The sequence below is a fragment of the Triticum aestivum genome, chromosome 2A, assembly GCF_018294505.1.
Source record: "Triticum aestivum cultivar Chinese Spring chromosome 2A, IWGSC CS RefSeq v2.1, whole genome shotgun sequence".
In the NCBI taxonomy this organism is placed as follows: Eukaryota; Viridiplantae; Streptophyta; class Magnoliopsida; order Poales; family Poaceae; genus Triticum; species Triticum aestivum.
The window spans coordinates 704,457,389-704,528,363 of NC_057797.1; the positions used below are offsets into that span (position 1 = coordinate 704,457,389).

The 70,975-nt window shown below is 43.4% G+C and overlaps 5 protein-coding genes and 2 long non-coding RNA genes across 8 annotated transcripts in view; 3 read left to right on the forward strand and 4 right to left on the reverse strand.

The window, feature by feature from the left end:
- Nucleotides 1–8,792: 8,792 nt before the first annotated feature.
- Nucleotides 8,793–16,637, reverse strand: LOC123190378 (putative ABC transporter C family member 15). Its single transcript, XM_044603004.1, has 11 exons — nucleotides 16,368–16,637; nucleotides 13,032–15,394; nucleotides 12,785–12,871; nucleotides 12,028–12,693; nucleotides 11,772–11,936; nucleotides 11,304–11,598; nucleotides 10,985–11,199; nucleotides 10,135–10,440; nucleotides 9,617–9,680; nucleotides 9,283–9,522; nucleotides 8,793–9,188 (listed from the first exon to the last, which is right to left on the reverse strand). The coding sequence occupies exons 1-11, from the start codon at nucleotides 16,462–16,464 to the stop codon at nucleotides 9,085–9,087; spliced, it is 4,602 nt and encodes a 1,533-aa protein (XP_044458939.1). The 5' UTR covers nucleotides 16,465–16,637; the 3' UTR covers nucleotides 8,793–9,084.
- Nucleotides 16,638–29,496: 12,859 nt separating this feature from the next.
- Nucleotides 29,497–31,066, forward strand: LOC123186045 (peroxidase 1). Its single transcript, XM_044597838.1, has 3 exons — nucleotides 29,497–29,857; nucleotides 29,932–30,120; nucleotides 30,209–31,066. Exons 1-3 carry the CDS (start codon nucleotides 29,639–29,641, stop codon nucleotides 30,884–30,886), a joined length of 1,086 nt encoding a protein of 361 aa, XP_044453773.1. The 5' UTR covers nucleotides 29,497–29,638; the 3' UTR covers nucleotides 30,887–31,066.
- A 2,679-nt stretch (nucleotides 31,067–33,745) lies between these two features.
- On the reverse strand, nucleotides 33,746–37,484 carry LOC123190380 (uncharacterized). 2 transcript variants are annotated; one of them, XR_006496307.1, is made up of 3 exons: nucleotides 37,287–37,484; nucleotides 37,005–37,121; nucleotides 33,746–34,518 (listed from the first exon to the last, which is right to left on the reverse strand). It is a non-coding gene; the product is annotated as an uncharacterized lncRNA (long non-coding RNA). The 2 variants fall into 2 exon arrangements; XR_006496306.1 differs by lacking the exon at nucleotides 33,746–34,518 and adding an exon at nucleotides 36,265–36,526.
- Nucleotides 34,284–43,387, forward strand: LOC123190379 (putative ABC transporter C family member 15). The gene is made up of 11 exons (XM_044603005.1): nucleotides 34,284–34,392; nucleotides 36,957–39,319; nucleotides 39,520–39,606; nucleotides 39,955–40,620; nucleotides 40,738–40,902; nucleotides 41,058–41,352; nucleotides 41,456–41,670; nucleotides 41,828–42,133; nucleotides 42,592–42,655; nucleotides 42,750–42,989; nucleotides 43,083–43,387. The coding sequence occupies exons 1-11, from the start codon at nucleotides 34,284–34,286 to the stop codon at nucleotides 43,184–43,186; spliced, it is 4,614 nt and encodes a 1,537-aa protein (XP_044458940.1). The 3' UTR covers nucleotides 43,187–43,387.
- LOC123190381 (uncharacterized) lies at nucleotides 41,234–43,850 on the reverse strand. Its single transcript, XR_006496308.1, has 3 exons — nucleotides 43,604–43,850; nucleotides 41,917–42,113; nucleotides 41,234–41,516 (listed from the first exon to the last, which is right to left on the reverse strand). It is a non-coding gene; the product is annotated as an uncharacterized lncRNA (long non-coding RNA).
- Nucleotides 43,851–63,832: 19,982 nt separating this feature from the next.
- On the forward strand, nucleotides 63,833–66,840 carry LOC123186046 (uncharacterized). The gene is made up of 5 exons (XM_044597839.1): nucleotides 63,833–64,277; nucleotides 64,382–64,466; nucleotides 64,894–65,095; nucleotides 66,261–66,332; nucleotides 66,429–66,840. Exons 1-5 carry the CDS (start codon nucleotides 63,946–63,948, stop codon nucleotides 66,632–66,634), a joined length of 897 nt encoding a protein of 298 aa, XP_044453774.1. The 5' UTR covers nucleotides 63,833–63,945; the 3' UTR covers nucleotides 66,635–66,840.
- Nucleotides 66,841–70,234: 3,394 nt separating this feature from the next.
- Nucleotides 70,235–70,975, reverse strand: part of LOC123186047 (nuclear poly(A) polymerase 4-like) — a 1,938-nt gene continuing 1,197 nt past the window's right edge. Inside the window, exon 1 of the mRNA XM_044597840.1 lies at nucleotides 70,235–70,975. This exon is cut by the window's right edge and continues 1,197 nt beyond it. Within this exon, the coding sequence (XP_044453775.1) occupies nucleotides 70,508–70,975 (468 nt within the window). The 3' untranslated portion in view covers nucleotides 70,235–70,507.

Below are 70,975 nucleotides of genomic sequence, written 5' to 3' on the forward strand. Positions count from 1 at the left end.
CGTTAATCAAATGACAACTCATGTCTATGGCTAGGAAACATAACCATCTTTGATCAACAAGCTAGTCAAGTAGAGGCATACTAGTGACACTCTGTTTGTCTATGTATTCACACATGTATCATGTTTCCAGTTAATACAATTCTAGCATGAATGATAAATATTTATCATGATATAAGGAAATAAATAATAACTTTATTATTGCCTCTAGGGCATTTTTCCTTCATCTCCCTCAAATAAAATTGCAATAATGATTACCGGTCTAGTTATTGATTGCCTAGGGACAAATAACTTTCTTGTGTGACAGAAAGCTCTCTACTAAACCTAACTTAGTTGTGTCTTCATCTAAACAGCCCCTACTTTTTATTTACGTGCTCTTTATTATCTTGCAAACCTATCCAATAACACCTACAAAGTATTTCTAGTTTCATACGTGTTCTAGGTAAAGCGAATGTTAAGCGTGCGTAGAGTTGTATCGGTGGTCGATAGAACTTGAGGGAATATTTGTTCTACATTTAGCTCCTCGTTGGGTTCGACACTCTTACTTATCGAAAGAGGCTACAATTGATCCCCTATACTTGTGGGTTATCAACTTGCCGGTAACGAGATTGGACTAGGTATGAAGATATCGGCGATCGAATATCAGGCAAGTAACATAGAGATGGACAAAGGGAATTACATATGTGAAGGAAATATGCCCTAGAGGCAATAATAAAGTTGTTATTTATATTTCCTTATATCATGATAAATGTTTATTATTCATGCTAGAATTGTATTAACCAGAAACTTAGTACATGTGTGAATACATAGACAAACAGAGTGTCCCTAGTATGCCTCTACTTGACTAGCTCGTTAATCAAAGATGGTTAAGTTTCCTAGCCATATACACGTGTTGTCATTTGATGAACAGGATCACATCATTAGAGAATGATGTGATGGGCAGGACCCATCCATTAGCTTAGCACTATGATCGATTAATTTATTGGTATTGCTTTCTTCATGACTTATACATGTTCCTCAGACTATGAGATTATGCAACTCCCGAATGCCGGAGGAACACCTTGTGCACTATCAAACGTCACAACGTAACTGGGTGATTATAAAGATGCTCTACAGGTGTCTCCGATTGTGTTTGTTGAGTTGGCATAGATTGAGATTAGGATTTGTCACTCCTTGTATCGGAGAGGTATCTCTGGGCCCTCTCGGTAATGCTCATCACTATAAGCCTTGCAAGCAATGTGACTAATGAGTTAGTTGCGGGATGATGCATTACGGAACGAGTAAAGAGACTTGCCAATAATGATATTGAACTAGGTATGATGATACCGACGATCGAATCTCGGGCAAGTAACATACCGATGACAAATGGAACAACGTATGTTGTTGTGCGATTTGACCGATAAAGATCTTCATAGAATATGTAGGAGCCAATATGAGCATCCAGGTTCTACTATTGGTTATTGACCGGAGAGGTGTCTGAGTTATGTCTACATAGTTCTCAAACCCGTAGGGTCCGCACGCTTAACGTTCGATGACGATTAGTATTATGAGTTTATGTGATTTGATGTACCAAAGGTTGTTTGGAGTCCCAAATGAGAACACAGACATGACGAGGAGTCTCGAAATGGTCGAGACATAAAGATTGATATATTGGACCATGTTGTTCGGACACCGGAAGTGTTCCGGAGAGTTTCGGATGGTTACCATAACCCCCCCCCCCCTCCCCGAAGTTATGGGCCTTAGGGGAGAGAGAGGGCAGCAGCCAGGAGGTGGCGCCCTGCCCAAGGGGAGTCCGAATAGGACTAGAGGAGGAGGGGGCGACCCCTCTTTCCCTCTCCCTCTCCCTCTCCTTCCTTCTCCTAGTTGGACTAGGAAAGGGGGAAACCTACTCCTACTAGGAGTAGGAATCCTCCCCTTGGGCGTGCCCCTTGTGGCCGGCCGGCCTCCTCCTCCCCTCCTTTGTATACGGGGGAGGGGGCACCCCATAGACACACAAGTTGATCTTTTAGCCGTGTGCGGTGCCCCCCTCCACAGTTTCACACCTCGGTCATATCGTCGTAGTGCTTAGGCGAAGCCCTGCGTCGGTAACTTCATCATCACCGTCACCACGCCGTCGTGCTGACGGAACTCTCCCTCGGCCTCAGCTGGATCAAGAGTTCGAGGGACGTCACCAAGCTGAACGTGTGCAGATCGCGGAGGTGTCGTGCGTTCGGTACTTGATCGGTTGGATCGCGAAGACGTTCGACTACATCAACCGTGTTACTAAACGCTTCCGCTTTCGGTCTACGAGGGTACATGGACACACTCTCCCCGCTCGTTGCTATGCTTCACCTAGATAGATCTTGCGTGATCATAGGCAAATTTTTTGAAATACTACGTTCCCCAACAGTATGTTATCATAACGGTTCGGCCGATAAAGATCTTCATAGAATATGTAGGAACCAATATGGGCATCCAGGTTCCGCTATTGGTTATTGACCGGAGAGGTGTCTCGGTCATGTCTACAAATTTCTCGAACCCGTAGGGTCCGCACGCTTAACGTTCGTTGACGATATAGTATTATGAGTTTTGTGATTTGGTGACCGAATGTTGCTCGGAGTCTCGGTTGAGATCACGGACATGACGAGAAGTCTCGAAATGGTCGAGAGGTAAAGATTTATATATAGGACGATAGTATTCGGACATTGAAAGTATTTCGGGGGGGTATCGGGTACTTATCGGGTCACGGGAAGGGGTTCCGGGCACCACCGAAAAAAGATATGGGCCTTATGGGCCAAGAGGGGAAACGCACCAGCCACAAGGGGCTGGTGCGCCCCCCAAATGGGCCGGCCTAGGAGGAGAAGGAAAGAGGGGAAGGGAAAGGAAAGAGTGGAATAGCCTACTTGGGGCGCCTCCTGGCAGCCTCCCCTCTCCCTCCCACCTATATATATATATGTATATATATATATATATATATATATATATATATATATATATATATATATATATATATATATATATATGTATATATATATGTATGTATATATATATATATATATGTGTGGGGGGGGGGGGCCTAGCACACCCCACACAATTGCCTAGCCGTGTGCGGCGCCCCCTCCATCGTTTACACCCCGGTCATATTTTTGTAGTGCTTAGGCGAAGCCCTGCGGAGATCACTTCACCATCACCGTCACCACGCCGTCGTGCTGTCGGAACTCATCTACTACCTTGACGTCTTGCTGGATCAAGAAGGCGAGGGACGTCACCGAGCTGAACGTATGCTGAATGCGGAGGTGCCGTACGTTCGGTACTAGATCGGTTGGATCGCGAAGAAAGTTCAACTATATCAACCGCGTTATGAAACGCTTCTACTTACGGTCTACGAGGGTACGTAGACACACTCTCCTCCTCTCGTTGATATGCATCTCCTTGATAGATCTTGCGTGTGCGTAGATTTTTTTTTGTTTTCCATGCAATATTTTCCAACAGCATAAAGGCAGTCTATATTGGACGCACGATCGTATGAGCGATACAGTCAATCTATTAGTACCCACCTTGACGTTCAACAAGCAAATGGGCCTAAATTGCTCAGTCCGCACAACATCAACTTTCTTGGGTAAAAATGTAATAATACCAAAGTTGAGACAAAACAACAAAAGATTATCATTGTGTAAGTCCAAGAATATTTGAAGAAGATTACCCCTTAATGATCCCCCAACATTTCTGATATAACTCAGCAGGGAATCCATCTGATCTCGACACTTTACTACGCTCTATGTGAGATATGGCCTCAAACCCTTCTTTTTCGAGAAGTTAATTGCACATAAGTACCACAATTGGGGCTAGGTCAATGAATTGGTACCACTCTTCATTTTTTTGCAAATCAGTACCTGATCTGGGACATAGTGTTGCAAATAGCACTTATGACCTCTTGATAGGGTTTTGATAGCCTTTCTAACCAGTGGCAACCATATGACAGGCCTGACTTGGCCCAAAAATAGCCCCTCTCTCTCTTGATTGGGAGGAAAGAGGGTTGTACTTGTTCACGTGCTGCATGCAAGCATTTTTTCTAGTAACCTGTGCTAGCACCCAGCGACTGATGTAGCGTGTTGCTCTCTTTTCACCTTTCTATCCCTTCTAGCTAGGATTTTATGACATGGCATATGTGTTATTGCCAACTGACTAGGACTTATTATACTTGCTCTGAGGCCAACATCTTCCACGAGGACGACTGGTAGCTGGGCAGGAGCGGGGAGCACCGACGCAGGAGCACGGGCGTGTGTAGTGAGCACACGATTGGCGGCAGGGTATGGCTCGGCAACTCACGGCCTCGTCGTCGTGCAGCATGATGGTGAGATAGCGGAGCTCGCAGCTGAGGCTATGGGTGAATTTACTGGAGACAACAACCAGCTGGGAGGATGAAGAGTTCATTCAGACAGTGTTTCCAAGTAATCAAACTCAACGGCGAGTGTCATCTTAGGGGGTGGGGGAATTGTCATGAACGGAAGATAAATAGCCTAACAAAATCGACAGCGGGATTATTTTGGTTATTATTGAGCAACTCAGATCTTTCAGTACCATTTCCTTCATGAGCATCCAAGGGCGCACGTCAAAGGGAGTGGTTTGCCGTTACTTTTGGCACGTCAAAGGGAGTGTTTCCAGTTGGCTCGGCCTCTCTCGCATCCCTTTCTTTGTTCCTCCCTATTTCTCTGAATTTTCTTAACTAAGCTTCAGTTTATTGATCGATTGGAGAATTTTCTAGTATAAGTTGTGACAACTGTGGACTAGAGAAGAAAATAGGCTGTACCGTCACTTTCAAATGCCACTACGACAGCATCACACAGCCACCGCTAAAAATCCCAAGGTCAAGGAAGTGCTACAAAGCGCCAAGAACGGCACGCCGCCTTATTTTTTACAAGGTGTACTACAACGTCACAACGAGCATCTTGAACGTCTGCGATGCCTTTCTCAAGTACTACCGCGGCGATAACGTCAGTGACAACGACGAGCCACCGCCATTTGAGTTGCCCGGATGTGTGAAGAAGGCACCAGACCTTGGTTTTAGGCAGTAAATAATTTCCAGGGAGTTTAAATGTTCGATGTCAAGGTTTTCTATATGCAACTCGTTAAACAACTGTACCATTTGCGTGTCCTTAGTAGATGATATTCTTAGTGGAAGCTTAAAAGTCCTCTAAAAATGAAGATATTCCTCTGGTTTTTAAATAGAGGGGTCATCTTAACTAGAGATAATCTGGCACAACACAATTAGCAAGGTACCAAGACACGTGTCTTTTGCCAACATGACGAGTCTATTAAATACTTATTTTTTGAATGTAAGTTCGCTCGAGCAGTTTGGGTCATAGTTCAAGTAGCTTCAAATTTATACCCCGCATGTAGTGCATATAACATGTTCAGCAACTGGTTGCGGGGTATTGATAAACATATTCTGCATATATTTTTATGGGGGCGGCTGCCTTATGTTGGGCATTGTGGCTTACCAGAAATGATGTGGTTTTTAATAATAGATGTGTCTCATCTTCTATGCAGGTTATTCATGTATGTACGTGATGGCTCCGTACTTGGTCTATCCTGCAGAGGTCGGAGGATAGGGACCTTTTTATGATGGCGTCTACACGGCTGGAGCGTACGGCAGGGAGGTTTTCTCCCCCCGTGGATGGCGGTGTGATCTTCGGATAGGATCTGCCACACCATAGGCTGGACTGTTTTATTATTTTAGCTGTAAAACGATATTTATTTTTGGGTCGGTTGGACTTATTGGCTATGTGCATCAAGCTATGCAGTGGCCGGACTTTCTTTCGATGCGATTATATCACCTTGATATATCAATTCTATGAAATGTCATTTATCAAAAAAGATGATATCCTTAGTAGCACATAGAAAACCTTGACTTGGCTATGTCAAGGTTTTCTGTGTGCAACTCGTTAAACAACTATACCATTGGCGTGTCCTTGGTAGATGATATCTTTGATTGTGCTTGTTCCCTTCAATCAAAAGTAATTTACTATTGATGTATCCTTAGTAGATGATACCCTGCATGTATCAGAGGCAGAAAATGAGTTTTAACATCTCCTTCTCCGAAGAAGAAATTAAGGATGCGGTTTTTTAGACGGAACATAACAAGGCTCTTGGGCTAGATGCCTTCTCGGCCAAATTTTACCACTTTCTAGGATGTGATTAATGGGGAGATTGGAGGTCCAAAAAGATATGTGTAATAACTAGTGATGTAGTATTTGAGACGTCGATCTCCCGTAATTCGTCCCTTATCTTGGTTCGGCGTGAAAAATCATTTCTTCCAATGTCAGCCATTGGCTAGCATGTGAAAGTATTTCAAATTATTAATAGAGGTTAGACATATTAATAGAAGGATATCCAAAATAGGCACTAGCGTATCTGTGAGTAAAGTGCACATTAAATAATTTCGGTATCCATCATCAATATGTGGGGCATTAATGAATATCTGAACAGCGAGGTGGCAAATTTATGCAAGTTAGGACCGATTAATAACATGGTATCCAAAATAAGCATCAACACATACATATATGTGCATAGAGTGGACAGTACACTTTGATGATGTGTGCCAAAAAGATCTTTGTAATATTAGCGAAGTGTTTGAGACGTCGATCTCCCGCAATCCGTCCCTCATATTGGTTCGGCATGAAAATTATTTTCATCCTATGTCTGTCATTGGACAGCATATGAAAGTATTTCATATTATCATTAGAAGCTTGACATATCAATAGGAGGATGTCCAAAATAGGCACTAGTGTATATGCGAGTAAAGTGCAAACAAAAATAATTTGGCTATCCATCATCACTATGTGTTGCATTAGTGAATATCTGAACAACAAAGTGGCGGATTTATGTATGTTGGGAGCCATTAACAACATGAGATCCAAAATGATCATCAACACATACATATATGTGCGTAGAGTGGACAATAATGATATATGTGCGTAGAGTGGACAATAATGATTGCATATCCGTGGCCAAGCTTTGATAATGCATGCCAAAAAGTCTTTGTAATAATTAGTAATATAGTGTTTGAGATGTCGGTCTCTCGCAATTTGTCCCTCGGCATGGTTCGGCGTGAAAATTCATTTCTTCCTATGTCTGTCATTAGCCAGCATACGAATATATTTAGTATTATTATTAGAAGTTAAGACATATTAGCAGGAGGATATCCAAAATAGGCACTAGGGTATTTGTGAGTAAAGCGCACACTAAATAATTTGGGTATCCATCATCAATGTGTGTTGCATTAATGAATATATGAACATCGAGGTGACTAATTTATGCAAGTTAGGACTGACTAATAACATGAGATCCAAAATGAGCATGAACACATACATATATGTGCACAGAGTGGTCAATAATGATTGCATAACCGTGGCCAAGTTGTATATATTGCATTTATGAAACCCCGTTGTATCCACTATATATAAATCTCAACAAACGTACATCGCCTTCATCCATCTCTGTCCAGTACAACCTTCTACATCATTTATCTCTGTCTCTCTCATCATTCATACAACTTTGCCTTTCTAGATAGCCTCGTAGTTATGGCAACTATATCTACGACATCCATGTTCGTCTCCGCCATTGTTACCATGCTCCTTTCCATGGCTATCGCTGCTCAAGCTAGCAATGTCGGTGCTGGAAAGCCTGCGACCAATTTATTGGTGCAAGCATGCAAGAATGCTTCAATCAACTCTGAAAAAGTCCAAGAAATCACAGAGGAATTCTGCATCTCAACACTACAGTCAAACAACCGGACGGTTGAGGCTAAGGACCTTCGTGACCTGGCGCTCATCGGTGTCGACGTCCTCAGGGGTAGCTTAGTCACTGCGAGTGGCAAGATCAAGGAAATGCTATGAAGCGCCAAGAACGGCACATCAACAGCGCGTCGCCTCAACTTTTGTGAGGTGGACTGCAACGTCATGGTGAGCGTCCTAGACGTCTGCACAGCCTTGCTCAGAGACTACCGTGGCGATAACAGCAGCGACACCGATGGGCCACCGCCATTTGTGTTGCCTGACTGTGTGGAGAAGACGCGGGGCCTTGTCGCCTACTGCTGGGTTTAGCTTAGTGGTATTCCGCCGGGGCGGGATGTTGATGCGCGGCTCGAGGAATTCACTGAGCTGAGCAGCCTGGCCGCCCTCAACACTGCCTTGCTCGCACCATACAATGATGTTATTTAATTTGAGGCAGAAATGATACAATATTACTAATTTTTATTTGGAATAATATTAATAAATAAAGTGATGTCGTTGTGACATCAGTTTTTTTACGTAGTAATACGTGTCTCATTAATAAAATAAAAATTCACTTACAAGCCATCGACATTACAGGACTGAAAAGATATTTTGTGTTTTCCTTATTTTGAGTACTATATACAGCACGTATTTTACGAGAGGAAAACTATGGGTGCCATATTTTTGGGTTTCTACTAGGGGAGGGAAACCTTGAGCGGGACATGCTGTCTGGCTACTCGTCGGCTTCCTCAATCCTCACACCGCCACCGCTGAAAATCCCAGGAAGGTAGCGAGTGCCTAGCTAAATCGGCAGGCGTCGCCGCTACTCTACCGGCTTCGGTACGATGCTTGCGCTCTGATCAGTGTACGCTCTCGCGGATCCTGCCGAGCTCCTTGTTGCAGGGCTCCGCGCGCCACCTGCTCGACGGAATGCCTGGCTCGACACGCCGCAGCCCGCAGGTAAGCACCCCGCTGGCCGCTGCGAACCCAATTCAGGAACTTCTTGAACTGAAAAGCGATTGCGCACGGACAACGCACACAGAGTAGCTACATATACTCGATCTTTCTGACATCACATCAGAGAGCATTTTACATAGTGCTACTGTACTGTATTACATTACATGGCTTTGATAATTTTTCCAAATCGCCTGAATAATCTAGCTAGTCCCGTCCATTGTACATCCTATATCGTCTTTGTCTGGGTGGGTTTCGTGAGTGCTTGTCGTCTGGAGAAAGGCCGTGTGGTGTGTGTGAGCGGTCTTTCTGCCGGGCTCTGCTGTGCGCCTAGTTGGGTTCATGCCGATTTCGCCGCCGTTCAATTGTTTGTGGTGCTTTAGAACCCCTTGGATCTCCGTGAGTACTCCTTGATGAGCCTGGAGAATTCAGAGTTCTCGTCCTCCAGTAATCTCGACGGCGTGTCGTATTCTATAATTCTTCCTGCTCAGCACAAACGAGTACGGATCTTAGCACTGCAGCAGCTAGGTCCTAAAATGTGGATAAATATTTTGGGTTCTTCGATGACCTGGCTTACCTTCGCTGAAGACGAGAATAAGATCACTGTCGATAACTGTGTGAATTCTATGTGCTACTGTCAGCACCGTGCAGTCCCCAAACTCCTCACGGAGTGTTTGCTGGATAATTGCATCTGTAGATGAGTCAACTGAAGCAGTTGCCTCATCGAGGACAAGGACATTGCTTCGCTTCAGTAGAATCCTTCCCAGGCAAAACAACTGCCTCTGTCCGACACTCCAGTTTTCCCCATTTTCGACAACTGCAGTAGAAATCTTATTTGATCATCTCAATGGAGATATACATAATCTCTTAGCCAATCTAGCATATGTGTGCTATTGTACACAAAAACAAACCTGTTGAGTCCAGCTTCTTTGGGCTTTGACGAACTATGTCACCAAGCTGGCATTTGTCCAATGTCTGGCCAAAAGAAATGTACACTTGTGTTCAGTAGAGGAATTACATCTTTCCGTTCTTTTAACCATTACAATTTTTCGACAATTTCTCCTGTTCTTTTTGTTCATTATATAGATATATTTGAAGAATAGATTTGATAAGGTTGCAATCTGTATGAAACATTGCATCAGCTTCGGTATTTGCAATTGTAAAAGTGACCATCCAAATATGTTTCCTAGAGTACGCTGTCAGAAATTTTGACCTTTCATAGATTAACATAATCACGAGATCATATTTCATCAGCATAAACGGTTATTGATATTTACGTTGAAAAGATACCATTATCCAGAACTATTGTTTTGCAACATGGACTATTGGCAATAATGAGCAATGATACGAGGTGTTAGGCTCTCTTTTGCTGCACATGCTATATAATTTACTCTCTTATAATTAAAACATGTATAATTTACTTATTTACCTCCCATATATGTTGGTCAGAATATTCATTCAGTGGATCAAGATTTCCTCTCACTGTGCCCTCAAACATGGTTGGATCTTGTGGGATGATGCTAAGTCTGCCTCGTAAATCATGCAACCCGATTTTGCTGAGATCAACATCGTCAATTTCTATTGTTCCTACCCTTGGTTCAACAATCCGGAAAAGTGCTTGAATCAAAGTTGACTTTCCACTTCCGGTACGTCCAACAATCCCCACCTTCTTCCGTCCTGGAATTGTACATGATATATTTCTTAAAACAGATGGGAGATGCTCTGCATATCGAACCTGTAAAAGCAAATAGTTACATTAGGTGGCCTCATCTGAGCATGCACATATTTTACAAGAAAATACAAAAATAAAAGAGATTATATTTTATTAAAAAGTACGAGCTTCCCTTCTACTATATTGTAGAGAATGTAAGGGTTTGCTTATATGTCAATAACTCAGCAAGCATTCTTTTATCTGCCACTTTTGTTGTTCATTTTCTCATATGTCTTTTTATTTTTCAACATGTACCATGTAATTTTGTATCGTTCCATACAAGTCATGATTAGTCTGTCCTGGATTATCCAACTATTCTCTTTTTCTGATAGAACATTAAACTGTTATGAACTATGAGCTTTTCTAATATGAGTGTTGCTTGGGAAGATATTTCTGCAAGCTGGTTTAGCCTGCTATAGAGCAAATGTTTATTCAAACTTAATAAGTTGTGTTTGTAGGCTAATATACCCCAGCGATAGAATAAATATTATGTCATATACATATGCATACGCGTGCTTATTTAGGGTGGTTAGCCATAAGTGATAACTCGCAGTAACATCATGCATACCTCCAAATTTCTTATATTAATAGTCCCATCCTTTGGCCAGCTGTTTGGGGGCCGGTGATCGTCAACTATTAGAGGAGCCTCACTAGGGATCCTTGAGTACTGCATTATTCTTTCAACTGAAATCATTTTATTCTCTGTGTTGCAAATGTTCCAGGTTATAGATGACAACTGCCCATTGAGGTTCAGTGCATAAGTCACTGCAAGTCCAGCGATGCCTGTACATACAATTATGTCAGTTTTGCAGCCACCAAAAATCAGTGATCGGAGTATAGACTGCAAAAATGAATCAACTATAACTTGTCTGCATGAAAAAACTTACTTGGATTTATAAAACCTTCGGGAAGACTCACCAACAGAGTCAAAGAAAAGGCAAAGACAAAGTTAGATAGCATGTTTAGCCTGAAGCAAAGCCACTCGATAGCTGAGATGTTATGGAACCATGGTCGTGAGTGGTTGTTAACAAGACTGATGTTTGCTTTTCTGAAACGGTCTTTCTGTCCATATGCTCTAATACTTGCCGCTCCTGTAAGTGATTCCGCGAAATGATGGAGGATTGGAGCCCTTTGAATTTGTGAGAGACGAGCCAGCTCTCTCGCTGTTGGTATGTAGTACCTCTGCATGTCACAGGAAAATATTGGATTCAGTGCTTTGTTAAAAGAATCTATCAAGGAGGAAATTTGCACTTATGGCTTCCTGGAATTAATCGTGCACAGAAGTAAATTGGTGCATACAATGTACTAGGACAAGTTAAATCTAGTGCAAGAATATCATAGTGGGGAGCTCTTACTTGAAACACATAACAGATTGCTGTCACTGGAATAAAGATGGCAAAAACTGGCCACGCAACTTGTGACATAACTCCAATGGTCCCCAGAATTTGTATAACTGAAAACGCGCACCAACCAAGCTTGCTTGCTATTTCCAGATCTAAAACACTTTGGTCACTGGAGACCTGTTACAATGTACAGTACACAGTTATTAATTTTAAGGTGCGTGGGAACAAGGCAGTACAGAATTGATGTGAGGAGTAATTGAACACCAACCCTGTTTAGGATCCTGCCAGTGGGTGTGGAATCAAAGAAGGACATGGGAGCTCGGAGAATGCAATGGAGCATATTCTTGAAGAACTTCTCTGCTGTTAACAGGCCAACAAGTGACACAAGCATAGACCGACCAAAAACACATAGTGCACTTCCTATAGATAGCACTAAGTATACAGACAAAAGAAGGCCTAATCCAACTCTTGGAGTGGTTGCAGATGTTGGAGGACACGCCCATGCCATCCAATAGTTGCTTGCTACTTGGAATATTTGGAAGAATGACTGTGCCGCCACTATTACTGGTGCTAATGCGCCACCATGAATAGCCGTCAGGTATGCCCAGTAGACCGTCTTGCCAATTCCTCCCTTTTCTCGTTCTTCCTCTTGTGTCAGCCTTCCTTTTTCATTGAGACCTTGCGAGACATCGTGTTCAGACTCTTGCTTAATTATGCCCTGAACTTGATCATCAGTGTCGTTTTCTCTCTCAAACTCATCATCACTATCTGCTAACTTTTGGCTCTCTGTTGACAAAATTCTGCTGGAACTCTCGGCATTTATAACAGAGTCAATTGCCTGACTATGGGCTCCGACTATGGTTTCAAATCCTATGTTCTGTTTAAGAAGATCATCAAATCTTCCTTTCTGCACAATCTTCCCATCCTGCATCACCTATTATTTTGTACCCCTCTTGGTTATTTTACATATTAACATGAACATACATGTATTATTTACGAACAAAAGCATTTTGTTATATACTTACTAGTATAAGGTCTGCAGCTGGAAGAAATTCAACTTGATGGGTCACATACAATATCGTTTTATCTTTAAGCATCCCCATCAGGCAATCCTGTAGAATAATATAGTAGTTCATTCTGTTAGCATTTATGCAGACTGATGTCTCTAAACCACTGAATAATAAGGAAAAGTAGTGATATTTATCGTGTTCGAATCATATGCGACTAAATTATGGACACATTTATGGGTTTATGGACACTAAATAAACAAACCTTGAAAAGTTGGGCTCCGGTGTGAGCATCTACTGCACTGAAGGGATCATCAAAGAGATATATATCTGCATCCTCGTACACTGACCTTGCAATCTGAATCCGCTGCTTCTGTCCACCACTCATGTTAATTCCTCTTTCTCCAATCTCTGTCAAATCACCATTTGCAAATAGCTCAAGATCTTTAGTCAATGCACAAGCTTGTATTATCTTTTCGTACTTTTCCTTGTCATATGGGTTTCCAAACAGAATGTTGTCTCTGATGTTCCCAGACAGGATCCAGGCAGTCTGAGGAACATATGCTCTGCTCCCACTGACCCTCACGGCCCCGGCTAGCTTAGGCATCTCCCCAAGTATGCATGATAATAGACTGGATTTCCCAGAGCCGACCATTCCACAGATTGCTACTTTCATCCCTCTCTTTACTTTTAAATTTACATCTGTTATAGTTGGAGATGTGGTTTCAAGTTCCCAGCTGAATGCTCCATGATCAATCTCCACATCATAGTCTGTGGCACTCCTTGGTACTTCTGTAATTGCATCGTCTTTCAATTCTTCTTCCTGGAGGTATTGTGCTACTCGATCAGCTGAAACTTTTCCTTGAGCAAACACCGAAAGTAAATCGGGAAGTGTGAAGATTGGATCTTGTAGCATCCGGAACGTTGCAAGAGCAGACAAAACAGTACCAGCTGTTAGAGGAATCCCCATCAATATACATGTACCGAATGTTATGGAGGATATGAATGCAGGGGACCCCCAAAATATGAATGTTGTGAAAGCTGTCAACCTCACAGATTTCCACAACCAATTGTGCTCCTCCCTTCGCAAAGCTTCTAGCTTTTGAAGGTACTCTGTATCCCATGCTTGAAGTTTCAGTATTTTCATGCTTCTAAGTACTTCCGTTGTTGCCTTCATTCTGTTGTCTTTAGCAGCCATGATCTCTGATTGCAACCTTTTCTGCAGTCTGGTCAGAGGAATATTGCAAGCCATTATTACCAGTGTTGCTGCTAAACCAGCCCATGCTCCAGCCCCTAGGTTTAGATAGAGAACATAGACTGCTAGAGAAAGCTGTATGGGTAACATCCAAATGTAGTTTGTGTACCATATAACATCGGTTATCCTCTGTATATCTACACTCATGTAGTTTATGATCTCTCCACTGGTATGCTTTTGCCTTGCACTGCAGGATAACCGGAGCCCCTTTTGATAGATGTGGGATATCAAAGCAGCTCGTAGCCGCATCCCGAGCCGTCGAGCCCCAAAAATCCACTGCCTCTGAGCTACTGTCTCCACAACTTTGGCACTTAAAAATGCAGCAGCAAGAATATAACCTTTTTTCAGTCCATACTTCCTCTCTCCCCCGAGGAACCTCACCAAGTCATTAATCAGTGATGGTCCAACATAGGACGCACATGCACATAGGATCGCAAATACTGCGTTGATTATTGCTTTTCTTCTAATAAATAGGAACATTGCTCTATAGATTGATAAAGTACTCAAACCATGCCTGCGTTCAACATCTGCCAGGATCCTTTTAAATGAATCAGAGAGCAAATCGGCATAGTCCCTTTCATCAATATCTGGCACATCATTCTTATCTAGAGGTTTCTTATATCCAGTAGCAAATAGAGGACCCATCCACGAGAAGGTGACGAGGTCCAGAACGCTTGCCCTGCCATACAGACATGTCCTTTTGGTTTCTGTCTGCTGTCCTGCAGATGGACTCAATAGTGGCTCTGTTATGCCGCTGTTTATTGAAATGATTCCTGTTTTTCCTCTGGCAGAAATTGCAAACAAATAAGAGCAGATAACAAGTGTGAACAGGTCCATCAATTCGGCAAACCCCACATATCCATGATCTGATAAACTGAACCTGAGATCAAATATCACACTGATTACTGATTGCAGAAAGCTAAGTATCAACCATGCCCGAATAATGAGCGGATGCTTTGCAGAATTTGTCTTCTGTAGACTGAATACTGCTAGTGACAATATTATCCAGGAGAGCACCTGTATGCCTTCACCCAGAACAAAAGGTGGGTACTTGCAACCACTTATTCTTCCTTGTAACTGCAGAAAGAATATCCTCAGGACATGAGTGGCTAATATAAGCAGGCAGCAGACTTTGCTTGCTTGATATGAGACGCCCAGCTTTATGTCTGCATTCTGTTGTTCCTGATTAGAATGCTTATTGCTTTCAGGAGTTGCAGTCTTCAATCTCTGCCTGCACCATCTGATTCTCTTGAACAGATACTGAGCCGCGATACTCGAGATAAATACCAGTTGTATCAATACAAAAGTGCTCGTCCAGAAACAAGGTGAATATACTTCTGGCCATTCTCGCAGGTATTGCGATACAATGGAACCTGCAATGTTGTATAGCAAATTTGTGTGTCAAGAATCGACAACAGAATAAGTTATCCAACTTTATGAATATAACATAGTAGCTGCAATTATGTCATGAATGTTCAAGAAAACAATAAACAACATGCTTTTTTATGAAAACTGGAATCCCATGCTTTTTAGGAAAACTGGAATCCCCTGAGTAAGACACTGGTCCACTTTGGCAAAGACTTGATTTGTTGATATATTTTGTCCAAGCTAGTTCTACCAGCAACAGTGGAACCCCACAAGATTAAAAACCATAGTATATTCTTCTATTATTCCACTTACTTATTCACATGAATATTCCTCATTCCTTAATGTCAGTATAAATGTCATGTTAAAAGAGACTGATAGTGGCAGGGGCAAAAAGGTCTAGAAAAGATGTACTATCATCCTTGGTTTTTAGAGAGCTGCATAGGAGTGTTTGTTAGTCAGAGTGATATCATCTTTTTGCAGAAAGGATTTTAGGATTAAAACGGAACGCTGATCATTGCCCTTCACCTGGCTGTTATCGCTCCAGTTTGCAAAATTTCCTTTCAGGAGCATGTTTTGAACCTACAAGTTGATTGGCCCAGCCAAACATTCCTGTAGGTAAATTAATTAATGCAGCGATTTTTTTCGGGGAAGCAAAATTGAGCCTCACTTAGTTACATAACAAATGAACACATTCCACACAAACCACCGAGTGCCAACTAAATTACGGGCACATTCTTCTGCAGTTATACCCTCGTTGGGACACAAAAAAACAACCAAACAAACAAACCCTTACTAATAAGACTCGAAATTTCTTGCAGAATCCATTCGTTTGCAGGCCCAGAAAAGCAATACCAAAGGAGCGGGGGCTGAGGAAAGCCATGCAGTGCAATCGACTCGAGGAGAGGAGAAGAATCGGATGCATGGATGGATGAACCTGCCGTGTGCATGCAGGCGGGATGGGGATGGATCAAGACTTACTTGGCGAATCGCCGAGCAAAGCCGCGGCGCGGAGGAGGAACATCTCCTGCACCCTCGCGAGAGGAGGCGAGTGCAGGCCCCCTCCTCCTTCGTCCATGGCGCACTGAGGGTCTGTGGCAAAATGTGAGTGAGAGAGAGAGAGGGAGGGAGAGAAGGGAACGAGGGAGGGAGGGAGAGGTGGCGACGGTGATATACGGAGGAGGCGGGGAGACCCTTTGGCCCTGATGGGCGCAGCTTTGGCGTGTAATGCAGAGCACGCCGTGGCAGAGGATCCAGAAATGAAAAGAAATGCGGTGCGGTTTTCACCCGGCTGCTCTGGTCTGGTGCACCATGCATGCATAGTGGATCTGTATGCATGTCCATGTCCTACCGATTTGATGCTTGCTTGGTAAGGAGAATCGTCAATTTGGTATGGCAAACTGTTTAGGATGCAGTGACTATTCAACTGAATCGTGTGGATTTTAGTATATTGGTACTCCCCCCTGATGCCCTTATATTTCTTTACGGAGGGAGTTAGTGATCTAAACGTTTTTATATTTCTTTACGAATGGAATTAGTGATCTAAACGCTCTTATGTTTTTTTACGGAGGGAGTAGTATATGTATATAGTCTTACGTACCGAATGGAGTTCTTTGTAATAGATGATTTGAATCAGCGTGGTAAAGCGAATATTATGCCTGATATAGGCACCTTTTCCACAACCCACACGAGTTTATATTATCAGCAGTTCCATCTCATCCCTTGTGATTCAAGTGAAGGCGCACATCATCACTAGCTTTCCGTCCAATGCGCAGCGGCGCACTGGACGGCCAGGCGAGGTTAACGCGATCAAACGGCAGCCGTAGCCATCGCGACAGGTACGTGCAGAACAGCTTTAACCACGGACGACAAGAGAGCAAGGACAGTGCCGAGATTAGTAGCAGTATGATAAACAAAACAAATCTCCCCTATATATATTCCCCATCTCCTGATTCTGACCCGGCAGCACGATCGCATATGCTGATGCATCGGCGCGCAAAACGGCAACGGCGCCAGAAAATCTGAGCACGGAAGTACATTTATATTTGTCTGGTGTCCACGGGAGAAGGGCCTCACGTGGTGCCGTGCCGTGCCGTGCCGTCGCGGCGAAAAGCTATGCCGGTTTTGTTAACTCGCCTGCATCATATGGCATGGCCGCCGTGCAGAGCTAGCTAGAGGCCGGAGAGTGCGACGAAACTTGAGCAGAAAAGGGTTGGCTTCAAAATTAATTAATCAATCAGATAGAAAAGGTTGCACATCAAATACTACTATAAATATACTTAATCCAAGCACATGCTGCCCAACGTCGCCACCTGACGCAAACGCATGGCGCGCCAAGCTGCTGCTGCAAGTGGTGAATGACGAGGTCTTGGCCGTGACAAGTCGACTCAGATTCTTAAAACAGAACCGAGCGAGGGAGGGCTTTTACCACCGGTGTTGCGCGTGCGAGACAAGCAGACAGAAACCAACGTGAATACTACTACGTGGTAGTACGTGGTAGGTTATATGCGACGCAGGATGGCGACGGCGCACTAGCGAGCGTGGCAAAGCTGCGTGGGCTCGGCCAGGCTTTACGCCGTCGTCGTCGTTTTCTATCCGATGGACCGGCCGGCCGGCCATCCGACGTGCTCGTGCTGGGTGGACGGCCACGTCTGCTCCTCCTCTATGCAAAAGGAGGCCACGGCGAAAAGGGGGACACGGCCGAGTGGTGGTAGGGCGGGGGAGCGGCGGGCCGCGGGCCACTTGATCGGCGCGCGCTCGGCGTAGGAACCGAGGCCCCAACGCAACGGCCGCGCGCGCGGAGTTCCGGGAAGGTGAGCATGCGCCTGGTTTGGCTTTGGCTTTGGCCTAAGACTAGTCACAATGGAGACTAACTTAAAGTAGTAACATGCATATGTTACTAGTCTATGTTACTATCTTCACAGTGGGTAGTAATATATTTGTTGTGCCATGCATCATTTCATTTATTAGGTTGTAGGCTCATCTTTTCTTGATATATGTGATGTTACAGTAACTAGCTATGTTACCACATGCCTCTTTTTCTTCATTAATTACATGCCACATCGTCTATTTTGCCTAGATAAATGTGATGTTACCATCTATGTTACTCCCACTGTGGGCAGTCTAAGGCTAGTCGTTCAAGAAAATTTTGCTTATGTGACATGTAGTTAATAAGGAAAGATGTGTTTATAGTAACATAATATGTTACTGTAACGTAGCGCTTCCCAAAAAAGATGAATCTACAAGCTAATATAAATAAGAGACATTAGTACTATGTTACTTTACACTATGAAGATAGTAACTTAGACTAGTGTCATGTACATGACACTAATATAAGTTACTCCCCACTATGACCAGCCTAAGCCGTGATGCCGCTCGATTCGCTGCGGTGCCATTGCCAGTGCACGGCCGGCCGGGAATGCTCGGCTTCTTGCTTCATGTCCTGTGGGCGCTAGGTCCAGTCCAGTCACGCCTCACGAGCCGCGTTCGATCGCTCACAGTCACAGCCTCGTGTCGTGGCGACGTGTACTATGTACTACTAGCCCGTTTCATTGGTTAATGGTGACAAGCGCGGGCTCCATCGCTGCACTACTCACCTTAATTAGGTCGTTTTGGCTTCGATTTAAATGAACTCCCGCTTTCTTTCAGCAAATAATTATGATATACTTTCTCTGTTTGAAAAAGCTTGTCTTAAATTTGTTCCTTAAACGAATGTATCTAGCTAGCATTAATTCGATCGCACTACTACCCTAAAGAACAAGCCTTTTTCACACGAAAGGAGTGCCTGAGAGCGACCTGGCCAAGCGAAGCGACGGTCCATGCTGCCATGCATCCACCATCACTGCCCAAACTTTATACAGCAATATAGGCATGGCCAGCTAGCATGCGACATCAGAAAACTGCACTGCAGATCACACCGTACGTACACGTGCGTCTCTCTGCGACAAACGAGTGTCCTTTGTGCACGTACGTACGTACGTCTGTATACGTTCTAGAAGACCACACGTACTAGTGCTGTACAAACTGTAGAGCCTGGCTACAGTAGGCAAGCTGTACGTGTGTGGCTTCATGTGGCGTACATCGGTATGAATCTTTATCTTTATCTTTATTTTTATCTTTACCTAATAATAAAATAAATTGGGTTTCTTTCGTCCGTCATGGCATTTTTCAGAAAAGTTTCTTGATTTTAGATAATTTAACCCGCAGTTCTGTTTTAACTTAAAACGAATCGTTATTTTTGTATTTTACACAAAAGTCCCTGTCTTTTTTTAAAAGCAACCCGCCATCCGGATTTAAGTCACACTCAAACCGTTTAAGTCAAATAAATGCTTTTTAAAATCATCCATATCTTTTAAACCGTAACTCCGATTTGAAGTAATTCATCCGCGGATCATATTTAAGTCAAACAAATGCTTTTTAAAATCATCCATATCTTTTAAACCGTAACTCCGATTTAAACATGTTATATATGAAATTTGATTAGAAAAATATGTAGAATATGATTATGAGATTATTTTACATGTTAAGTACTTTTAAATATTATTTTGGAATATATATTTGAGTCAAACCAAATGATTTTCTAAATTATATGTATCTTTTAAACCGTAACTTCGATTTTAACATATTATATATGAAATTTTATTAGAAAAATGTGTGGAATCTAAATATATGTTACTTTTACCTGTTAAATATTTTTAAAATATTTTTATGGAAGCAAACTTATAATTTATAGCGCAAGATTCATTTTTTTTCATACCGGCGGCGATCCGGATTGCAAATAAACACCCCACTATAACCATACAAAAAGAAACATCGATAACTACACATGCATACCTTTAAAAAATATCGCAGGGAAAAAAACAGATTTCTCATCGCGAGAGTGAGAGAAAGCGAGCGAGAGAGAGAGAGGGAGAGAGAGAGAGGGAGGAGAGAGGGAGAAAGAGACGCATTAGGATTAACCATATTCAACACATGTTTTTTATTGTTTTGTGTGAACACCGAAGCCATCGCCGGCGAGAGTGAGAAGGAGGGTAAGCGGCAACACAAATATGATGTCTCGTAAAAATAAAGGAGATGGACATATTGTGGTCTTGAGCGATGGTTGTTGAGTTAAGAGAGTGTGTTATGTTTTCTCTTCCGTTGCAACGCACGGATTCTTTTGCTAGTACAGTACAAACTTTGTACAGAGAGAAATACTCGAGCTTTGTCAGACAACTATTGCACTTCGAATATTCCAATGAACCAGCCAGATCAGTTTAACCTACGTACGTAGCTCCTCGAGTTTCTCTCAGTGCTAAGTTAATTAGTGCTCGGTAACAAGTTTGAAGCGCCAAGACTAAGGTGAGATGCAACACAATTTACTAAGAGCATCTACGGCCGAGCGCCCCAAACAAGTTCAAACATCCGGGCAATTCGCCTGGTCACTGACCGGTCACAAAAATGTGATCTGGATGGACGTCTCAAATGAGTCTCAAACGTTCGTGCTTATCGGCACCCTCATATTCAATCCAAATATGAAGTGGATATGGGGGCGTCTGGGCGTGTCCACCAGGTAGGACTGACAATGGGGCCCCTTGCAGAATCGTTCAGAAAACAAGCGGTCCAACGGACATCTCCTCCTTCACCGCGGTGTGAACGTCGCGTGGCGTCGCCCCGGCTCGCCGCCCGGTGCCAAATTCGGCCGGCGTCCCCCAACCCTAGCCCACGCACCTCCTCCCTCTCTGCGCCGTAATCCGAGCCCAATCCGCCTCCTCTCCCTCCCTCTCCCTACGCTCTCCGGCATCGCTATGGTCTGGCGGAAGATCACACGTACGCTACGCACACGCTGGAGCGCCGGTACCAGATCATGGAGGAGATTCAGGCGAGGCACGCTGGTCGCATCGCTGCCGGGCTGCCTCCGGACTTGCCGGAGCCGGAGGAGGAGGAGGGAGAGCAGCTGCCGGAACTGATGAAGGTGGCGGATCTGAGCTTCAACATGGAGGATGCGAAGGCAGAGTTCGCTGTAGCCCAAGCCGCGGAAATGGCAGAGCAGCAGACCATCCTGGAGTCCATCTAGGATGATGCCTATGTGAAGGCCAACCGTAGTTTCTCCGGCAGGAGCGGGCGGCAACCGACGTGCTCTTCGCCGAACTTGATGCGGAGATAGAGGAGGAGGCCGGACGGAGCAGTAGGAGGAGACGGAGCTGGAGCTGCCACCCATGTGCCCGGAGCCGGGCATGAAGATAGTTGACATCTTCGACCAGGAGTACCTTAGATGATCTATATGATACATAGTTTTTTATCTTTGCGTGCTTTTGTATGGATTTATGAATTCTAGTATAACGTGTCCGGATGTAGTTGTGCGAATTTGAGCACTGACGTTACGGCTTGCGAGCGTGCTCGGGCGCGTCCGCAGGTGTTTAAGAGGTGATATTTTATGATATGCCGCTGTAGATGCTCTAATTGCGCTGCCCGCTCGTAGCATAGGGCGACACTACAAGAGTTAAACAACTTTTTTTTGGAAGTACAAGAGTTAAACAACTACTGGTGCAGATATGACTGAGAGCATATGCGATGGATCGGACATCGGAAAGCGCACATTGGTTCCTGCTCGCTTTTGCTGCGCGTGCTGGTCGATCGATGGATGCAGCCACGATCTGCAGCGGTTAGGTGGCCGAGATCCACAAGTTGTAGTATCGTTAGGCCTTGTACAATGAAAGGTGCTTAGAGAGATGCTTAAAAAATAAACCGGGTTTTTCTGAAGCATCGGTGTCTATTTCTACAGAAGAGACGCTTAATTAAGCGTCTATCATATATAAATAAGCACCGGTGCTTAAAAAAGTTTAGTTTGTTTCTCTAAGCATCTCCCCTAAGTATCTTCTATTGTACAAGGCCTTAAGACAGTGACCGCGTCATTCCTTTCCCTGACAGGCGCCGTGTGCAATTATTGGAGCCCCGTCACCATAGGTTGAGAAGTCTGCACTGGCCACCAAGGAGAATGCACCGCCACAACCAAATAAGCAGCGTCTTGTACGTACACGCGTCGTCGCACTTTCCACTCTTGTCACTTTCGAATCTCGATCACGTACGTACTTGCCGCCGGTAACAACAAACAAGGAATCATCGGGGAAACTTCTTATATCTCATGCTTAATCACCTTACCTTGGGTGCCACGTAACCAGCTCGATCGGGCGGGAAAAAATAGGTCGGTACACAGGACGGGACAAAGTGGTTGGCCGAGGAGGATTAGAGATCCGTGCGGCGCAAGTCGATCCAGCTCGACCCGACTGAGAAGTCTAGTCTCCTCAATGATTCCACAATAATAATGCTTGCTTGGTCGATCGTTTTCGTGTGAGGTGTTGTGGGAGATCGACGTGAGTGCGGTCCGACGTGCCGCCTTTCCCCCTTTCTTTTTCCGCTGCATAAGCACAGTACGTAGCACCTTGGTTGCTACTCCATCAACTCGTCCTGGTCAGTCAATGGATACCGTTCTTTGCTGGAGTATGACTGTAAGCATTGTCTTTTTTCTCTTGACCTGTACTTGCTGGGAATCAATGGGTGGCCAGAAATTCGTTTTTAGTGGATCTGTTGGGCAGATTTTTCTTACGCAACTTTGGGCACATTTGTCGGCAGGAGTTTCTTCTTTTTAATACAAGATTAAAGATTTTATTTTTTGAGAAATTAAAGATTTGTTTTTTTAGGCAAACTCCGGAGCTTTTCTTTTCTTTTCTTTTTGAGTTGCGGAGCTTTTTTTATTCAAACGTCACCAATGTTTTACAGGGCTTCCTTCGCTTGGAATTCAAAGTCGCTTTAGGTTTGTTATCCAGACGGGAATGCAGGCCGAGTCAGTGGTATTGTAGGGCTGGACGTACCCCTCAGTCTGTTAATGGGCCGGTGTAACACTGTAAATTTTCAATGCGCGTTATACATTTTCTGTATACATATTAATATTTTTTGATACAATTGAAACATATTTTTAAATATATGTTTTAATTTATTTAAAATATTTTAAAAAATCAAATACATTTTGAGCATGTTTTTGAATGGTACGAATCATTTTTACAAATTACAAAAAATATATGGTATTTTTTAATGTGACAAACATATTTTTGAAATGTGAGAAATTTTTAAAAATTACACAAACTTATTAAATTTGAGATAATATTTTCTAAATATGTGGTGAACATTTTTAAAATTTTCATTAAAATATTTCCCATTTATAGAAATAAAAATATATCAAAAACGAAAAGAAAAATAGCAGAACAACATGTGTGCTAATGAGCCAGCACTTTTGACATGCTGGGCCGACCCATTTAGAGAGCAACTAACCGAGGAGTGCTTCTTCGGGAGCCTCTCCAACAATCACCTCGGGTGGGCTGAGAGCACGTCACTTGGCACGCTCTCAGCCGCCTCAAGACGGGAATGCACAAAGAGTACCCTTCAGTCTGTTAACGGGCCGGTGTAACACTGTAGCTCCCTCAAGCGATTTTGGCAAGGTACTATGGGAGTAATTTTTTTCTAAAAAAAATCCATGAGATATAACTTTCTTTGTTTCTATGAGTTTTATTATCGGTTTACATCGATTTTCATTGGACATATTTTTTCTCAAATACATATTGACTTTTTCAATGCACGTTATACATTTTCTGTATACATATTAATATTTTTTGATACGCATGAAACATATTTTTAAATATACTCCCTCCGTTCCGAATTACTTGTCTTAGATTTGTCTAGATACGGAGGTATCTAGCACTAAAATAAGTCTAGATACATCCGTATCTAGACAAATCGAAGACAAGTAATTCGGAACGGAGGGAGTATGTTTTAATTTCTTTCATATTTTTGAAATGTGAGAAATTTTTAAAAATTCCACAAACAACGTGTGGGCTAATGAGCCAGCACTTCTGCCATGCTGGACGGCCCATTTAGGGAGCAACTAACCCAGGAGCGCGAGCCTCTCCAACAATCATCTTGGGTGGGCTGAGAGCATGCCACAGCCGCCGCCACTTGTCGTGCTCTGGGTGCTCCATTTGATTTTTTTATTTTCCGCACGCGTTTTCGGCCTTTTAGATTGTTTCTTTCGGGGTTTTTTCGGCTTTTCGATTTTCCATGGGTCTTTCTTAGCTTTTGGACTTTTTTTTAAAAAGGGCGAAGAATTTTTTTTCGTTTTTCCTTCCACGAGAGGCACGGTTTTGCTTTCGCGAGAGGCACGGATTTCCTTCTGCGAGAGGCATCGCTGTGCCTCTTGAAAACAAAAAAATGTTTTTCTTTTTTTCCTTCCGTGAGAAGCAGGATTTTGCTTCCGCGAAAGTCACTCTTGGAAATATAAAAAATGTGTTTTCTTTTTTTCGTGAGGTACGGTTTTGCTTTCACGAGAGGCACGAATTTGCTTCTGCAAGGGGCACGGCCATGCCTCTTGGAAACGAAAAAAAACACATTTTCCCCTTCCGCGAGAGGCACGGGTTTACTTTTCGTGGAGGCACGGATTTGCTTTCTGTGAGAGGCACAACATGCCTCTTTCGGAAAGGAAAAACGGCGTGCTTGTGGTTTGGTTTTTTCGTGAAAAAAAGTTCGTCAAAATCTATCAATATAAGATCTAGTTTTGAAAATCTCAATGTGAGGAATCTAATGGTGAAAACATTTCGAGATTTGGACGCATGGTTTAAGAGATAAAACGTTTTAAATAAACGGCTCTAGAAAAAAGGCGACAAATGATGCATTTTCGCCGCTTGTCGCAACTTGAGGAGATGAGAGTGACCTTTACAAAGAGTGCGCTTTAATTAGTGATTTCGCAGTTCTTTCGTCTTGCTGTAGGTAAGACAAAGAGCCTGCGGCTATGTTCCCCTTATTGCAAGAAAGGAAGCCCATTTTTCACCCTTAAATGTGGCCCGATGGACAAATAACCTCCAAAACTCTAATTTGGTATGATTTTGACTCCAAAAATTCTGAAAAGCGGATAAATCTTCCCCTCGGGTGATTTTGTTGCTAACTTGTCAGATTTTAGGCGGTTCTGGAAGATGATAAGGGATGACATTTTTGGCATGGCACTGACCGCTTTTCTTGGTTGCACTGGACCAGACAAGTCGCTCGGTTCCTTCACTAGTCGCTCCCTTCATTCTCCATTAGCAAGGACGCCGCCGTGGTAGATGGCGTCGAGGCTAACACCATGGCGGTCGTTGATGTCCAAATCCTCAGCCCTTGCTCTCTTCCTCGTCCCTAGTCTGCCTCCTCATCCAAATCTCCGTCCTCTCGGCTCTTCACCTTTGCCTTGGCCATAAACTGAAACTCTAGTTCTCCAAATGCCTAATCGCCATGGCGCATAGCTCTAGGAAGAACGATCGCTTTGAATTGCTGCACGTGCGTACCAATACTCGCCTTCACAGGCGACGTGGTGGCCGGGCCCAGCAGGACATGGCTCGTGATGCCGACGTCAATCATTTTTTTATATTCAAATGCATATAGCTCAAAAAAATACTTAAAATAAATAAATAAATAAACCACAAATTTTAAAAATGTTACTATAATATAAAAAATATGTTAGTGCAGTTTTCAAAAAAAATGTTCGTGCAAACGAACAATGTTGCCACATTTCAAAAAACAAATGCGCTTTTTTAAAATGTGTATAAATGTAAAAATAATGTTTGCATAATGTAAACAAATGTTTTGTACCATTAAGAAATATTCCCTCGTTACAAAAAGTATGTTCGTGACACTAAAAAAACATTGTAAAGACATCAAACATCTTAAAAAATTATTTCCCTTAATTGAAAAATGTGTGTGACATTTTTAATAAATAAGCACATGCTTCTAAAATATTTCCGTGAAATTGTTCAAAAATGTTTCTAAAATGCAATAACAATGTTCGCGTAGTTTAAAAATAATATTGCCGTTAAAAAATGTTAATTGTGTATTTGAAAAAAGTTACTGTGTATTCAGAAATGTGTTAAAACTATAATTACATCATGTATTTGAAAAATGTCCAATGTGTATCAAAAAGTGTTTCGAGTGCACTGTAAAAATGTAAATTTGGTACTGAGAAAAAAATACATGTATTAAAAAAAGATAACCAATAAAACCGACAAAGAAACAAAATGAGAATGAAAGAAAACAAATAAAACCAAAAAGAGAAACAAAGTGTAGCTATGAAAAATAGAAAAAAAACAATGAAAAACAAACAAAACCGAACTAAAAGAAAAATGGTGAAAAAACAAAAAGAGAAAAGGAAAAGGAAAGGAAAAACAAAAAAACGATTGTTTTCAAAAAGGAATCGGGATGCGCGACACATAGCTCTAGACCAGACACGCCCGTCCCGGTTCCTGCTGGGCATATGGAAGCGATGCTTATGAGTTTCAACAAAGCCTATAAGCCGAGTGGTTCTTCCATTGGCACACCGTTTCACGGTGGAAAAATGGTGCGAGTTGCTGTGTCGACCGAGTGGACTAGCTCAATGAAACAGTTGGTTGGAACCTTCCATCGTTTTTGGCCGCCTTTACGAAGGTTCCACGAATTCTCACTCTTTTTTGTGTGTGTTTCTCTTTACCTATTTTTTCATATTTATTCCTTTTCTATTTAAAAATAAATATCTACTTTTTAAATACACCTTGTATATTTTTCATATACATGTTGCACGTATTTGAAATACACCATGAACATATTTGAACATTTTTTAGATGTTAAGCATTTTCAGTTACACATTGAACATTTTTTGAATAGACGTTAAACATTTTATCAATACATCTGAAACATTTTCAGATACACATTAAACATCTTTTAAAATATATGATGATCATTATTTTTAAATACACCTCGATCATTCTTCGTATGCACGGGAACCTCTTTTTATATACGTTGATTATTTTCCATATAGTTGGTAACTTTTTTTTTCAAATACATGTTTGAACATTTTTTGGAATACATGATACATGTTGAATAGACGTTAAACATTTTTTGCATGGTCCTGGTAGAAACATTTGTTTAGAGTATGCGGATTCTTTTTTACATTGTATAAATATTTTCTTTAAATGTCATCAACATATTTTTGAAGATGTGTGAAAGTTTTAAAATGTAACAAAAATATAAATGGCATGAAACATTTAAAAAAATATGAGAACTGTTTTTTACATTGCATAATTTTATTCTTCTTAAATATCATGAAGATTGTTGTTTGAAACATGTGAACATTTTTTGAATGTCACCAACATTGCTTTTATGGTCCAAGCAGTTTCTACAAATTGCGAAAATAAGAATTTTAGACTGGAGTTAATATTTTTAAAATACTCGAGAAAAGTTTTTAAAATTTAAGTAAATTAATTTTTGTAATATTTGTATTTTGAATATTTGAAAATATAAGGAAAATGGAGTGAATAAAATATATAAAAGAACGAACAAACAAAGAAGTGAAGAAGAAATCGAACGAACACCCCTGAGGCCCTGATAAAAGAGAATAGATTGGGGCTAATGTCAATCCCACTTCTGCCATTAATCCACTGATCATGCCCGTTCAGAGTTGATAAACATGATCCATCGATCTCTGCCACACGATAACAATGTTCAGGTCGGACGACGTGACAAGGAGCAGGCGTAGCCATCCTGCTGTGTTGGCAGTTGGGCAACGAGTGGTGCCCGGTCGTCGCGAAGGAGGCGCCCTCCTTCCCAAGGTCCTCCAAGACGCCCCCCTGCACTACTGCACAAGTTCCTTCTTTGTGGCCAACAAATGTCTCGTGGAGGTGGACCTCCGGGAGTGGCGCAACGCAGCGCGCCAGGCGTCACTCGCGAAGTCGGACTTCGCACCGGCCAGGTACTCACAGAGAAATGGGCCTTGGATCATTCTAGGAGCACGACAAACCTCCGCTGGCCGCCAACGCCGATTCAGCAATTCGCTCCACCAAGTGGGGCTGGCTGAGTCCGAACGCTTCTCCTGGCTCCAAGGCAAAGGTAGATGGTGCAAGGTAGAGTCCACGGCCAACCATCGCCGCGAGGCGGAGGCAGCCAAGCGGCTGTGCCGCAAGCATGTTGCGGCGGCCGCAAAGGGTTGCTTTGACGCCCGACGGGCCTTCCTCCACCAGAAAGACGACAACAATCACGACTGCAAGAACAGCGAGGATGGCGGCTCACGCGACTGCACGTAAATGAACGGAGGTCCCTGTGGCCAAGGCGACCATGCCTAAGAGGTCATCAGTACCTCGTTTAGTTTAGATTTAAATTAGTTTGAACTTGTTAAATTTTGTCCGTTTGATGGTAAATATATTAATTTTTTACAAATTTCATTTCTTTAGCATGAATTTTGTCGGTGTTTGTGTTTGAACGTTTGAAGTGAGCCAAACATTTAATGCCCACGGTTGGATGGGTCGTGCTAGACTCATTGTCCGCGGTGTTGCCGTCAATTTGATGACTACCGTCGGAATTGTCCTAAAGGCCCATGCAAACGGACAAGAACTCAACTCTAGCACATGTTTTTATTGATCTATTCATAATCAATCATGACAATATATAAAACACAATAGGTGAGAAAAATTATATCCAGGTCAATGGATTATCTGGCGACGACTATAACCATTGGAACGAGTTGAAGGCATGTTGCCAGCATTGCCCCTCCCTCACTAAAGCCGATCAACCTTATTGTAATAGACAATCGGTGAGTCATCGGGTTAAGACCCCACAGGACAAGCGCACCAAAGCAACGACCATCGCCGATGAAAAGCGTTTGTAGATCGGAAGGATCAAATATGTAAACACTCAAACAAAGACGAACAAAGGCTAGATCCAAATAGACCCGCCGAAGACCAGCACCGAACCACTTCCGTGAGATACGATGAAGACACACCTCCACACACCGTTCGCGTGGGATTCATTATTCCTACTAAGGGGCATTGTCACCGCCACATAGTTCTAACCAAGAGGCTGGACAAACAAGAATGAGAGTGGGGAGAGCCAACACTGGAAATGGATTTGATCAGTTGAGCTCCATTATGCAGTATTAATTAGTTGAAATGGCGCTTTCAGCTGCTAGAAAATGGAGTAAACAACGTTATCTCCACTTGATAATCTGTAACTATATATGTCAACTAGATAGCCGTTGACATTCTCCTATCTCGCAGTACAGAGCAGTACGTAGTACGTAGTACACACTGCGTGCAAGTACACAAGCGCAAGGAGTACTTGAAATTGAAATGGGTCGAGACGTATTGACATTATTTCAGAAGCCTATATACATATAGGTAGCGTGTGTGGTGTACTGCATATATACTCAAGCTAACGATCATAAGCCAGACATGGCGCCGAGGTCAGCAGCTCTAGCGGTCGTCGCTGTGGCGGCGACGCTCCTTGCCCTGTGTGGCTCGACGGAGGCCCACACGCAGCTCGGGGCGTACAACAAGACGTGCCCGCAGGCGGAGGACATCGTGTTCAAGGAGATGACCGCCGTCCTCGCCAAGTCGCCCGGCCTCGCCGGCTCCCTGCTCAGGCTCTTCTCCGTCGACTGCTTGCTCGGAGTAAGTAAACCTCACACTATAAACCCAGCTAGGCAAGTCAAGTTCACAATGGTGAACGAATTCACTGCGCGCAGGGGTGCGAGGGGTCGATTCTTCTCGACTCCACGGCCAACAACACGGCGGAGAAGGACTCGCCGCTCAACAAGGGTCTCCGCGGCTACGACGTCGTCGACTCCATCAAGGCTAAGCTCGAGGCCGCCTGCCCCGGCGTCGTCTCCTGCGCCGACGTCCTCGCCCTCGCCGCGCGCGACTCCGTGCGGATCGTACGTCGTCTCACCCACCTACTTCCTTCAGTATCGGTTGCATCATCGACCTTGCATTGCATTGATCTTAATCATCTGTATCTGCTAGACCAAGGGGCCGTACATCCCGATGCCGACGGGGCGGCAGGACGGGAACAGGTCGTCCGCCGGCGACGTCGCCCCCAACACCCCCAAGCCGGGCGCCAACATCACCGACCTCATCGCGCTCTTCGCCAGGTTCAACCTCACCGCCAAGGACCTCGCCGTGCTCTCCGGCGCGCACACCATCGGCAAGGCTCACTGCTCCGCCTTCTCCCCTCGCCTCTACAACTTCACCGCCAACAGCAGCGCCTCCGACCCCACGCTTGACGCCAACTACACGGCGACGCTCCGCGGGCAGTGCAAGGCCGGCGACCTCGCTACCCTGGTCGACCTCGACCCTGGCAGCGGCGCCACGTTCGACCTCGGGTACTACGGGGACGTCGCGGCGAGCAGGGGCCTCCTCTCCACCGACGCCGCGCTGCTCCTCGACGGGGACACCAGGGCCTATGTGATGCGCCAGGCCAATGCCACCGCGCCCGACGAGTTCTTCGTCGATTTCGCCGCGTCCTTCGTCAACATGAGCAAGATCGGCGTGCTGTCGCACCACAAGGGCGAGATAAGGAGGCAGTGCTCCGCCGTCAACCCGCCGTCGGCCTCCTCCTTGGCGCCTGCCGCCATGAGCGCGCACGCCGTGCTACTCGCGAGCTGTTTCGTCTCCATCGTTACTCTGGCGCTTGTGCTCTAGCCAGCAACTTGTGTGAAGTACTATTTGATTTGGGGTTGTTTTTGTCTCCGTTCATTCGCGGTGGTAAGTATATATGTTGCCAAGTAGTGCATTCTTGATGTTTTCGGACATCTTATTGGTGCAGAGACTGAGTGTAATTGGTATTTTCACGATATTAATATATTTCTTTTATCGAAAAAATGTTGCCAAGTAGCATTAAAAAAATTCACCGAATTTGGGAATTTTTTTAAAAAGTTTATCGTTTTAAAAAAAGTTCATCAAATTTGAAAAAACTCATCGAATTTGATAAAATAGTTCACTGGATTTGAAAAAAAATCACCAAATTTAAGAAAAGTTCACTGATTTTGAAAAAATGTTCATTGAATTTAAAAAAAAGTTCATCAAATTAGAAAAAGATCATCGAGTTTGAAAACAAGTTCAAAACATTTGAAAAATACTCCGCGTGTTTAGGAAGAAAAAAAGGAAAAACAAAGAAAAAGAACAAGAAATAAGAAAAAAGAAAAAAAATAAAAAGGTCTGGGGCTTAAACAGTGAGCTTTGAAAAAAAAACAATGAAAGTAATAATTAAAGAAAGAAAAACGCAATTTGTACAATTCAAGGAGGCTGGCGTAGTGGTTCCAACTGCTATCTTAGGGGGCTGGGATCCGAGTTCGACTCCCCCAAATAGGATTCGCCTGAATGCTAGCCACTGTACGTTCTGTTTAATTCTTGGGAAGAGCGTGTGTTTTATTTCTCGGTAATAGAATTAAAGTAAAAAATAAAGATGCATGTGTACTAGAGTCTTTATTTTCTATTTCTTAATAAGGTCCATTAATGATAGCTTGTATTGGGAAGAAAAAAATAAATGTAGATACTTCAAATTACTTTTTGTTATGAGGCATATGTAACCATATGCCACCATTGTACATGCCCTAATATATCTTCAGCTACACACGGCGTGACCCACAAGCCGTGCTACCATCAAACGACAAATATTAGCAAGATGATGACGCTTGACTTTCTGTGCAATAAATCCACGCAACTCCATAAGTTTCTTGATCTCTAACATAAGATGTCCATAGGCGGAGCGATCCAATAAATCATCTGATAAAGTCGCAACGACAGATAAGCTGTTAGACTGACTCACAATTGGAATAAATCCATGCAAGTCCAATGAATCATCTAATAAAGCCGCAACGACACACGAACTGTCAGACTGACTCACAATTGGAATAAATCCACGCAACTCCATAAGTTTCTTGATCTCTAATATAAGATGCCCATAGGCGGCGGTCCAATGAATCATCTGATAGAGCCGCAATGACACACGAGCTGTCAGACTGACTCACAATTGGAATGACTGTTGCATACTCATTGGTAGTCCTCCTAGCACCGCACTAACTTCTGACTCTAGGGCATCATTGCAATGAAATAGGTAATGTCCTGTCCTTTTCCTTTTTTCCTTTTGTTTTTGCTTTTGGTTTTTATCTTTTTTCTTCATTGGTTTTCATTGTTTATTTTACAGTTTTACAGGTTTTTTCTTTCTTTCTTTCTTCATTTTTGTTTTTACTGATTCTTTTTGCTTTTCTTTCTTCATTTTCCTCTGTTTTTTTGTTTATTTGTGCTCCTTTTTTGGTTTTTATTGGTTTTCTTCTTTTTCTTTGTACGTATAGACTAGGAACATTTTTTGTATATACGTTTAACATTTTTTAAATACAGGTTTAGCATTTTTGGCAACTTATATTTTTTATGTCTTCTTTTTTCATACACGTTGTACAATTTTTAATACACTAGGAACATTTTTATATACACTTTAACATTTTGAAAGTACATGATTAAATTTTTTAAACATATATTTTTATGTCTATTTTCTTCATAAATATTGTAAATTTTCTGTATACATCAGAAGTATTCTATATACATACATGTTTACCATTTGATAGGTACATGATTAAAATTTTATAAAACACATATTTTTTATGTCTACCTTTTCCATACACATTGTACATTTTTTTGTATACATCAGAATTTTCTTATGTACACATTTAACAATGCAGAAATACATGATTAATATTTTTGAAAATCTTTTGATGTCTACCTTTTTACATATTGTAATTTTTCGTATACATCGGGAAATAAAATTCTATACATATTTAACATTTTTTAATGCATGATTAACATTTTTCAATTTGTTTGAAAACTTGTGTTTTTATTTTCAACTTTTTCCATACACATTGTACATTTTTTGTATACATCAGAAACATTTGTTTTCTACAAATATTTAACATTTTTTAATGCATGGTTTTTCAAATATTGTATATAAAATGATTTTTATAGTGGACATATTCATAATATTTTGAAAATCAAGTAAAAGTAAAAAAATAAAACAAAAAACGAATACAAAAATGTGAAAAGTGGAAGAAAAAAGCGATGAATGCCTGTTTCTGTGCTGGGCAGGGCCAATTGGGCGGTTGCCTGAAGCGGGACGCCCTACTGCCTCGCTTCAAGCGAGAGATAGGCGCGCCCTTCCAGGGGAGCTCCTTTTTGCTGCATTCCAGTTTGCTAAAAAAATGCCGCATTCCAGAAGGTTCCCTGAACGAGTTCTGTAGGCTGTAGCATGTCTTATATCTATCAAAATGGGCCGGCTCAACGCAGTTTGATCGATCTGTATCCTGTGCGATACAGCGGCAATCTGCTGCAAAATGCGGCAGATAGGGTTTAATATTAAGGCAGTCCAGCACTGCAATCTCGACTTGGACATCTAGCCAACAATTTTCCCCAAAAGCAAGTCTGGCCAATCATTGATTCCCAGCAAGTAGAGGTCAAGAGAAAACGACAATGCTTATAGAACAGCCATAAACTGCAGAAAAAAGAGCATGCATTGACTGACCATGAAGAGTTGATGGAGTAGCAACCAAGGTACCACGTTCGTCCTTACGTATTATACATACAACGCAAACGCCCTTCTCCAATAGAAAATGGAAGCATTATTGTGTAATCATTGAGGAGACTAGACTTCACTTGCGCCGTCGCCATAATGTCAAAAACGCTCTTATATTATGGGTCTGAGGGAGTATCTTCTTGCCCCACCTGGCTCTCGCTCGCTTAGTTTTAATCTGACCTGATCACGGCCAAGGCCTCGTGCGTCATTCATCCACGTTAGGTTAGGTGGCGTCCAACGTCATGTGCTTGGATCAGCTGCCTTAATTTGATATGCAATTCTCTGTCAGTTTGTCGCCTCGTTGATTCATTTTGAATTCTCTGCTCAGCATTTTTGTTGTTGTTGCACTCTCTAACCTTGCCTGCCCAAGTGCCCGTCACCATCGGGTCCTCGGGTCGCTCCACCTCCGATATATATCTCACCGTCGATCACCACCCCTCAACTCTGTCTCTCACTCGCATTTGGCCTCACCGCGCCATGGAGGGAGGGAAGAGCCAGCTGCACTCGCCTCTTCTTCTTCTTCTTCCCCAGAGGATGCAGGAGATGTTCCTCGCCCACACGGCGGGCTTGCTCCATGATTCGCCGAGTAAGTCTTGACAAATTTCAGGTCCTGTTAATAAGGGTCTGCTTGGTTTTCTTTTTGTATTCCGACATGGAGCAGAAACCGCACAAGAATGTGCATACAAACATGGCAGCATTTGTAGCCCATGACCTGTAAATTTAGTTAGTTAGCCTCGATGGTTTTGTCCTTTTGTATAACTAACTAACTGAAGTAATAGCCACAAAGTTCAAGATTTCAGTGACCAAGAAATAGTTTTATAAATTTACTTATGGTTTCAAACATGGTCATGAAGAAAATTTAGCAAACTGGGCCGATGACAGTCAGATCATGTGCAATGATCAGCTTTCCGTTTTCATCCTAGCATCCTTTCTGCAAAAATATAATATCACTCTGACTAACAAACACTCCTATGCATACAACTGTCTAAAAGAAACCAAGGGCTTGCTGTCAAAAAAAACAAGGGCTAGTATATCTTTTCTAGACTTTTTCCCTTCAAGTATTAGTCATTCAATCTTTAAGAAATAAGGAATATGTCAATACAGGGAACACTAGGAGAATGTATGTATGTTTTTTCTTTCTCAATTAAGAAGAGGAAAGAGTGTAAAATAACCCCCTCAAAAACACATCAATTACTATGCTTCCATATGCACCAAGCTACCAACACAATCAAAGTGTCAAAACACTTGGCATTTGAGAAAAAGGGTTTCCCCCCGCTTTGTATTCCAAAGCAACTATCCGATACAGCCAACGATAGGTGCTGGGGCGGAAACAGCACAAGCACGCCCAAAAGAAAGAAAGAGAAAAAGAAAAGAAACAAATGCCGATAACGGTGGATCGACAAAAATGACGAAGCCTCGCAACCGCTGCGTCCACCGGAGATCGCCCACCAAGCTCCGAGACTCCGAAGCGCCGGTACCAATCAACACCTCCAAGAAGGGACGCGACGATGGCGACGCTGCTGCTAAGGGTTTCCCCCGGTACACGGCGAGGAGAGAGGAAGGGTAGCCCCGACGCCCTCTAGGAAGGTCCGAGGGCACCCTCAGGCGCCACCGCGTCAGTGTCGGCCAAGCCAACAGAGATTTCTCCCGATCCCATCCTCCACCTCAGGCACTCCGGAGCTCGCCACCAAACCGACCACCACCCTACGCCAACACGGACACGAAGCTTCCCGCGCTGTCTCACCACGGCACCGCGAAGATGGACTGCACAACGAAGAAGAGGAGCCGGGACTAGGGCAGCAGCACCGTCAGCATACGGGAGGGCCCCACCTCCACCGTCCATGACGGTAGCCGACCGGGCGCCAAAGCAGGAGCCTACTGGGCCCGTGGCCCCACAGGCCCGGCCGGGCCCTCAGAGGCCCGGACAGCTCCCGCCTCCACGCAGCAGCTGGCACGCCGTCGACGCCGCTGCCCCAGTCCAAGCCGCTCCCCACCCTCTCCATACGGAGAGCGTCGCGGTCGCGCCGGAGCCGACCCGCAAGGACCCAGATGGAGCCCTACGGGCCCAGATCTGGGCCGGGATGCGCCACCGGCCATCCAGCACCACCGGAGCGCCCCGCCGCCAAGAGGCGGCACCACCGCGGCGAGCGCCGCCGGCCTCCGCCACCAGGACGCCGGGCCGCCACCAGCCGAGCACCGCCGCCGCCTCCCCCCACCCCGGGAAGGAGGAGAGCGCGCGGGTAAGGGACGACCCGTCGCCGCCGACACCACCCGGCCGGACCCGGGGGCGACCGCCAGCGGCGGCGGGGGGAAAGGGCGGAGGAGGACGGACGAGAGGGAGGTGAGCGTGCGCCGCCCCGGCCGCCTCCCGGGGAGACGGCGGAGGCGGTGGGACGGGGAGGAGGGGATGGGGGGCGGGGAGGGGAGGCCTGCGCCGGGCGGCTGGCGGCGGCGGGAAGGAGCCGGGCGGCCGGCGCGGCGGCGGCGGCGGTGGGAAACCCTAGCGGGGGAGCGGGAGCGGGGTGGGAGCGGCCGTCTCAGCTCTCCCACGCTTTCAAACACTTGGCATTTACCTATCAACTTGCCGCTTTGCTTGGCGCCTTGCTTCTGTTCTACCTCTTTGCCATTCATGGCTTGAGTTCGGGCAACCCAAGTGGTGTGTCATTTGTTGTAGTGGTGCTTGCTGGGAATTAGCACACTCTTAACGGTAATCTGAAACACTGCAGTGGAAATGATGTAACATCAGCACCACCTCTATGCATTTACCACATGGATCGTTGCTCAGTCACTGAAGTCAAAACTTAGGATGATATGGAATACATTCTGTCAGCCAAAACTTAATACTTTTTTGCAAGTTTCTGAGGTGGAGAGACAGAGCCATAAGTTCCTACCAACATGACTTGTGTTTTTAGCCTCGGGTTGCCATTGCTGGTAGAACTAGCTTGGAGAATGTACATATATAAACTCCAATTTTTCCAAAAGTCGACTAATGTCTTATTCAGGAAATTCCATTTTCATAAAGAAAAAACATGTTGTTTTCTGTTTTCTCGAGCATTGATGACGTAGATGTAGCTACTATTCATAATAAAAATTGGATAACCGATTCTGCTGTTGATTCTTGACACACAAATTTGCTATGCAACCTTGCAGATTCCATTATATCGCAACACATGCAAGAATGGCCAGAAATATATTCACCTTGTTTCTGGACGAGCACTTTTGTATATATACAGCTGGTATTTATCACGAGTATCATGGCTCAGTTTCTGTTCAAGCGAATCAGATGCTGCAGGCAGAGATTGAAGACTGCAACTCCTGAAAGCAATAAGCATTCTAATCAGGAACAAAACAATGCAGACATAAAGCTGGGTCTCTCATATCAAGCAAGCAAAGTCTGTTGTCTGCTTATATTAGCCACTCATGTCCTGAGGATATTCTTTTTGCAGTTACAAGGAAGAATAAGTGGTTGCAAGTACCCACCTTTTGTTCTGGGTGAAGGCATACAGGTGCTCTCCTGGATATTATTGTCACTAGCAGTATTCAGTCTACAGAAGACAAAATCTGCAAAGCATCCGCTCATTATTCGGGCATGGTTGGTACTTAGCTTTCTGCAATCAATAATCAGTGTGATATTTGATCTCAGATTCAGCTTATCAGATCATGGATACATGGGGTTTGCGGAATTGATGGACCTGTTCACACTTGTTATCTGCACTTATCTGTTTGCAATTTCTGTCAGAGGAAAAACAGGAATCACCTTAATAAACAGCAGCATAACAGAGCCACTATTGAGTCCATCTGCAGGACAGCAGACAGAAACCAAAAGAACAAGTCTGTATGGCAAAGCAAGCGTTCTGGACCTTGTCACATTCTCCTGGATGACTCCTCTATTTGTTATCGGATATAAGAAACCTCTAGATAAGAATGATGTGCCAGATATTGATGAAAGGGACTATGCGGATTTACTCTCTGATTCATTTAAAAGGATCCTAGCAGATGTTGAACACAGGCATGGTTTAAGTACTTTATCAATCTATAGAGCAATGTTCCTATTTATTAGAAGAAAAGCAACACTCAATGCAGTATTTGCAATTCTGTGTGCATGTGCATCCTATGTTGGACCATCACTGATTAATGACTTGGTGAAATTCCTTGGGGGGGAGAGGAAAAATGGACTGCAAAAAGGTTATCTTCTTGCTGTTGCATTTTTAGGTGCCAAAGTTGTGGAGACAATAGCAGAGAGGCAGTGGATTTTTGGAGCTCAAAGGCTCGGGATGCGGCTACGAGCTGCTTTGATATCTCACATCTACCAAAAGGGGCTCCGGTTATCCTGCGGCGCAAGGCAGAAGCATTCCAGTGGAGAGATCATAAACTACATGAGTGTAGATATACAAAGGATAACCGAAGTTATGTGGTACACAAACTACATTTGGATGTTACCCATACAGCTTTCTCTAGCAGTCTATGTTCTCCATCTAAACCTAGGTGCTGGAGCATGGGCTGGTTTAGCAGCAACACTCGCAATAATGACTTGCAATATTCCTCTGACCAGACTGCAGAAAAGGTTGCAATCAGAGATCATGGCTGCTAAAGACAACAGAATGAAGGCAACAACGGAAGTGCTTAGAAGCATGAAAATACTGAAACTTCAAGCATGGGATACAGAGTACCTTCAAAAGCTAGAAGCTTTACGAAGGGAGGAGCACAATTGGTTGTGGAAATCTGTAAGGTTGTCAGCTGTAACAACATTCATATTTTGGGGGTCCCCTGCATTCATATCCTCCATAACATTCGGTACATGTATATTGATGGGGATTCCTCTAACAGCTGGTACTGTTTTGTCTGCTCTTGCAACGTTCCGGATGCTACAAGATCCAATCTTCACACTCCCTGATTTACTTTCGGTGTTTGCTCAGGGGAAAGTTTCAGCTGATCGAGTAGCACAATACCTCCAGGAAGAAGAATTGAAAGACGACGCAATTACAGAAGTACCAAGGAGTGACACAGACTTTGATGTGGAGATTGATCATGGAGCATTCAGCTGGGAACCTGAGACCACATCTCCAACTATAACAGATGTAAATTTAAAAGTAAAGAGAGGGATGAAAGTAGCAATCTGTGGAGTAGTTGGCTCTGGGAAATCCAGTCTATTATCATGCATACTTGGGGAGATGCCTAAGCTAGCTGGGACTGTGAGGGTCAGTGGGAGCAGAGCATATGTTCCTCAGACTGCCTGGATCCTATCTGGGAACATCAGAGACAACATTCTGTTTGGAAACCCATATGACAGGGAAAAGTACCAAAAGGTAATACAAGCTTGTGCATTGACAAAAGATCTTGAGCTATTTGCAAATGGCGATTTGACGGAGATTGGAGAAAGAGGAATTAACATGAGTGGTGGACAGAAGCAGAGGATTCAGATTGCAAGGTCAGTGTACGAGGATGCAGATATATACCTCTTTGATGATCCTTTCAGTGCAGTAGATGCTCACACTGGAGGACAACTTTTCAAGGTTTGTTTATTCAGTGTCCATAAACCCATAAAATGTGTTTATCTATGTTCGTATGCTGTTAACTTGACAATTTATTTCCAAAATTTAGTCGCATATGATTTAAACAGGATAAATATCACCAGTTTTGCTTATTCTTCAACGGTTTAGAGGCATCAGTCTGCATGAATGCTAATAGAATGAACTACTATATTATTCTGCAGGATTGCCTCATGGGGATGCTTAAAGACAAAACAATATTGTATGTGACACATCAAGTTGAATTTCTTCCAGCCGCAGATCTTATACTAGTAAGTGCAAAAAAAAAGTTTTCGCCCGCAAATAATGCATACTCCCTCCGTCCCAAAATAAGTGTCTCAACTTTGTACTAACTTTAGTACAAAGTTGTACTCCCTCCGTTCCTAAATATAAGTCTTTGGAGACATTCCACTATGGACCACATACGGAGTAAAATGAATGAACTACACTCTAAAATGCATCTATATACATCCGTATGTGGTCCATAGTGAAATCTCTACAAAGACTTATATTTAGGAACGGAGGGAGTACTAAAGTTGAGACACTTATTTTGGGACGGAGGGAGTATACGTTAGCATTGCTAAGATATGCAAAATAACCAAAGGGATACAAAATAATAGGTGATGCAGAATGGGAAGATTGTGCAGAAAGGAACATTTGATGATCTCCTTCAACAGAACATAGGATTTGAAGCCATAGTCGGAGCCCATAGCCAGGCAACTGAGTCTGTCATAAATGCCGAGAGTTCCAGCAGAATTTTGTCAACAGAGAACCAAAAGTTAGCAGATAGTGATGATGAGTTTGAGAGAGAAAACCACATTGATGATCAAGTTGAGGGTATAATTAAGCAAGAGTCTGCACACGATGTCTCACAAGGTATCAATGAAAAAGGAAGGCTAACACAAGATGAGGAACGAGAAAAGGGAGGGATTGGCAAGACGATCTACTGGGCATACCTGACGGCTGTTCATGGTGGCGCATTAGCACCGATAATAGTAGCAGCACAGTCATTCTTCCAAATATTCCAGGTCGCAAGCAACTATTGGATGGCATGGGCGTGTCCTCCAACGTCTGCAACCACCCCAAGGGTTGGATTAGGCCTTCTTTTCTTCGTATACATAGTGCTATCTATAGGAAGTGCACTATGTGTTTTTGGTCGGTCTATGCTTGTTTCGCTTGTTGGCCTGCTAACAGCGGAGAAGTTCTTCAAGAATATGCTCCATTGCATCCTCCGTGCTCCAATGTCCTTCTTTGATTCCACACCCACTGGCAGGATCCTAAACAGGGTTGGTGTTCGATTACTCCTCACATCATTTTGCACTGGCTAGTCCTGCTATTTCCCTCAAAAAAAAATTTGCACTGTCTCCTTGAAATTAATAATTGTGTACTGTACTTTGTAACAGGTCTCCAATGACCAAAGTGTCTTAGATCTGAAAATGGCAGACAGCCTAGGTTGGTGCGCGTTTTCTTTTATACAAATTCTGGGGACCATTGGCGTTATGTCACAAGTTGCGTGGCCGGTTTTTGTCATCTTTATTCCAGTGACAGCAATCTGTTATGTGTTTCAAGTAAGAGCTCCTTGCAGTGATATTTTTGCACTAGATTTAACTCGTCCGAGTACAATGTATGCATCAAGTTATTTCCGGGAAGCCATTAGTGCATATTTCCTCCTTGATGATTTTTCACAAAGCACTGAATCCAATATTCTCCCTATGACATGCAGCGGTACTACATACCAACAGCAAGAGAGCTGGCTCGTCTGCAACAAATTCAAAGGGCTCCAATACTCCACCATTCTGCGGAATCACTTACAGGAGCGGCAAGTATTAGAGCATATGGACGGAAAGACCGCTTCAGCAAAGCAAACATCAGTCTTGTTAACAACCACTTACAACCATGGTTCCATAACGTCTCGGCTGTGGAGTGGCTTTGCTTCAGGCTAAACATGCTATCTAACTTTGTCTTTGCCTTTTCTTTGACTCTGTTGGTGAGTCTTCCCGAAGGATTTATAAATCCAAGTAAGTTTTTCATGCAGACAAGTTATAGTTGATTCATTTTTGTAGTCTATACTCTGATCACTAATTTTTGGTGGCTGTGAAACTGGCATAATTGTATGCACAGGCATTGCGGGACTTGCAGTGACTTATGCGTTGAACCTCAACGGGCAGTTGTCATCTGTAACCTGGAACATTTGCAACACAGAGAATAAAATGATTTCAGTTGAAAGAATAATGCAGTACTCAAGGATCCCTAGTGAGGCTCCTCTAATAGTAGATGATCACCGCCCCCCAAACAGCTGGCCAAAGGATGGTACTATAAATATAAGAAACTTGGAGGTATGCATGATGTTACTGCGAGTTATCACTTATAGTAACACAAAAGGAAAGCTCTTACTTTTGAATAATGAAATGTAATCTCTTTTATTTTTCAATTTTCTCATAAAATATGTGCATGCTCAAATGAAGCCACTAATGCGACTATTTGCTTTTACAGGTTCGATATGCAGAGCATCTCCCCTCTGTTTTAAGAAATATATCATGTACAATTCCAGGACGGAAGAAGGTGGGGATTGTTGGACGTACTGGCAGTGGAAAGTCAACTTTGATTCAATCGCTTTTCCGGATTGTTGAACCGAGACAAGGGACAATTGAAATTGATAATGTTGATCTCAGCAAAATCGGGTTGCATGATTTACGAGGCAGACTTAGCATCATCCCACAGGATCCAACCATGTTTGAGGGCACAGTGAGAGGAAATCTTGATCCACTAAATGAATATTCTGATCAACATGTATGGGAGGTAAATAATTCAATTATACATGTTCTAATGATAAGAGAGTAAATTATATATAATGTGCAGCAAAAGGGAGCCTAACACCTCATATTATTGTTCTTTATTGCCAATAGTCCATGTTACAAAACAGATAGTTCTGGATAATTGTACCTTTTTCAACAAAAATATTGCTAACAGTTTATGCTGATAAAATATGATCTCATGATTATGCTAATCTATGAAAGGTCAAAATTGCTGACAGAGTATCCTAGGAAAAATATTTGGATGGTCATTTTTACTATTGCAAATACCGAAGATGATGTAATGTTTCATACAGATTGCAACCTGATCAAATCCTTCTTCAGATATATCTATATATATAATGAATAAAAGAACAGGAGATATTGTAAAAAAAATGTAATGATTAAAAGAATGGAACACTGTACTTCCTCTACTGACCAGATGTATACATTTATTTTGGCCAGACATTGGACAAATGCCAGCTTGGTGACATAGTTCGTCAAAGCCCAAAGAAGCTGGACTCAACAGGTTTGTTTTTGTGTACAACAGCACACATATGCTAGACTGTCTAACAGAGTGTGTATATCTCCATTGAGATGATCAAATGAGATTTCTCCTGCAGTTGTCGGAAATGGGGAAAACTGGAGTGTCGGACAGAGGCAGTTGTTTTGCCTGGGAAGGGTTCTACTGAAGCGAAGCAATGTCCTTGTCCCCGACGAGGCAACTGCTTCAGTTGACTCATCTACGGATGCAATTATCCAGCAAACACTCCGTGAGGAGTTTGGGGACTGCACGGTGCTGACAGTAGCACATAGAATTCACACAGTTATCGACAGTGATCTTATTCTTGTCTTCAGCGAAGGTAAGCCGCACCATTGACTAACAAAAAATATTTATCCACATTTTAGGACCTAGTGCCGCATCGCTAAAATCTGTACTCTTTTGTGCTGAGCAGGAAGAATTATAGAATACGACACGCCATCAAGATTACTGGAGGACAAAAACTCTGAATTTTTGAGGCTCATAAAGGAGTACTCACAGAGATCCAAGGGGTTTTGACAGCACCAGAAACAATTGAACGGCTGGCGAATCCGACATAATGCCAACTAGGCGCTCTGCAGAACTTAGTAGAAAGGCCACACACACACCACACGGACTTTCTTCAGATGACAAGCGCGCGCAGAACCCACCTAGAAAGAGACGATGGAATTTACAATGGGATGGGGCTAGCTAGATTATTCAGGCGATTCGGAAAAATTATTAAGTCGTGCAATGTACTAGTACTAGTACACTAAGCAGTCTAGCACTATGTAAGCTGCTCTCTGATGTGAGAAAAATAAGAGTGTGTAAGCGATCCCGCGTGAGCTCTTAAATTTCCTCGAGAGAACGTTGTCGCAGCAGACTAGCAGAGGAGTCCCGCGTAATCGATTGTCAGTTAAAGAAGTAACTGGACAGAGTTCGCGGCGGGGTACTTACATGCGGCGTATCCAGCCAGGCATTCCGTCGAGCAGGTAGTGAGCCGAGTCCTGCACAAGGAGTTGGGCATGGTCTGACGAGAGTATACCCGATCTGAGCGCAAGCATCACACCGAAGCCGCTGATTTGGGGCACTCGCTACCTTGCTGGGATTTCGAGCGGTGGCGGTGTGCCGCCGGCGTCGTGGACCGTGGTGCTTGGTGGTACGGCTTGTTTTCTCGTTCAGTCCACGGTTCGGCAAAGCTAAACGTTCGAACCCCACCGGTCGGTATGCAATAGCTATAAAATCGGCCCAACAAACAGTTCTGGAAGTTCAGACCGGTTTTAGAACCTTCCGAGTTTTTTTTTATTTTTCTGTGTTTCTCTATATTCTTTTGTTTTTTATTTGGGAAACACTTATCATCACCCGGCGGATCACGGCGGCCGCATCCGCCACCTCCCCTGCGTGACACGCATCCAAGTCAGGCGCCGCATACGATCCTTTGTTGAACTCGGTTCTGCAATAGGAGCGATGCTTCTGAAACATACGCGGTGTTGTGATGTTGTACGACGGGTCTACATTTTGCAACAAAACTTTTCTTGTGAATTTTTCTGCAACCAAACTTCAGCTGCAAAAAGTGTTACAATAAAACCTTAGTTGCAAAAAAATTATGTAACAAGACATGTGTTGCAGAAATAATTCCACAACAAGACATGTGTTGCAGTAGTGGAGGCGCGTTCAACCGCTTGATACGGTAAATCTAACGGCTGGCAGTCAGCCGGCGGACGAGTAGAACACCCCATAGCAATTTACTCTCCTCCACCGACGGATTTCGAGCACCCATCCACTGCCTTCCCTGTGCGCCACGTGCCCACGTGGGCCTGCACCACCGCTCTCCTTTTCCTTTTTATCTCCAATGGACGTATCCATTCACATCTTCTTTCCCAACCTCGTCTCCTACCTCCAGATCACTTTCATGAATACGCATCAATCCAAAAGTCGTTGCTCCTCCACCCACGCCCCTTCTCTTCTCCTCCCCGCTCCTTTCTCTTTTTCCTCTGCGAGGCACATCACCGCCATCCTGGAGGAGCACCGGCATGGATGGCCATGGTTGATGCCTCCTCGAGGTCAGCCGCAAACGTCGGTACCACGAGCAACAATAGTTCCTGTGACAACGATGTTGTTGCAATGGCGTCTACAATGCTGTGACGTTCTTGGCAACATCTTTCTTGCAGAAGAAATTGCAACATGGGTCTTGTTGCAGGACTACAGAGAAGAGGCAATTTTGCAAGAGGGGACTTTTTGTAGGAAAGAGGTTTGCAACAAGGGTCTTGTTGCAGGAAAAAAGAGAACAAATTTCGCAACAAGGGTTTCGTTACAAAAATGAGGTTTGCAACAAGGGTCTTGTTGCAGGAAAAAAGAGAACAAATTTCGCAACATGGGTCTTGTTGCAAGAATGAGGTTTGCAACAAGGGTCTTGTTGCAGGAAAAAAAATTCGCAACAAGGGTCTTGTTGCAAGAATGAGTTTGCAACAAGTGTCTTGTTGCAGGAAAATAGAAAAAAGTAATAGGTGGCTCACGTTATACAATCGGACGGCCCGCAAGGCGGCGGATCTTTTCAAAACATCCGCCATCGGCCGCGTAGCAATGCCCTTTTTATTTTCAGTTTTTCTTTGGGTTTATTGGTTTCTTCCTGTTTTCTTCATTTTTGTTGTCTTTTCCCCCCTTTTCATTTTTTCCATTTTTCAAACACATAACGACTTTTTCAAATACATGTTGACCAATTTACATAAACGTATTTCACATACATGTTGAACATTTTGCAAAATGCACATTGAACATTTTTTGAAAACACATGAAACACACTTGTGAACATTTTTCAAGAATTTCATGAATATTTTTGTAAAACATGCAAACATTTTGTTAGGTGTTGCAGCATTTTTTTTAAATGGTACAAACTTTTACTATATATTAAGAACATTTTTATAAAACGGTAGGAACAATTTTTAAATGTCATGAACATTTTTGTAAAATTGTGGAAAACGTTATTTTAAGCATGCAAACATTATATAAATTTCATAAACATGTAATAGTCATATTTTTAAAATCTGTGAACATTTAGAAAAAATCATGAACTTTTTTTAAATGCTACAAATATTTTCCAGAAAATGTGCCAACCAAAATTTTATACTACATAAACATGTTTAAAATGTGAGGTGGACGATTTTTAAAATTTAAGTAAACTAACTTTTGAAATATGTGTACTTAGAATATTTTTAAAAATAATAAAAAGGAGAAAAACGAATAGAACAAAGTAACTTTTTTAGAGAGAGAAAATAGAAGAAAGTAACTAGACAAGGGAATGAATCATCCCAACGACTCTCTACTGGGCTGACCCACTACGGGCTCCCATTGAGGCGACCCTATGTTGTAGCTAGCTGAGCTATAGTCACCGCTCGATAAAATCTGAGCTATAGTCCTAGAAGATCATGTCAAAACCTGGAATGTGGATGTACTCGGCAGAGGCTCGGCTAAAGGTGAAAGTGGGTAGGATAATTTTCTATCAAAGCTTTCAAATCCAGTGGCATATCATATGGTAAAAGTTTGGAATCAGGCGGCCGATCTGGAGCTAGCATCGATCAGTCGTGATAACCCCCTGTGTCATGGGGCCCACATGTAAAATAACCGCGTCATCCCCTCTTTCTCGTCTGTTATCCATACTGAATCGCTTTCCTTCACCCATTCGTCTCCATCGTCTCATCTTAAGATGGCAACAGGCAGAAACCGATCGGTTATTGCCATGTCATCCTCGTCCCTATGAAACTCATCTATGTCCGCTGCTCATTCTCGTCCGTGTCCCCGCTACCTATTGAGTAATTTATTCTTGCGGGGATCCCTGTCCCGTCCCACAAGCTGCACTAGCACAAGTGTGGTGCTCGCTGCTCGTGCAACACATTCAATTTTTGGAGCTTCTAACATATCTGTTCCACATTATCAGAGAAGGGATGGTCACCGGTCCGGGCACTAGAAGAATAGCTAGCGGCAACGGAGGCGGACTTGTCCAGTGAAGGCAGAGCGTTCGTGTGGAGGGTAGGGTTAGCGTTGAGAGAGAGAGAGAGAGAGAGAGCTTTGTAGGAAACTAGTAACGGAGGTTGGGGCTTCAAGGATTTATGTTTTTAGGGTTAGCCTTCCTCTTAGTTAGGAAGTTGTTTGCCCCCAAAGTGCAGAGGTTTACTCAAATGGATGACGTTCATGTTTATCGAACCAATAGGAATGCTTGAACCACATCGAATGATCAGAAGTAATGTGTGTTTATGGGGATTGAACTCTGGTTGGCAAGGAAACAAGCCGAGGTCACCACTTTGGCATAATAACCAGCTTACATCCATCGAGTTTTTGTCAAATGTCAGAAATTTAGCTTATTTGACATGTGTTTACGTGACCCAAAAAATCAACAAGTGAACATGCGGTCCGACATGTAAAAACCCGAGCCGATTGCTTCAACCGGTTTGATCATTGGTCCAATTTTTAAAACTATGACCTACTCACAATTACATAACTTGTATTGGTCCCCAACGAAACCAGTGAGGTTTTCACTTTCACTAGCCTTGCTATTTGCAAGTATTAATGTATAGTCTTGATGGGATTCATGATTACGAGTAAACTAAATAAACTTCATGTTGTGAAAAAAAATTGATTTAATTTCACTAGTGACATTTCTTTACAAATTACATGTGTGTGGCGAACAAATTACATTTGCGTATCGATTGCATTGTAGTTTTTATAATCATGATTATACATGACATGATTGCATATAGTCATTATGATTGTATATCTATAGGTCGTGATCCAACTGTATCTATAACTAATACTACACCCCAAAATCGTTATCGAACATGCATCCCAAAGTATTAAGTAAAAAAAGCATTGAATTAAGCAATATGTCTAATGTAGATAGTATATTATCTTTACCTCCAGCTCATTACCCAGACAACTATGCAACTATCTCTTTTATCCTTATTCCATAGTGACAGTAAGTCAGTAACACAACCTTTTCTCTTTCTGACAAAACATTGCAAGGTTAAACCCAAATAAATAAAACTATCTATTGAAGACCATTCATTTAAACATTGCAATGCAAAACTAATAGAGGGATAACACAAATATGTATATAGATCATGTAATAAAGAAACCAGATAAATCAAAAGATCATAAAAGTGATTATCCATCACACCGCAACAAACACACCATTAATTACACCAGATGGATCACAATCATGTGGGACGACTCATGTGATCTTTGTATTGAAAAACAAGGGAGAGAAAGTAGCATCTAGCTACCATTATGGATTCATAGTGCAAGGACTACTCACGCGTGGTCATGGTGACAACAAAGATGATGAAGAAAACTCCGACAATGGATCCCCCCTTCCGACAAAGTACATGAACATGCCTCCAGATTGGGTATTCGCGGAACCAGAGGTGGCAACGACAAAAAATCCTTGATAAATATTTCTGGGGTTTTCAGAGAATATAAAGGCAGGGCGTGATGCCTCCCGTTTGTAAGCGTACACACATCATGCACGATCACAAACGGGGCGTCACACATGGAACGAAAGGAGGTGGAGGCGGCTCTTGTGGAGCTCATGCCCCTTACCACGGCTAGCCCTGCCCCACGTGTGATGCCCACATGGAGCCTACAGGTGGCCTCCCGGCTAGGCTCTGGCCCCTGGCTCCATCCTGATTAGAAAGTTTAATGCTTTTTTTTCAAATTATTTTGCCCCGAAAGCGATGCTTTTTTATAAAAAGTCAAAAGATATGAAAAAAAACAACTAACACTGGATTAATTGATAAAAAATATGTCAAAGCTGCACAATTATGATATAAATGCAGCACGAACAAGAGAATATTATTGATACGTGTGTAGCGTATCAATGACCAAAACCCATCCCATAATAATAGGGTAATTATCCGTCGATGGTCGGGTAACAGGTACCCATTGCCATCTCAGTCTTATCCATCTCGCTCCGCACCTCCGCCTGACTTCTCCGAGGAGCTCTCCCATTGGCGGCCCCCTCCCTCCACTAGCCAAACTGCTACTTCTCCACCCTATCTCGCCCTTCTCTTTCTCCTTCTCCGAAGACATCTTCCTCCATTCTCTCTCTCTCTCTTTCTCTCTCTCTCATTCCAAGCCACCGATGCCATCGCTTTGGGCCTACTATCATTCTACACAGGCGACACATCGTCCCCCTTCCTGCTCTTCATCCCCCTTCAGGCTTCGACGGCAACAAATTGGAGTAGCGGAAAATATCCTAGAGTTGTTTTTGCCTTTTCTATTTTAGTTAGGGTGTTCTCTACAAAAGTGGGCAGTTGTCTCGTATCTGGATGTACCCTGTATGTTGTTTTTCTCTCTATTTAATCTAGACATGTATTAAAAAAGGGAAAAAAAACTAGTTGTCAACCGGCTGATCTTTCCTCTCGCATCAGTCACGTTCTACTCTTACACGCGTCTTGATGGGCCACCAGGCCGCTTCTCTCCTTCATCCCGCTTTTTGGATCTCATCTCACCATGCGCGCTCCGTACTCCAGTTCTTGCAACTGGACACTTGTTTCGAAAAGGTATACCGCAACAAACGGCCTGTTGCAGACCGACCATGAGGGAGGGCGACGAGGACGACACAGCCTTGTTGCAGGAATAAATAGAAGAGGCTGGAGATGTTGGGTCTTATTTGAAGGAAATATGCCCTGGAGGCAATAATAATGTTATTATTTTATTTCCTTATATCATGATAAATGTTTATTATTCATGCTAGAATTGTATTATCCGGAAATATAATACTTATGTGAATACATAGACAAACCAAACGTCACTAGTATGCCTCTACTTGACTAGCTCGTTAATCGAAGATGGTTATGTTTCCTAACCATAGACATGTGTTGTCATTTGATTAATGGGATCACATCATTAGGAGAATGATGTGATTGACATGACCCATTCCATTAGCTTAGCACCCGATCGTTTAGTATGTTGTTATTGCTTTCTTCATAACTTATACATGTTCCTATGACTATGAGATTATGCAACTCCCGTTTGCCGGAGGAACACTTTGTGTGCTACCAAACGTCACAACGTAACTGGGTGATTATAAAGGAGATCTACAGGTGTCTCCAAAGGTACATGTTGGGTTGGCGTATTTCGAGATTAGGATTTGTCACTCCGATTGTCGGAGAGGTATCTCTGGGCCCTCTCGGTAATGCACATCACATAAGCCTTGCAAGCATTACAACTAATGAGTTAGTTGCAAGATGATGTATTACGAAACGAGTAAAGAGACTTGCCGGTAACGAGATTGAACTAGGTATTGAGATACCGATGATCGAATCTCGGGCAAGTAACATACCGATGACAAAGGGAACAACGTATGTTGTTACGCGGTCTGACCGATAAAGATCTTCGTAGAATATGTGGGAGCCAATATGAGCATCCAGGTTCCGCTATTGGTTATTGACCGGAGACGTGTCTCGGTCATGTCTACATTGTTCTCGAACCCGTAGGGTCCGCACGCTTACTGTTTTAATGACAGTTATATTATGAGTTTATGCATTTTGATGTACCGAAATTTGTTCGGAGTCCCTGATGTGGTCACGGACATGACGAGGAGTCTCGAAATGGTCGAGACATAAAGATTTATATATTGGAAGCCTATATTTGGATATCGGAAGTGTTCCGGGTGAAATCGGGATTTTACCGGAGTACCGGGAGGTTACCGGAACCCCCCGGGAGGTATATGGGCCTTAGTGGGCTTTAGTGGAAGAGAGGAGAGGTGGCCAGGGCTGGGCTGCGCGCCCCTCCCCCCTAGTCCGAATAGGACAAGGAGAGGGGGGCGGCGCCCCCCCCCCTTCCTTCTCTCTCTCCTCTTTCCCCCTCCCGAATCCTATTCCAACTAGGAAAGGGGGAAATCCTACTCCCAGTGGGAGTAGGACTCCTCCTGGCGCGCCCTCCTCCTGGCCGGCCGCACCTCCCCCTGCTCCTTTATATACGGGGGCAGGGGGCACCCCTAGACACACAAGTTGATCCACGTGATCATATTCTTAGCCGTGTGCGGTGCCCCCTTCCACCATAATCCTCGGTAATATTGTAGCGGTGCTTAGGCGAAGCCCTGCGACGGTAGTACATCAAGATCGTCACCATGCCATCGTGCTGACGGAACTCTTCCCTGAACTTTGCTGGATCGGAGTCCGGGGATCGTCATCGAGCTGAACGTGTGCTAGAACTCGGAGGTGCCGTAGTTTCGGTGCTTGATCGGTCGGGTCGTGAAGACGTACGACTACATCAACCGCGTTGTGCTAACGCTTCCGCTGTCGGTCTACAAGGGTACGTAGATCACACTCTCCCCTCTCATTGCTATGCATCACCATGATCTTGCGTGTGCGTAGGAATTTTTTTGAAATTACTACGTTCCCCAACAGTGGCATCAGAGCCTAGGTTTTATGTGTTGATGTTATATGCACGAGTAGAACACAAGTGAGTTGTGGGTGATATAAGTCATACTGCTTACCAGCATGTCATACTTTGGTTCGGCGGTATTGTTGGACGAAGCGGCCCGGACCGACATTACGCGTACGCTTACGCGAGACCGGTTCTCCCGACATGCTTTGCACAAAGGTGGCTAGCGGGTGACAGTTTCTCCAACTTTAGTTGAACCGAGTGTGGCTACGCCCGGTCCTTGCGAAGGTTAAAAAGCACCAACTTGACAAACTATCATTGTGGTTTTGATGCGTAGGTAAGATTGGTTCTTGCTTAAGCCCGTAGCAGCCACGTAAAACTTGCAACAACAAAGTATAGGACGTCTAACTTGTTTTTGCAGGGCATGTTGTGATGTGATATGGTCAAGACATGATGCTAAATTTTATTGTATGAGATGATCATGTTTTATAACCGAGTTATCGGCAACTGGCAGGAGCCATATGGTTGTCGCTTTTTTGTATGCAATGCAATCGCGCTGTAATGCTTTACTTTATCACTAAGCGGTAGCGATAGTCGTGGAAGCATAAGATTGATGAGACGACAACGATGCTACGATGGAGATCAAGGTGTCGCACCGGTGACGATGGTGATCACGACGGTGCTTCGAAGATGGAGATCACAAGCACAAGATGATGATGGCCATATCATATCACTTATATTGATTGCATGTGATCTTTATCTTTTATGCATCTTATCTTGCTTTGATTGACGGTAGCATTATAAGATGATCTCTCACTAATTATCAAGAAGTGTTCTCCCTGAGTATGCACCGTTGCGAAAGTTCTTCGTGCTGAGACACCACGTGATGATCGGGTGTGATAGGCTCTACGTTCAAATACAACGGGTGCAAAACAGTTGCACACGCAGAATACTCAGGTTATACTTTACGAGCCAAGCATATACAGATATGGCCTCGGAACACGGAGACCGAAAGGTCGAGCGTGAATCATGTAGTAGATATGATCAACACAGTGATGTTCACCAATGAAACTACTCCATCTCACGTGATGATCGGACATGGTTTAGTTGATTTGGATCACATAATCACTTAGAGGATTAGAGGGATGTCTATCTAAGTGGGAGTTCTTTAAGTAATATGATTAATTGAACCTAAATTTATCATGAAACTTAGTACCTGATAGTATCTTGCTTGTTTATGTTTGATTGTAGATAGATGGCCCGTTGTGTTGTTCCGTTGAATTTTAATGCGTTCCTTGAGAAAGCAAAGTTGAAAGATGATGGTAGCAATTACACGGACTGGGTCCATAACTTGAGGATTATCCTCATTGCTGCACAGAAGAATTACGTCCTGGAAGCACCGCTGGGTGCCAGGCCTGCTGCTGGAGCAACACCATATGTTATGAACATCTGGCAGAGCAAAGCTAATGACTACTCGATAGTTCAGTGTGCCATGCTTTACGGCTTAGAATCGGGACTTCAACGACGTTTTGAACGTCATGGAGCATATGAGATGTTCCAGGAGTTGAAGTTAATATTTCAAGCAAATGCCCGGATTGAGAAATATGAAGTCTCCAATAAGTTCTATAGCTGCAAGATGGAGGAGAACAGTTCTGTCAGTGAGCATATACTCAAAATGTCTGGGTATAATAATCACTTGATTCAATTGGGAGTTAATCTTCCAGATGATTGCGTCATTGAAAGAATTCTCCAATCACTGCCACCAAGCTACAAGAGCTTCGTGATGAACTATAATATGCAAGAGATGAATAAGACTATTCCCGAGCTCTTCGCAATGCTGAAAGCTGCGGAGGTAGAAATCAAGAAGGAGCATCAAGTGTTGATGGTCAACAAGACCACTAGTTTCAAGAAAAAGGGCAAAGGGAAGAAGAAGGGGAACTTCAAAAAGAACAGCAAGCAAGTTGCTACTCAAGAGAAGAAACCCAAACCTGGACCTAAGCCTGAAACTGAGTGCTTCTACTGCAAGCAGACTGGTCACTGGAAGCGGAACTGCCCCAAGTATTTGGCGGATAAGAAGGATGGCAAGGTAAACAAAGGTATATGTGATATACATGTTATTGATGTGTACCTTACTAATGCTTGCAGTAGCACCTGGGTATTTGATACTGGTTCTGTTGCTAATATTTGCAACTCGAAATAGGGACTACGGATTAAGCGAAGATTGGCTAAGGACAAGGTGACGATGCGCGTGGGAAATGGTTCCAAAGTCGATGTGATCACAGTCGGCACGCTACCTCTACATCTACCTTCGGGATTAGTATTAGACCTAAATAATTGTTATTTGGTGCCAGCGTTAAGCATGAACATTATATCTGGATCTTGTTTGATGCGAGACGGTTATTTATTTAAATCAGAGAATAATGGTTGTTCTATTTACATGAGTAATATTTTTTATGGTCATGCACCCTTAAAGAGTGGTCTATTCTTATTAAATCTCGATAGTAGTGACACACATATTCATAGTGTTGAAACCAAAAGATGTAGAGTTGATAATGATAGTGCAACTTATTTGTGGCACTGCCGTTTGGGTCATATCGGTATAAAGCGCATGAAGAAACTCCATACTGATGGGCTTTTGGAACCACTTGATTATGAATCACTTGGTACTTGCGAACCGTGCCTTATGGGTAAGATGACAAAAACACCATTCTCCGGTACTATGGAGAGAGCAACAGATTTATTGGAAATCATACATACAGATGTATGTGGTCCGATGAATGTTGAGGCTCGTGGCAGATATCGTTATTTTCTCACCTTCACAGATGACTTAAGAAGATATGGGTATATCTACTTAATGAAACATAAGTCTGAAACATTTGAAAAGTTCAAAGAATTTCAGAGTGAAGTTGAAAATCATCGTAACAAGAAAATAAAATTCCTACGATCTGATCGTAGAGGAGAATATTTGAGTTATGAGTTTGGTGTACATTTAAAACAATGTGGAATAGTTTCGCAACTCACGCCACCCGGAACACCACAGCGTAATGGTGTGTCCGAACGTCGTAATCGTACTTTACTAGATATGGTGTGATCTATGATGTCTCTTACTGATTTACCGCTATCGTTTTGGGGATATGCTCTAGAGACGGCCGCATTCACGTTAAATAGGGCACCATCAAAATTCGTTGAGATGACGCCATATAAACCGTGGTTTGTCAAGAAACCAAAGTTGTCGTTTCTGAAAGTTTGGGGCTGTGATGCTTATGTGAAAAACCTTCAACCTGATAAGCTCGAACCCAAATCGGAGAAATGTGTCTTCATAGGATATCCAAAGGAAACTATTGGATATACCTTCTATCACAGATCTGAAGGCAAGACTTTTGTTGCTAAATTCGGAAACTTTCTAGAGAAGGAGTTTCTCTCGAAAGAAGTGAGTGGGAGGAAAGTAGAACTTGACGAGGTAACTGTACCTGCTCCCTTATTGGAAAGTAGTACATCACAGAAACCAGTTTCTGTGACACCTACACCAATTAGTGAGGAAGCTAATGATAATGATTATGAAACTTCAGAACAAGATACTACTGAACCTCGTAGATCAACCAGAGTAAGATCCGCGCCAGAGTGGTATGGTAATCCTGTTCTGGAAGTCATGCTACTAGATCATGATGAACCTACGAACTATGAAGAAGCGATGGTGAGCCCAGATTCCGCAAAATGGCTTGAAGCCATGAAATCTGAGATGGGATCCATGTATGAGAACAAAGTATGGACTTTGGTTGACTTGCCCAATGATCGGCAAGCAATTGAGAATAAATGGATCTTCAAAAAGAAGATTGACGCTGACGGTAATATTACTGTCTACAAAGCTCGACTTGTCGCAAAAGGTTTTCGGCAAGTTCAAGGGATTGACTACGATGAGACCTTCTCACCCGTAGCGATGCTTAAGTCTGTCCGAATCATGTTAGCAATTGCCGCATTTTATGATTATGAAATTTGGCAAATGGATGTCAAAACTGCATTCCCGAATGGATTTCTGCAAGAAGAGTTGTATATGATGCAGCCGGAAGGTTTTGTCGATCCAAAGGGAGCTAACAAAGTGTGCAAGCTCCAGTGATCCATTTATGGACTGGTGCAAGCCTCTCGGAGTTGGAATAAACGCTTTGATAATGTGATCAAAGCATTTGGTTTTGTACAGACTTTTGGAGAAGCCTGTATTTACAAGAAAGTGTGTGGGAGCTCTGTAGCATTTCTGATATTATATGTAGATGACATATTGCTAATCGAAAATGATATAGAATTTCTAGATAGCATAAAAGGATACTTGAATAAGAGTTTTTCAATGAAAGACCTCGGTGAAGCTGCTTACATATTGGGCATTAAGATCTATAGAGATAGATCAAGACGCTTAATTAGACTTTCACAAAGCACATACCTTGACAAAGTTTTGAAGAAGTTCAAAATGGATCAAGCAAAGAAAGGATTCTTGCCTGTGTTACAAGGTGTGAAATTGAGTAAGACTCAATCCCCGACCAATGCAGAAGATAGAGAGAAAATGAAAGATGTTCCCTATGCTTCAGCCATAGGCTCTATCATGTATGCAATGTTGTGTACCAGACCTGATGTGTGTCTTGCTATAAGTCTAGCAGGGAGGTACCAAAGTAATCCAGGAGTGGATCACTGGACAGCGGTCAAGAACATCCTGAAATACCTGAAAAGGACTAAGGATATGTTTCTCATATATGGAGGTGACAAAGAGCTCATCGTAAATGGTTACGTTGATGCAAGCTTTGACACTAATCTGAACGATTCTAAATCACAAACCGGATACGTGTATACATTAAATGGTGGAGCTGTCAGTTGGTGCAGTTCTAAACAAAGCGTTGTGGCGGGAGTACATAGCTGCTTCGGAAGCAGCAAACGAAGGAGTCTGGATGAAGGAGTTCATATTCGATCTAGGTGTCATACCTAGTGCATCGGGTCCAATGAAATTTTTTTGTGACAATACTGGTGCAATTGCCTTGGCAAAGGAATACAGATTTCACAAGAGAACCAAGCACATCAAGAGACGCTTCAATTCCATCCGGGATCTAGTCCAGGTGGGAGACATAGAGATTTGCAAGATACATACGGATCTGAATATAGCAGACCCGTTGACTAAGCCTCTTCCACAAGCAAAACATGATCAACACCAAAGCTCCATGGATGTTAGAATCATTACTGTGTAATCTAGATTATTGACTCTAGTGCAAGTGGGAGACTGAAGGAAATATGCCCTAGAGGCAATAATAATGTTATTATTTTATTTTCTTATATCATGATAAATGTTTATTATTCATGCTAGAGTTGTATTATCCGGAAACATAATACTTATGTGAATACATAGACAAACCAAACGTCACTAGTATGCCTCTACTTGACTAGCTCGTTAATCGAAGATGGTTATGTTTCCTAATCATAGACATGTGTTTTCATTTGATTAATGGGATCACATCATTAGGAGAATGATGTGATTGACATGACCCATTCCTTTAGTTTAGCACCCGATCGTTTAGTATGTTGCTATTGCTTTCTTCATAACTTATACATGTTCCTATGACTATGAGATTATGCAACTCCCGTTTGCCGGAGGAACACTTTGTTTGCTACCAAACATCACAATGTAACTGGGTGATTATAAAGGAGCTCTACAGGTGTCTCCAAAGATACATGTTGGGTTGGCGTATTTCGAGATTAGGATTTGTCACTCCGATTGTCGGAGAGGTATCTCTGGGCCCTCTCGGTAATGCACATCACATAAGCCTTGCAAGCATTACAACTAATGAGTTGTTGCAAGATGATGTATTATGAAACGAGTAAAAAGACTAGCCGTTAACGAGATTGAACTAGGTATTGAGATACCGACGATCGAATCTCGGGCAAGTAACATACCGATGACAAAGGGAACAACGTATGTTGTTATGCGGTCTGACCGATAAAGATCTTCGTAGAATATGTGGGAGCCAATATGAGCATCCAGGTTCCGCTATTGGTTATTGACCGGAGACGTGTCTCGGTCATGTCTACATTGTTCTCGAACCCGTAGGGTCCGCATGCTTAAGGTTTTGATGACAGTTATATTATGAGTTTATGCATTTTGATGTACCGAAGTTTGTTTGGAGTCCTGGATGTGATCACGGACATGACGAGGAGTCTCAAAATGGTCGAGACATAAAGATTGATATATTGGAAGCCTATATTTGGATATCGGAAGTGTTCCGGGTGAAATCAGGATTTTACCGGAGTACCGGGAGGTTACCGGAACCCCCCGGGAGGTTACCGGAACCCCCCGGGAGGTATATGGGCCTTAGTGGGCTTTAGTGGAAGAGAGGAGAGGTGGCCAGGGCTGGGCCGCGCGCCCGTCCCCCCTAGTCCGAATAGGACAAGGAGAGGGGGGCGGCGCCCCCCTTCCTTCTCTCTCTCCTCTTTCCCCCTCCCGAATCCTATTCCAACTAGGAAAGGGGGGAATCCTACTCCCGGTGGGAGTAGCACTCCTCCTGGCGCACCCTCCTCCTGGCCGGCCGCACCTTCCCCTGCTCCTTTATATACGGGGGCAGGGGGCACCCCTAGACACACAAGTTGATCCACGTGATCATATTCTTAGCCATGTACGGTGCCCCCTTCCATCATAATCCTCGATAATATTGTAGCGGTGCTTAGGCGAAGCCCTGCGACGGTAGTACATCAAGATCGTCACCACGCCGTCGTGCTGACGGAACTCTTTTCCGACACTTTGCTGGATCGGAGTCCGAGGATCGTCATCGAGCTGAACGTGTGCTAGAACTCGGAGGTGTCGTAGTTTCGGTGCTTGATCGGTCGGGCCGTGAAGACGTACGACTACATCAACCGCGTTGTGCTAACGCTTCCACTGTCGGTCTACAAGGGTACGTAGATCACACTCTCCCCTCTCATTGCTATGCATCACCATGATCTTGCGTGTGCATAGGAAATTTTTTGAAATTACTACGTTCCCCAACACTATTTGCAATGGAGGTTTTGCAACAAAGGTCATGTTACAGAAAAATAGAGGAGAAGAAGTTTTGCAACAGGGGTCTTGTTGCAGGAAATTAGAGGAGAGAAGTTTTTGCAATAAAGGTCCTATTGCAGAAAATTAGAGAAGAGAAATTTTTGCAACAGAGGACTGTTGCAGAAAATTAGCTAAGAAGAAATTTTTGTAACATAACACTTGTTACAGAAATTTAAAGAATATGTTTTGCAACAAGAGCATTGTTGCAGGAATTAGGGAAGAAAAATGGATGGCTTGCCTTGTATAATCGGACGGCTCGCGGGTCGGCGGATCTATTAAAAAGATTCGCCAACCGACGCGTAGCAGGGCCCGGACATCAATCCCGGCGAACTTTCGCCAGCAGGGATGGCAAGCGCGAACTCCCCGAATGATAGTTTGTGTTGCTGGGGTGGCATTTTATAAAGGACTGTGCTAACGACCAGTCGACTGGTCGCTAGCAACAGATCCGCACGACTAATGCTATTCTTATTCACATGCACATGCATCAATATTCAAGGCGCAATGCATGAGTAAACAAAGGAAGCAATTACATTCTGATGATTAGAGTATGCATGTATGCATGCATGCATGCATGTGAAACGAAATAGCTGATGTCAGCAATTATTTCATTTAAATTCAGAATTCAAAATGTTTTGTAGCTCTAACCGTCGCTTCGATTGAAAAACCGTTTTCACATAAAAGATTCGTGACGATGAGACCTTCGAAACTAGATCCCATGTTGATATGTTTCGACGATTTTTTTGGAGGTCAAAAGTTACCAGGCCCAGGCTGAGTAAGTTATCACATATGTGATAACTAAGTTACCGTCTTGTTTATATAGAAATTATCAGGGCATAAAAATGGTCCTTTAACCTTTCCCCACGTGCAAATGAATTAGAGGACAGAAAAGATGATGTGATCTTATATCCCCCCCCCCTCTATTTTAAAACTTCAAAATGTTTTGTAAATCAAACAGTTAGTCTGATCAAAAAATCATTTTCACATAAAAAATCTGTCACGGCGAGAGCTTTGAGACTAAATACCATGTTGATATGTTCCGACAACTTTTTTCTCAGATCAAAAGTTACCACGACTAGGCTACGTAAGTAATCACACATGTGCTACATATATTACCATGTTGTTTACACAGATATTACTGGGTTATAACCTGGTTTCTACAACCTTCTTATTAGCTCAGGTTAAAGTTACCGCGGTGTCTGTGCGTGAGTTATCACGTATATGATGCGTAGGGTATCAAACTATTTACGCGAAGGTTATCAGGGGGATGTTTTTAAACAAGCCCCTCGCTAAAGTTATCGGGACCGAGGCACATAAGTTATCAGGTCTACGGTGTGTGAGTTACCATGCTATTGCACAAAAGTTGCCGAGGGGATATTTCATCAACCCGTTCCCCCATGCCAAAGTTGTAAGTACTGAGGTACATAAGTTATCTGGTATGCGATGTTTGAATTACCATGTTATTCACATAAAAAGTTACCAGGGGGATATTTCATCAATCACGGTGTTTGATGAAGATTTTTTGGGGTCAAAAAAGTTACCACGGTGTTTGTATGTGAGTTATCAACTTTGTTGTGCATACTTTACCATGTTCTTTATACAGAACTTACCTGTTATGTTTTCAAATACTTTTCCTCCCGAGCCATAAGTTATCACAGAGTTTGTAATTAAGTTATCGGATATGTGGTGTGTATATTGTCATGCTATTTACTTGAAAGTTACCGGGTTGTGTGTTTTCAGCACCCCCCTCACCCCGATCAAAACTTACCGCGATGTTTGTACGTAAGTTATTAGGGCAGTGATGCGTAAACTATCATCATATTTACAGAGAAGTTATCAAGGTTATATCTCGTCAAAACTCCTCCCCCCCCCCCCCAGGGAAAAGGTATCATATTTGCGATGTGTAAATCATGATATTCACAGAGGAATTACTGGGGTATATTTCATCAACTTTTTCTAGTTTAGAAGTTATCATCATGTTTGCATGTAAGTTATCAGGCCCGCGGTGCATAAATTACCAGGCTATTTACATAGAGATTACCGGTTGGTATATTTCAACAACTTCTTTCGCCTCGGGCTAAAATTATCACGGTGTTTGTACGTAAATTATCACGTTTGTGGCCCAAAAATTATCGGCTTTCAGAGACGACCTACCACCTTCTCTTCGTCAACATCTCCTACCTCTCGGACTGAATATTCTTTAGAAGAATCGTTGATCACATCATCAAAATCATCCACACCATCATCCAGGTGTTGGCGGAGATACCTATTTTCATCATAAAGTGGAACAACAAAGATAAACTAGAGAAAACTCATGGAATTAAAAAAGGGAAATGTATGTTTAATAGGAGATGCGGTACTAAATATCATGATGAAATAGTTTAGCTTTATCAAACTTAACATGTACATACACAGTGTGGAGTGGTTAGTGGATTAAGGTCATCCTTACCTACATGTTACAGGTTCTGAGTTCAAGCCCCCCGCATGCAATTTTTCTTGCCCAACCTGCTCTATTTTTGGATAGTTATTAGCACCTGCGAAAAAAAGGAAAGTGCGGGCGGGCAGGTTATAATCAGCATGATTTCGGGAAGGAGCAGTTAGTTTCCGTTAAAAATCGTGATCATGCGATCCAGATCCAACGACTCGCGAGTCGTGCAGATCTGTAGCAAACCACCAGTCGGCAGGATTTTAGCATTGTCGTTTTATAAAAGGCCAACGCTAGGCGCCGGCGCACCGGCTGAATTTTCGGCCGGTCACCTAGCGCGCCTGCCACTACTCCGTTCGTTTGTTTGTCTTCCAATGTTTTGCACGTGCGTATATATAAAAGAAAAGGAAGACTCGCTGCTCTTATCGTACTAGTGCATCGGAAAAAATATTATCTATAGTTGCTCGTTCTCTTTGCATGTTCGTACGTGTGTATTAAAAAAAGACTTGACGTGCTTGCTCATTCTTCTCTTTGCATCTTTGTACATGTGTATCGAAAAAAAAGACTCATGTTTCCACTTCGTATCTTTTACATGTGCATCGAAAAAAAGACCAACGCAGGGGCGCCTTGTGCGCCCGAGGAGCTAGCACCAGCTTCTCTCCGCTCTCTCGCTCGTCAAACTTTTCTTCTCTATCCGACTATCCCCACAACCAGCACCCCAAACCAGCCATGCGAGCACGCCGGTCATCATGGCCGTGCCCACCCATCCCTTGCTCCTTCATCAGCCCACGGTCGAAGCTACAACTGGCGAGCCTCGGTGCTGCAACCGTTTATGGCTTTTGCTACGATCGACGACAACAATTGCTAAAACCATTCGTGGGGATGCTGCATTGGCAACAACAACGACAACCATTTGTTGCAACCGTCATCGGCTTTTGCTACGACCAGCGACAACAGTTGCTACAATCATTCATGGCGATGCAACAATCTACTACGGCATTGACGAAGGCTTGTTGTAGCCGTCGTTGACTTTTGCTACCACCGGTGATGACATTTGCTACAACCATTCATGACAATGCAATGATCCGTGATGGTGGCGACGGCGATTTTGCTGGAACCGACGTCTGCTTTTGCTACAACCGGTGCTGGAAAATTGCTACAATCATTCATGGTGATGATTGGCGCGAGGTCGTCGTCATCACAGCCCTGGCCGCATCTGTTGCAGCACGGCGCCGTCGTCCTTGGCATCGTTTGGTCGTCATCGTCGCAGCCCCTAGCCGCCTCCGTTATAGCACGGTGTGTAGCAAACCACGCCGCCGATTTAGTCGGTTGTAGCATAACTCGACACTGGTTGTAGCTGGCTGAGAAGTGATTGTAGCAAAAACACACCAACGATTTGCAGAAAAGACGCCGTTTGTAGCAAATCGAGGTGCCGATTGCACCAAACCACGACACCCGTTGTAGCAAAAAATGAAGCTGGTTGTAGCAGGGCAGTGACCGATTGTAGCAAGAAACATGATGCCGGTTTCTGCATTGTAGCAAAACACGACGCTCGTTGTAGCGAACCGCAGCGTCGATTGTAGCAAAAATTGAAGCCGGTTGTAGAACGGGGGCGCTGGTTCTAGCAAAGAAGAGGGCGACACCAGTTTTTTTGCGTTGTAGCAAAACACGATGGCGGTTGTAGCAAAGTCCGACGCCCGTGGTAGCAACACGCGACACCGGTTGTAGCAGGGGTGTGGTGCTGCTCAGACCATGCAGCAGCCCACGCGCGGAGAAACTCGTAGTGCACGTCGTCGCCGCGCGCAGCACTGGTGTTTGGGCAGTCGCGGTGGCGCGCGTGTGCAGGGACCAACCACCCTTGCGGTGGCTCCTCGAGAGAAAAATGAGTAGCACATGATGCCTTTAGTAGCACCGCTCATGGTGGTTTCGCAGGATAGAAAAAAAGGAAGGAAGCACCACCATCTGTGCAGGGCCATACCCGAGAAAATGGAGGCCCGGTGCGAAATCAAAAATTAGGCCCTCGACATAACAAATGGCAATCAGAAAAATAAAGCTTGTTTGTCTAAAAAAAGACAAATAAAGCTTGTATCTGCACTCTGATTTTCACAAGAAACTTTGATCCTTTTGGTAAAAACTTATCAAGAGCACATTTTCAAGGTCGAATTTTGTTTTTTTCTTTTTCTTAGGTTTTTCATAAATTGACTCAAGATTCGTAATTATAGAACTATAATACTTTCAGAAATAAAAAAATAGGATGCAAATATCATGCATTAAAACTTAATATAGAAACGAAAATTGATGAAACAACCTTTGATTTATTTGGAAGGAACACCATTTGGTGGCAACATGGCTAGGGTCTTCCGGTTCCTCGTCTTGGTTAATCGGCAACCTAGCGCTTGTGGCATACCTCCAACTCCGATCAATGCACCCAGGTCGCAGGACCAGCAACAAGCAACAATGGGACTGAAAGAAGCAGCGAAGATGTGTGAGAAGATGAGAGAAATGAGAAACCGAATAAATAGATGGACAGAGGGTAGAACAATACCAACTCATTGAATACAGAGATTAGTTTTGGGGGAAATACGAAGGAATTGGTCCACTGGAATGGAATAGAATCGAGACCTTTGGTGGTGTGATTGGACCATGGGGAGAGAAAGGGATTTGAGCTAGAAGTGAAAGAGAACGGAGAGAGAAGAGGAGGAGACGTCGTGAGACTGGGCCTCCGCCTTGGAGTTATTCCGTTCCAGGTTCCAACGTGTATTTGTTGATGTGTTGATTACCCACACCTAAACTAGTCATCAATGCTCTAGAAAATTTGGGGCCCTGTCAATTTGGGGGCCCTGTGCAGTCGAACACTCTGCACAGGTGCGCCGTACGGGCCTGCATCTGTGGCTGCTGTAGAAAAAGGGAAGAGGAGCAACGGGTCAGTTTGATGGGGCAGGCGGGAGGTTGAAGAAGGAGAGGGAAGAAAGAAGATGTGGCTGGGAGTCCACGGGAAAGGATAAGGGGTAGGAGCAGGAGGACAGCTGCGGGGGCATCAAAGGACACGTGGCTTGCGTGGAGTTGGCTGGATCGGGGGCGATCGAACGTCGCGCACTGGACCGGCCCAAACCGTTAGCCGGTCGACCGGAAGCCAACGTTTCCCTTCATAAAACTGCCATAACAGTTTGTTTAATTTGCAGGGAGTTTTTGGCAAAAACTGCCACCGTCGGATCAAGATCAGACGGCTCTAGGGGCGTTCGCTGGGATCCCACCCCAGAGAACGTTCGGCAAATAACCTTTTTCCTAGGAAAAACATTTGTCCCATGGCCGGGAGAAATAGAGGGACAGAGTCGGGGGCTCGGGGCGATTTAGGGAAGAAGCAATCGGAGCTGACCCCCTCCCCAACCGTGACTGTGACTGGATCGGCTCGTAGCCGCAGTGGCCGCGGCGATGGAGGAGACTCGACACCTCGTCGGAGTCGGACCAGCGCCGCCTGGGTGCTACGAGGCAGGTGCGCGTGCTAAGAAGGCCAAGGACGCGCGGTCTGAGGAATCCGACGACATGGCGACCAAGACCAACTACAGTGCCGCCGCTGCCGCATCGGAGGACTCTCGTCGCCTCCTTGAACCCAAACCAATGGCTAGGCCTTTCGTGCTGCCTGGTCTGGCTGATGAGGATGAGAAAGCAAAGTCAAGGAGGGCGGCGCTTGGCCGCCGCCGCGCGTGCAACTGGCTGCGGCTGCTGCTCCGTTCGCCTCCTCTCCATCCTCCCCCCGACTTCAGGTAATTAGTCGACGGCCCCTCCTTTTCCGATTCGATCGATTCATTGATCTGCGTGCCCCCACCCCGTCCGTCTCAATATTTGCTATATGTTGTATGTATGCTAGGCCTAAGATGTCACGGTCGGAGATTAAAGCTCTGAATCACGAGACTGTGCTGCAATGCCTTGAGCTGTACAACTCCACCCATCCGGTGATACGTTCTTCCTCACTCGATCAAATTTTACTTGCAATTAGCTTCTGAAAACCTTAGAAAACATTGATCAGTAATGCATAGAAAGCTGACACTTGGAAGTTGGAAATTATATTCGGCCTAACAATGCAAGGTGCTTATGAAAAGGAACCCTTTTTTTCTTAACCACCGGCACTTATTTGTATAAGCGCCTCTGCAATATGAAAAAGCACTGGTGCTTAAGCAAAAATCGGTTTATTCTTACTAGCACTGCCTAAGCACCTTGCATTGTACATCCTAGTGGTTTGTCATGAAAATTACTTTTATATCATTACATTTTCTAACGGATTTCGCGCAGCGATAATTATAATAAATGTGCGTATAGAAGGTTGTAGTAATTAAGTGAAGTCAGTCATTGATGCTTCTTTGGTCTGTTTTGGCTGATTAGGGCGATGAGTACGAACCTGCTCCTGGTAAGGTGACCAGACGCGGCAAGCTTGACAATTACGGTTTTTGGACTCATGGTAACTTTGTGGCTCGTCGGAAGCGCTCTGGCTGCTTCTCCTTCCTGCCCGCTCCGCGAACTCTCTTCTTTTTTGAGCTCATTGATAGAGGTGATGACGATGAAGTTCTCACATGCATCCCCCTAGGTTGGTATCTACTTGCAAGCTTGATGCACCCTTACCTCTCTGTTGCCATGGCATGCACCATATGTACTTTAAAGAACCATTGGGTTTTCATCATCTGGAGAGGTCTATTGCTAGTGCCCAGCATTTCACCTTAATAGACACAGTTAATGTACCACTCTACAAAGGAAGCCCTCTGGAAACCAATTGTTTGAAATTTCTTTAGATTGCCTTTGACTTTGTAAATTTGTGAGGTTCATGATCCAATTGTGAAGTAAGAATGAGTGGCCCATGCTTTTACGAGGGTGAGTAGTTATGTTTTTTTGTTGTTGCTATTTTCTGGTTTTGACCATAATTTTCTGTGTGTCAGTTGTTTTAAAATATTGCATCATGTGCTCATTCTTCTACCAGAAATATATATTCTACTTCATTTCAATCTTTGTGCGCCTATAATGGTTTGAGAAGTTTATCTGTGCAGCTAATTTTACTGTAAATACTATACACATGCTTCTGTGTTTCCCCTTCCAATGTATTCTATGCATTTATCTGGTTTGTTTTGGCAATAAGACAGTACAGATAATAGCAATATAAATTCCTCTGTTTCTCCCTTTTGTTCTCCATATTTGTCTTCTGTAATCTGGTCCATCTTCCTTAGATTACCTCTTAGACCTTCACACTAATTACCTGAATATTTCAAAGCAACAATGTGAAAAAATGAACAGACTATATATTATTCTCTTCCTTGATTCAAATGATCTTTGTATTACCCTTCCTACTGAAAGTTTAAGTCTCCTCACTTGCCTCAGCCAACCAGGATTCATAGCACTTTGGTTCCCTCTTCTACCTCGTTAAGTCATTTCAGTCTGGATTGCCTACTTAATGACTGATCACTCCAGCTCCTATAGCAATTCTACGTTCTCAAGTCTGTAGTCTCATACTTATCTTGCATTGCTTATTTCATTATCAGTTGAGCAGCAGAGGGAATGATCAAACTTTGTTTACCGTGTGTCTTCCCTCTTGAACTGTTTCCAGTAATTTAGATGTTCCCTTGCCTGTTTATTCATCTTTGCCTAACCTTATATGTGTGCTCTTTGCACATAGAATTGGGCATTATATCATGCTTAGAGGCACGATGCACATATTTTACGAAAGGGATAATTGATGGTATTTTCCTTAATGGTATTTTCAGATGAACCAGTTACTGAAGCCTACGTTTTCCTTGGCATCCCTCTTGGACGGGGCACCCGGCGTAATGGTGAATGTATGTCTCTCTCTGAATGCATATACAGATCAAGTTGCACTGTCCAATCGCTCTCTTACATCGTCTCTTTCTTTGTTGTTTGGCCTGCGTTTTCAGCGGACTGTGTTTGCAAGACATGCTACCGTCGATTCCATGTCCCACATGCTGGTCTGACGAGGAAATGTGGATGTGAAGACAGCAAGGTGGAGAGGGTATGTGAAATGTGCTATCTTGACGCCGATGTGCTGCATCCCTTCCGAGGAGGATTCCGTTTTGGCCATCACCAAGGGAGCTTTGTGAAGCGTTACTGCTCCTACTACTGAGCAGCGAGCCCTGCTTCACCTCAGTCACTCTGATAAGAAACAGAGTTGTTGTGTGATACTTTAGTTAGATTTTGTCGGTGGCATGCTTTTTCGAATGACCTATGTAATTTATAGTGCCTGGTCATCATTGCTAGTGTAAATAAACTTGTATAAGTATGGACCATTGTATTTCTCTAATTTTTGTGCTGGAGTGTACATCGTTTGGATGCTGCGGCTGATTTGTGGTAGGGCTGCGAGTGGTTGTCGCCTCTGAATTGATTATTTAAATAATTGTACTGTATTAAACAATAGCAATGTGCTATCTCCAATTAGCATTTAACCTGGTCCACAGTTGACCTAAAATGCAAGAAAGCTAAATGTCATCCCGCTGATATTGGGATGAGAATAAAATTGACATGCCTATAGATAGCTTTGGATTCCGAAATAAATATTTTCCATGTGATTGGGAGATCGGAAGAAATATTTCAGGATAGGCCAAACTGGATCTTCAATCAAAATATTGCATGACCATTCCATTTTCCTTTTTTTATTAATTTGTTCACCATTATTGGGATTGCGAATACTTCTGTATCATATTTGATTTTTGTGGATTATCTCTCCAGATAGATTAGGCGGAAAGGAATTTGATTAAAACTTAGACTTTTTTTCAAGAGTACTCAAAGGTGTACTATTTTTATAGAAGAGAGAAATATTGATTACAAAAGACCGTGCAAGACGACGAACGTCTACACAGGACCTCCGACTCCGCGAAAAGTAAAAAGCCCACTCTCTCACAAATCTAGCTAATCCCTCGACACCTACTCCCGCCAACTTCCAAAGTTTGATCTCCTAAAAAAATTGTTGCACTAGGCTCGCGTCCGATCTAACTTGGCCATTCCTATTTAACACTCTTGCGTTCATTTGCTTCCATAGGTGCCACGCGGTTGCAATTACGAAGGAGTCAAACCCTCTTTTGACCTTGCCTCGAAAGGAACCACGTGTCCCCCCCCCCCCCCCCCCACCCCCACCACTCCATGAAAGTGTCTTCGTGGAAAAAAACTTAGACTCTAAACCATATTTCTTGTTTGCAATATAGAAAGCTTTCATGCATGTTATTTTTTTCATTTTGATGAAGGGCGGATTTGATGAGAAAACAACATAGCTCCCAAACAACATCTCAGCTAAAGGTGAACCAACCTGTAGTTAGATGGTTAGGAGGACAGTAGTATCCCCACACAATAAAGTTCAAGTTCTAGACTTGACATTGGTGCTCAAATTTTCCTAGATTTATTTCAGGGCTTCCGGCGATGTGCGTTTAGGGGAGGAGACGTTTCAGTCGACTATGAATGCGTATGTGGCGACTTCGTCAATCTCAAGATGATGTGTCGGCTCAGTCTCTCAGAGGTGCTCATAGGGATAGGGTGTCCATGCCTTCATTGAGGTGAATGTATATGCGTATGTATGAGAGTCTACGTATGTGCTGTGTTAAAAAAAAACATCAGCTAAAGCTCATGAGTTGCTAAAAAAGCTAAAGCTCATGCAACATAATATATGTCCTTGATTGCAGTAATGACTTCACTGCTCACACACGCTACTACAAGTGGTACGCTACTACAAGTGGTAAGAGGGGTGTCCGTCAGTTGCATGTCCATCACTAGATATGCAACTACACACATCCCATGCAACCTCAAGGGGTACAACATTCTAAGCTGGACCTGTGGAGGGAATGTCTTGTTTCTCTATGGTTCTTTCAGAAAAAAGAAAAGAGCATGGGCCAGTTGCATGTCCACCCCTCAACATGCAACTCCACTTGTAATAATCTGCCTGCAATTGCGCATGGCATGGTGCACATACCACACTAATGGTAATGGAAGGGGCACAACGGCACATACAGCTGTGGCGGCGCTTGCATTTTTTATCACAACATGCATATCACGAAATTATAAGGGGCACAACGCGACTGCAAGCTGGGGTTTCATTTGAAGGCTTTCCCTGAAAAAAACATCACATGTGCAATAAATAAATAAATCTAGACTTTGGATCTGGTTTAAAAACTAGACTTTTTGTCCTGGGTTCTTTTCGTCACTTGTATATACGTTACAACCTAACAAGCAAAATAAGAAAAAGCTCAACCTAGATAGTCCTAGAAAATATTGCAGATCAAAAGGCCCATCCCAATTTGTTGGATGCTCAAGTAACTTAGACGACAGCAATCCCCGATGTTATGCATCGATTACTGCGAGATGAAATCATGCTCGTCTACAGAGATCGTTGAAAGTGGGTCGATCCTGAGGACTGGTTCACGAAACCTTCCACCTAGTTTTGGCCGGTTTTGAAAGGTTCTACGTGATTATTTTTCCTTTTTCTATTATTTGTTTTTCTCTATTGAATTTCATCGGCTTTCCTTTTTATGTATCTTTTTTTCCTTTTTATCCTTTTCTAAAATACGTGTTGAGTTTTTAACATGTGTTAAACATCTTTCATATACAAACCGAACATTTTTGGATACATGTTGTTTAAATATACTATTAACAGTCCGAATAAATGTTGAACATATGTAAAACGCACATAGTACATTTTTTAATGCAGAATGAATATTTTAAAGAAGAAGAAAATCTAGATTTTGGAATTGGTTTAAAATGCCTAGATTCTTCACCTGGATTATTTTCGTCACTTGTGGATACAACATAACCCAACAACAAAAAGAAGAAGAAAAGCCCAGCCTAGATACAACCCCGGAGAAAAATGCGATCAAAAGAACCCTACCAATTTTGGCGGAACGCTCAGTCGATAACTTAGACAACAACAACACACTAACAACACAAAATCAACATATGACAAGGGAAAAAAAACGTGGAGATGGGAAGAAACAAGGGTAAGGTCATTTTTAATGTGATTTAATTAAATTTCATCTACATACACCCTAAAGGGGCCCTATACATAATTTTGAATACCTTCGGGGAAGAAGGATGTCACTGGAGAAGTTGCAGATACGAGAAGAACAAGGGGGCTAGTGCGGTATCTCAACCGTGAAGTCCCCGTTTTCTTTTATGTTTCATTCAGTCTGCCGATAGGTTGCTACGTTCACTCTTTTAATAGGTTGATCTTTGCACCTTGAAGATTAGCATACCAAAGGAGTGGATGTCAATTTAGTTGATGAGGAAGGATACATAGGATTGAAGTCCCAACTACTACTACCCAAAATTACCGTACCTAGTATATTTGTTGGAACATATCACAATGGCAAGATATGCTTTATTTCTAGGGTGTGTCTAGGGCACATCTAGATGTGCTCTAGTTATTGCACATCTAAGTGAGTGAATCAAGCATAAAGAGAAAAAGAAAAAAGAGAAAGAAAATATTCACATGAATCTTAATGTAAGATCAATGACATATGACTTAGATGTGCAATATTTATGACACATCTAGATGTGCTTTAGCAAAACTATTATTTCTATGTTTTATTCAATAATAGCACAATTATGATAAAATTTACATAAGAGCGAAACCATGGCAGGAGCTCTGACTTAACATCGAAGACTTGCACTGAAGGAGCTAAGCAAGAACATAAACATCCACAATACAATGTTTATATTCTGTGGTGCTGCCAAAAGTTTTGAGTACATAGTTGATAACTTTATAGTATATCATACAAAATTGTTCCTCTGACAAAGCTATGCTACACATATCTGACTCTGTACAGGATGTTCCGCCGGACGCAGAGTCTGCCCTTCTCTCTGTCTCCCACTGGATCATGCCATCTCCCTGACATGCTGGTATGCTTGAAGACTTCGGCTTCCCTTGGCTTGATCATGCCGGTCAAGATGTGCATCAGCTCCTGTGATTACTGAAGCTTGGCTAGTTCCTGTGATTGCTCTGAATGCTCATCTGCTCTCACACAACGCCCTGTACTGAAGCGCTGGGAAGGATGTTGCTGCTGGGACAGCATTGCCTCTTCCTCTCAGGCGCCGATCCGGTTCCGCCGGCCGCCGCCACCTTCTTGACCTCGCCGGAAGCAGACGACAACGGAGGAGAAGAGTTGTTCTCGGCGACGCGCTTCCTCTTGAGATGCCCAGCCGGGAGGATCTGCTCGAGCACGTAGGACGGCAGGTCCCTCCTCCGGGTGTGCGAGACCTCCAGCTCCATCCCGGGCCTCCAGAACTCGTACGTGTACACCTCCTGCTTGAACCCCTCCGTCGTCACGCGTAGGTCGAACGGCACCTGGGGCTGCTGCTGCTGCTGTGGCTTGGACAAGCCCACGAAGAAGGTTGACGTGCAGTGGAGATCATGGGGTTTGGCGGCGTAGGCTTTCGGGTTGGGATGGCAGAGCAGCATGCTTGCCGTGGCCATCTCGACCCTGTT

Coding starts and splice junctions, on each gene's coding strand:
- LOC123190378 (XM_044603004.1), bottom strand. CDS start 16,464: ATGGACGAAGGAGGAGGGGGCCTGCACTCGCCTCCTCTCGCGAGGGTG. Junction 10,441..10,984: donor TTAATATAAGAAATTTGGAG/GTATGCATGATG, acceptor TTGCTTTTACAG/GTTCGATATGCAGAGCATCT. Junction 9,523..9,616: donor AAAGAAGCTGGACTCAACAG/GTTTGTTTTTGT, acceptor TTTCTACTGCAG/TTGTCGAAAATGGGGAAAAC.
- LOC123186045 (XM_044597838.1), top strand. CDS start 29,639: ATGGCGCCGAGGTCAGCAGCTCTAGCGGTCGTCGCTGTGGCGGCGACG. Junction 29,858..29,931: donor CCGTCGACTGCTTGCTCGGA/GTAAGTAAACCT, acceptor CACTGCGCGCAG/GGGTGCGAGGGGTCGATTCT. Junction 30,121..30,208: donor CGCGCGACTCCGTGCGGATC/GTACGTCGTCTC, acceptor TGTATCTGCTAG/ACCAAGGGGCCGTACATCCC.
- LOC123190379 (XM_044603005.1), top strand. CDS start 34,284: ATGGAGGGAGGGAAGAGCCAGCTGCACTCGCCTCTTCTTCTTCTTCTT. Junction 34,393..36,956: donor CTTGCTCCATGATTCGCCGA/GTAAGTCTTGAC, acceptor GCAACCTTGCAG/ATTCCATTATATCGCAACAC. Junction 39,320..39,519: donor CTGGAGGACAACTTTTCAAG/GTTTGTTTATTC, acceptor ATTATTCTGCAG/GATTGCCTCATGGGGATGCT.
- LOC123186046 (XM_044597839.1), top strand. CDS start 63,946: ATGGAGGAGACTCGACACCTCGTCGGAGTCGGACCAGCGCCGCCTGGG. Junction 65,096..66,260: donor TCTCACATGCATCCCCCTAG/GTTGGTATCTAC, acceptor TGGTATTTTCAG/ATGAACCAGTTACTGAAGCC. Junction 66,333..66,428: donor CACCCGGCGTAATGGTGAAT/GTATGTCTCTCT, acceptor CTGCGTTTTCAG/CGGACTGTGTTTGCAAGACA.